The sequence below is a fragment of the Harpegnathos saltator genome, unplaced genomic scaffold (genome assembly GCF_003227715.2).
Source record: "Harpegnathos saltator strain DR-91 unplaced genomic scaffold, Hsal_v8.6 scaffold456, whole genome shotgun sequence".
NCBI classification, from domain to species: domain Eukaryota; kingdom Metazoa; phylum Arthropoda; class Insecta; order Hymenoptera; family Formicidae; genus Harpegnathos; species Harpegnathos saltator.
The window spans coordinates 245,836-317,924 of record NW_020230268.1 but is presented as its reverse complement, the minus strand read 5'-3'; the positions used below and the strand labels follow the sequence as shown (position 1 = coordinate 317,924).

Genomic DNA, 72,089 nt, shown 5'->3' with positions numbered 1-72,089 from the left:
TAACCAACATTGTTTTAAATATGGTCAAATAAAATATATGTTTATATCTAACAATTATTTCAATGTTTTCAGTCATGTAATAATAATTTCTCTGTTGGATTTATCTTTTTGGCCAAATTTTCAAGTACCATAAGTTGTTTTTGCAGAATGATATTTCGTTCTTTTTGCAATTCGTTAAATTTTTGAAGCTCTGTCAGAAATTTTGTGCGTATTTCTTGTTTATCATTACTTTCTTTTTGTAATACGGCACAAATGGATTCTTTGACTGATTGCAAAGTAAGCGCCAATTTGCCATCTCGTACTTTTACTCTTGTATTTGTTAAAGAGGAGCAGCTGCTACCCGTCATTGATGATCTGCTGCTATTAGTCGATAATGTCAGAACTGAAACATTGCTCCTTGTTGGTGACGAATTGTTTCTCGATGACAAGAGATTTAAATTGGTACCTACAGTTACGGGATTCGGTGAATGTAGTACAGAAGAAATCTGCTCTTGTTGCTCTTCATTCTCATTTCTATAATAGAAAACACTTTTAATTACTTATCTAAATGAAGACAAGAATTTAAAAATGTATTTTAGAGAGATCATTACTCACTCACAAATTTTGACAGACGTTTTGCAAAATTTCTTTTTGAGAAATAATTCCATTACGGCTAGCTACAATAAGTGGCACTCCATTATGACTTTTTCCAAATATTTTTATCATTTCTCTATAAGGAAAAGTATACAATCCATTAGTGATTAAATATATATACTTTAAATATTTCGAAAATAACAAAAAGAAAGCAAAAATATCAAAAAAGAAAACTGATTAAACTGCCCAAATAGACATAAAGATATCTTTTAGACTTCTAAAAGATATTTTGCTATGTCTCCAGATGTCTTGTATTTCTGAAAAAGATATTTTTTAGAGATTTAAAAGATACCTTATGCAACAAGTTAAGATATCTTTTACATATTTCGATGAAATGTAAAAAAACATCTTACACTTTAAGACGTGATATTTTAAACCGTTTACAAATTTTATTTTAGATATCAAAAAATATACTTAAGTTATTTGAAAGATATTTAAGGACATATTAAGATCTAGAAAACATCGAGATCTTAAAGATATGTAAAAGATATCTCATTATAGATATCTTCAAGATATTTCTAAAAGATATCTTTTAGATATTTTTTAAAAATATCTTTTCTTAGAAAATATTTAAAACATATCTTTTAGATATCTTCAAAACTTTCATGTTTTCTGAGTATCAATTGAAAGTATTCCATTTAAAATTATGACACATACAAGAAACAGAATGAACATAAAACTTACTCTTCATATGGAAGAGGTTTTGTGCCTTTTCCAGAGCTATTTTTTCCAGTGGTCCGTTTAATATGTATATCCCATTTCTTCTTCAATAATTTAAATTTATTTTTCATATGATTTTTGGTAGCATTTATATAACCTTTCTTTTGGAACGACTCTGCTAACGCTTGAAACATAGCCTCCTTATTTTGATATTTCCGTTTTTGAAACTTTTTCTCATGTTCTTCATATTCTGAGAAAAATAACATTATACTTTTGACTCCAAATAAAATGGCTATCACTGTTGAAAACACTGTTGAAAACAGAATCATTCTCTTTTTCATTATCTGTCATAAGTTCCTTTTCCATAACTGTGGAAGAATCTGAGTTTACAATCGAAAAATCCAATGAACTCATAATTGTATCTGTATGCTGCGTAGAGCTTGTTGCTGTAATGGAAGGACTTTCATGCAACTGAATACTGGAAGGACTCATCTTATTCATTAAAAGCACTGTGGTTAAGTATTGTGTTAAGTCCGTTGTGTGAGTTACGGCAGAAGTATTTGGTGTTTGAGGCTTAACTAATTTAAATGACAATATTTTTGGCATGACTTTTATAGCTGAGTTCTTTGGAATCATAGATCCTGTTATTAAAGAATTAGCATTCGGGTGTGCTATCATAATTTTCTGATTAGATTCAGCCATTATGGATTGTTTGTCTTGCTGAAGACACTATAACAAAAAAATCATTAATATTAAATACAATAGTTGTGTAAGTGAACACTTCTTAACTGGTTAAAATAACTTTAAAACAAATAATGTTGGAATATATTAATCACAAATTACTGAATAATATGTCGTATGTAAAATATTACATTTTTGCTCACGTATTAATTCAAATAAAATATAAACATAAGTCACACAAATTGTCCTAAAATAAAATCACTTAACCTATTTTGAATTTACTATTAGTTAATTAATTATAAAAATGCATATTTCAGCAGTCAACTAAAATCTTATGCAAGATATTTTAAATACCTGAATATTTAATACACGTTTTCTTAATTTAGTCGTACTTTTTTGCATTCTTCTTCGCAAAAGTAAACTAATGATTGCGCATGCGCTCATGACAAAACTGTTTCTGCCCAAACTGCACCACCTCCGAAGCTGGGGTAAATGGATCACACTCCTACTTGCTCCTTGAGGAATGCTCCAATGCGACGCGAACGCTTGGTCGCCATATAGTTTCCGGTGATGCAAACGGATTGGAACACATTGGGGCAAATAGGAGCATGTTGGAGTGTGCGACGCGAACAAACCTCTACTGCGTCCATGGATTAAATTTCCAATGACAAATGCAGAAAGGATTACTGCACGAAATAAATTTGAACATGCTCCACAAAGCTATAGACTGTACGGTCGCGGACATAAAGGTTGTCACTTCTTTTTAAATGACTTTCGGGACGCATCCCAACTCGAGAAAGATGAGAGCTGTTGCTCCGCCTGCGGAGCACGCCTGCGCAGTAACTCACAACGAAAGGCAAGAAACGAAATATACGTGGTATGCCATAAGTATGTCAACAATCATTCGCGTTCAGCGGAGATTACCGCTCAGTGAGCGATTAGTGACTAAAAAAATACGATTTCACTTAAAATTCAATATTCATACCTATTCAATACCTTGCAAAAGATGCATTCCCATTTGAGTGACTTGCACTATGTATCTATCCCTCCGCTGCTGATTTTTCAAAATGTAAGAATTGGGTGCGTTCAAGACACTTAACAGTTGAGCAACCGTTGAATAATTCGTTAACGTTATTGATCTGAATGTAAGGATCTAACAGTAAGGACTAATAGTCACTAATCGTTCACTGAGCGGTTTTCTCCACTGAACGCAATGGTTGCGTTCAGAAAACAAAGCGCTCACTGAGTGCTTAATAACTATTGGTCCTTACTATTAGATCCTTACATTCAGACCAATAACGTTGACGAATTATTCAACAGTTGCTCAACCATTGAGTCAACCGTCGTGAACGCATCCAATTCTTACATTTTGAAAAATCAGCAACGAAGGGATAGATACATAGTACAAGTCACTCAAATGGGAATGCGTTTTTTGCAAGGTATTGAACAGGTATGTATATTAAATTTTAAGTGAAATCGTATTTTTTTAGTCACTAATCGCTCACTGAGCGGTTTTCTCCGCTGAACGCGAATGATTGTTGACATACTTATGGCATACCACGTATATTTCGTTTCTTGCCTTTCGTTGTGAGTTACTGCGCAGGCGTGCTCCGCAGGCAGAGCAGCAGCTCTCATCTTTGGATCCATTCCGTTTCACGCATCGAGCGCATTAACTGCATCCAGAACCGTTCCGTTTCAGCTAATGCGTGCATTAGTGACGTATAGAATTCCCTATAATCCCCCCACCTCTATCGCATTAAGCACGCATCAGCTACTACAGCTCGGACTAAAAGCAGTTGATGCGGGCATGCGCAGATTAGTATTTATAATCTTTTATATAACCCTATTTAAATACTGACAACGTGACGTGACGACTGATATATTTAACGTACTGATATTTTTTTATTTTAAACATACAGATAATCACAGATACGTACAATGGACAATCGACAAAGTTGAATTCCCCGTATTAGGCCAGTTCCACAATTTGCTTTAAACTCCGTTTAAAGCAAGTTGTGGAACTGGGCCTTAGTGGATAACGAAATGATCATTATGTTTCTCGAAAAAGAGATCGCGTTAAGAGCATCGAAGGTAAAATTGAAATTTTTAAGTTTTAGAAACAATTCAATTGTATTTTTAAATTAATGCATGTGTGTGAATATTTTTCTACAGATCTAGAAGAAATCTATCAAGAATTCTTGATAAAATATAGACTCACTACTACTACTGCTACTACTGCTGCTAATTCTGTTGTCATCATTCACTAATGAAAATAAGGCTATTGTTGTCAATGTTTCGATATCCATTGTGACCGTAGTAGCATCCAGTTTTCCTTTCACATCAAACGCATCAAAAGTTGTTCCGTTTCCAAAAGCGCATAGACGCATTAACGAAAACGGAACGATATCAATGCGCGCAACGCATTGGTTGCGATCGATGCGCTCGATGCGTGAAACGGAACGCAGCCTTGCTCGAGTTGGGATGCGTCCTGGAAGTCATTTAAAAAGAAGTGACAACCTTTATGACCGCGACCGTACTAGTTACATCTAAGGTCGGAAATACAGTAGTAAGGCCCCTTGCACATTGCCAGGCAACAAGCAATAAGAATAAAAATAGACCAATCACAATCGACTATTACAAGAATAATCTATTGTGATGGGTTACTTTTATTCTTATTGCCTGTTGCCTGGCATTGTGCAAGAGGCTTAAGTGTCACGTCCTGGACAAGCATAGAACATGCAATGTCTAGATTCGTTTGGTTTACTTCGGATCAGCGCTATTCTTGTCCAAATCTTTATTATTTTAATCTGTTATCTTTGGAGGTGGGTTATTATTAGGTTTAAAAATAATAATATTCCCGCTAGTGTTGAATTTAACTTCAAATATATTTCCCTTTATTTCAGATTTTATTCTCGGGACCGAAGATTTTGATGGATCTGTTTTGAAAACAGCCAGGTAGAGCGTGTCTGGGTTATAATAACTTTTTAACAGACGTCTAAATTGAATCCGCCGTCCGGCTCTTCTTGTTCCAAGAACAATAATCTTTAATACCGACCTTTCTGATTCCAAGCTCAAGACCTTTTGGCAATCGGCTAACAAGAGGCTCAGCGAAAGGCTGTCTGATGGCTGATCAGAGGCTAACAAGAGACTGATTGCGCGCGAAGGGCCGAGCCCTTTTTATACCCAAGCCCGACACTATGGGTGTCAATTGAGCGTCTTTTCCTAACTCACTATTCATTATTTATTTGCTAAAAAATATAAAGATGTTATTATCTAATAATTAAAATTATACTTAATCATATGTAGCGTTTGGTAATTCAGTTGCCCCGTTATTGGCTCATTTGTTAATAAAATTATGTTTTATTAAGAAATGGAAATGTTATTAATTTCCTTTGGTATTAGATGTACAACTTTGCTTTCGCCATTTTTTTCCGAAATTCGAGGCTTTGTTGTAAAAAACTGGTTATGCATTTATGATTCAAAGTATTGTCCATCGCTGGCCACTACTTTCTCCCATCTTTCGGGCAGCGTACGAATCCCACGTTGAAAAAACTGGTCATCTTTTGAAGCGATCCACGAATCGATCCAATTTCTTACTTCTTCATAAGACCGGAAGTGCTAGTCAACCAGGCCGTGTGCCATTGATCGAAACAAGTGATAGTCAGCGGGAGCAACGTCTGGAGAATACGGCGGGTGGGGCAGGACTTCCCATTTCAACGTTTCCAAGTATGTCTTGACCACTTTCGCTACATGGGGTCGAGCATTGTCATGCTACAAAATCACTTTATCGTGTCTCTCGTTGTATTGCGGCCATTTGTCTTTCAATGCTCGGCTCAAACGCATTAATTGCGTTCGATAATTGCGATCGCCTGTGATTGTTTCAGTCGGTTTTAACAGCTCATAATACACTACGCCGAGTTGGTCCCACCAAATACAAAGCATGACCTTAGAGCCGTGAATATTCGGTTTGGCCGTCGACGTGGAAGCATGGCCGGGATATGCCCGTGGTTTTCTGCGCTTGGGGGTATAATGAACCCATTTTTCGTCTCCAGTCACAATGCGATGCAGAAATCCCTTCCGTCTTTGCCTTTTAAGCAACTGTTCACAAACAAACAAACGCCGTTCAACATCTCTCGGTTTCAACTCGTATGGCACCCAATTTCCTTGCTTCTGAATCATTTCCATGTCTTTGAGGCGTTTTAAAATTGCTTGTTGAGTCACTCCCAATGATCGTGCCAATTCTTCTTGACTTCGACACGAGTCTTCATTAAGTAATGCCTCCAATTCTGCGTCTTCGAAAACCTTCTCTCTTCCATCGCTATGCCGGTCTTCGACGTGAAAATCACCGTTCTTGAAGCGTTGAAACCACTCATGACACGTTCTTTCACTAATAGTGCCCTCACCATAAGTATTTGAGAGCATTCGATGAACCTCAGCCGCAGATTTCTTCATATTGAAGCAGAAAATTAAAATCTCTCGCAAATGACAAGAATTTGGCTCGTAAACTGACATTTTCAATCGAGAATAACTTTATAATGCAGACATAAATCGACTAATGTTTCTATTGGGTTATGTTGACAGATGCCCAAGTTTATTGCATGACGTCTATGATCTATTTATTTCGACCACTACTTACCGCTAAAGCCATTTATAAGAAAACGACGGAAGTGTGGTGTCAGAAGTGGGATAAGTGTGTATGAAAATGACACGACTGTAAATGGTAGAGTAATATATTTGTCAAGTTTACATCCGCTCTCTTCTACGACTAGAACGAGAATCTCTCTGCTCGGACAAACTCATGCGCTTATATAGTGCGCTGTGCGCCGAAAGTCGGTATTGAGCAAAAGGAAAACAGAGGAAAAAGATGCGAGCTTTCGGTCTCGCTACAAACGCTGCTTCGCGTTTTGAAGCCGCTGCGCGACGCCGACTCGCGGCATCACAGACGCCGCCTTGCGCTCTGATGTCACCGCGCTACGCCGCTCTCGCTCGCGGTCTCTTTTATATTATATATTTTTTTTATTAATTCTACTACACTCGGCCGTCCTGACGTCACAGTTGCCCCCAACTGTGGATTCTACTCTGAATCATAATCAGAGTACTCTGTCCACGGTTTCATATGGTCCGCTGATATAGAAGTTTGCAAAGGGCCTTCATGCTCTCCAATTCGCCGTACTAAATATCGATCATTACGTAAACATCTAATAATACTATAGGGACCTGAATATTTCGGCGCTAATTTTAATCCAGGCCCTAGATGCGTGCGCTTGATCGCTACCACGTCGTCTTCGTCATATCGCTTCTTTTCGTCTTTTATTGTAATTCTGAGAATTTGCCTGTTGAACTCGCAATATATTTTGTTTCGCCAACAGTCGCATCTCGTCTCTCTCGTTTTGGAAAACCGCGGCTAGTTCCGAATCTATCAATTCTTTGATACGCGGATTGTCTTTAAGACGCATATGCGTTCCGAGTAACAGCTCGAATGGCGTAAACCCTGTGCTTCGACACGATATTGAACTTAAGTATTGTTGCGCGACGTCTAAATACTTGAACCATTCATCGGGTTTTGGTGCTGCCAGTTTAGATAGCAATGGTATGAGAGTTCTATTAACTCTTTTGACTTGCTCGTTCGAACGCGGAACACCCGTTGTAATGGACACGTGCTCGATGTTCTCTTGTGTGCAATATTCTTTGATTTCCTGCAATGTGAATGCAGATCCTCGGTCGGAAATGATTCGTCTCGGATTCCCGAAAATAGCGGCTTGTTTTTTAACACGTTGACTGCCAACTACTAGATGTGTTGTAGGTTGTTTACTTGCCCAGGATACCTAACTACGAGTTATCTCGTCCCTTCATTACTTGCCATATTTGTACAGCTACGAGGAAACTCGTAGCATAACAGTGTAAATATGAATAGATGGCCTCAGGAAAGAGAAGAAAAATTAAAAAAAAAAAACACTTTTTAAGCTTTTTGATTATTACTATGTATTATTATTAAAGTTTTTAATGATATAACATGATTAAATCAAATTGGCTCTTTAGACCGGAATTGTGAAAAATTCCGTGACAGTCAACGTGTTAAGACGTTCGACTAGTTCAGCTGTTCCCGTACTCTTTGTAGCATGAAACCACACAAATTTACTAAATACATCTATAACAACAAAAATATGGTGATAATTCTTCCATGTAGACGGAAGAGGACCCAAATGATCGACGTGATAGGTATCAAGCGGGACGCCTCCCTTATCTATCGCATGCAACCAACCTTCCTGCCTGCCTTGCTTCCTCTCGGCTAAAATACAGGTGACACAATTACGTATTACCTTTTCAATTTTCGCATGCATATCGGCAAATCAGTAATCTCGCTTTATTAGAAGTTCAGTTTTATTTACTGCGAAATGTCCCTGCTCATGAGCGCGTCTTATCAGATACGACTGCATAGATTTAGGGGCGACCAAGCGCATCGTTATCGAACATTTTGAATAAAAGTCCGTCGCGCATTGTATAACCGCTAACCGAATTATGCCCTGTTAAATCAATCATTTTTTTGTCTCCTTATCCTCGCGTTGCGCCATTCTTAACTTAACAAGTAATCCTTCATCGCTCCCATGTACCGCTAAAACGTATGGTAACGGGTTGCGACTCAGAGCGTCTACATGGCACATACTCTTTCCTAGGCGGTGTTCAATCGTATACGTAAACTCTTCTAACTGTAACGCCCACCTTGCTACACGCACGCATAAGCTTTTCTTGCTCATCGTCAGCGTGAATGCACGGCAGTTCGTCACGATCTTAAAAGATATGCCTAACAAGTATACTCGGAATTTTACTAATGCCTTGACAATCGCGAGCACTTCCAGCTCGTAACTATGGTATTTTTCTTCAGCTTCCGGGGTTTTCCCGCTCGCATAATACACAGGATGAAAGCACTGATCGTTACTGTTACGTTGTAACAGGATGGCACCGTACCCATACATTGACGCATCCGTATGCAATTCTGTCTCACGATCGAATCTATAAAGTTGTAACACCGGCTTCTCGCTTAAGGATGACTTGAGTCTACGAAAGGCGAATCTTTCCTCTTCGCCAAAATGAAACGACACATTCGCCTTTAATAGATTCGTCAGTGGACGTGCGATTAAAGAATACCCCGCTATAAACTTTCGAAAATAGCTAAGACCTATAAAACTTTGCACCTGTTTTATATCGTTCGGCTCCGAAAAACGCAACACGGCTGCTGTCTTACGCTCAGAGGGACGGATAGAACCATTCTCGATAATGTGTCCCAAATATTCTATATAACTCTGCAAAAAGCATTTACCCCAATTAACATGCAAACCATAACGAGATGCCATTTCCAGTACAACCTTCAATCGTTTTACCCCTTCTTCGCAATCCATTGACGGTATCCATTAACTTATATGGATGAGATCATCCATATAAGTTAAGACAATTTTCTTTTGAACCAGAGGCTTAAATATCGCGTTGATAAATTTTTGGAAGATCGCGGGAGAATTGCACAGACCAAAAGGAACCTTCAAAAATTCATATTGGCCATCTGGCACGATAAACGAAGTATATTTATAACTGTCTTCGTCTAACGGTACGTGGAAAAATCCGTTCTTGAGATCAAGCGTGGTAATTATCTTAGCATCCTGCAATAAGTCCAATTGATCTTCTATGAGAGGCAAAGGATATCGATCCTTCATGATCTTTTTATTAATTAGCCGGTAATCTATGCATAATCGTGTCGTTCTCTCCTTTATCTTAACTAACACTACTGGACTTCCGTACTCCGATAATAAAGGTTGTACGATACCGTTTTGCAACCATTCCTCTATATGCGCGTTTACTTCGTTTCTTTCCGATGGAAATAATCGTCTAGCGCGTTGGTATACCGGTTCATCGTCTTTAACTATAATTGACATTTTTACGCCCGCTTCATGAGTTTTAACGGGTTTGTATTCTTCAACTATTCTCTCAACCTCACGCTTATACTCCGTATTTGCTACATGCGCCACGTCAACTTTATTTACCTCGTAATCAACTTCGACACTCAGAGCTTCAAAAGCATCATCTAATTCCCGTGTTTCTTTTTGCACTTTTGTTATCAATATCTTACCTTCCTTAATCGTTAGATCTACATTGTTCAGAAAATCCGTTCCGATCAGAAGCTCATGGTGCATCAGATTGTCCGAAACCACGTTAATAATTATTGGGAAAGTGTTGCCATCTATTTCGATCATAGTATGAAATTTTCCTAACGTCACGTTATTAGCGCTATCGATAGACCCTATCCCGCGGAATCGTAGCTCATTATGTTGTAGCTGCGGCGCACTTAACTTAATATATTTGTCCGCGCGTATCAGCGTCATATCGCTGCCCGTGTCTACCAATGCGGTAGTCTCAAATCCGTTTATAACGACATTCTTACAATACTTGCCGCGTGTGTACTTCGTTACGCTGCACGTGTTCTTTGGCTTTTGCTTTCTCGGACATTGCGCAGCCATATGTCCATAATCACGGCAATTGAAACACTTCATCCCTCGCCCCTTCGTAGGACAGTCCACCGCTAAATGGGTAGCCTCACCACAGGAATAACATCTGCTCCGACCGTTCTTGCGCGCCACTGTCAGGCTTCTTTCTTCGCTGGACTTCGCATACCGTTTTTGGTCGTAATCTTTTAGCGTGGTTACGACACCGTCTGCTTTTCCCCTTAACATCACCTTGTCGAAAGCCCTTCGAAGAGAGACCGTTGAGTCAAATCCCTGAATACGTGCCTGATCGCGAAGCGTCATATCCGTCGATTCCATCGATTAAATAGTCCACCATGTCGTCGAAGTCAATGGGTACACGGTTTGCCAAGATCATTTTATCGTGGAAATATTCGCCAAATGGTTCACCCCTTTTCCACGTGCGTTCCTCGAATTTCCGTCGTAGGGCCAGCCTGCTTGGTCGATGGAGAAACATCGTTCTCATCTGTCGTAAGAGGTCTTCGAAATTCATTTGCAGAAATTCTGGTCTCGAGTAAAACCATTCACTTGCTTTCCCTTTCAACTTCGTACCCACCAAGATCTTCGCTACATTCTCGTCTAGCTCATACGTCGTTTTCAACAAACGCACTTGCTTTTCCCATTCTTTGAAAGAATCGATGCTTCCATGGAAATCATTCAGTAATCCTGCGATGGCCATTATATCCATCTTCATCCGACTTGACTCGGTAATCGCCGACAACCTTGATGAACGACCGTCTGCACGCTGGTCTCGCCGTCGTACTTCGCGCAACAACTCAATCTCTCGTCGTGCCAACGCAAGTTCTCGTTCAGCTAATTCAGTTTGCTTCCGCAAATGCTCTATTTCGCGCTAGTCATACTGCACCGACGTCGCGTCGGGAACGATGTTAGATGCCTCGTTGGGCACATCGTCTTCGCGCTCTTCACCATCCTGCATCCATTCACCGGTAGGATTCTTCTCCATGAGTCTGTTAAATAACTCAGTCTTCGTTCCAGTAGACGATATTCCGAGAACCTTGCATTTCTCTTTCAACTTCACCATCGTGTAGTCGCCGGCCTTCTTCATTGTTCAACACTTATCGTTCGTCACATAATCTCACAACACACGATTCCACTTCAATTAATTTCCAACAACGTCGCGACTTTTCAATCCCGGCTGAGCCCCCACAGTTGTGGTGTCAGAAGTAGGATAAATGTGTATGAAAATGACACGACTGTAAATGGTAGAGTAATATATTTGTCAAGTTTACATCCGCTCTCTTCTACAGCTAGGACGAGAATCTCTCTGCTCGGACAAACTCATGCGCTTATATAGTGCGCTGCGCGCCGAAAGTCGGTATCGAACAAAAGGAAAACAGAGGAAAAAGATGCGAACTTTCGGTCTCGCTACAAATGCTGCTTCGCGTTTTGACGTCACCGCGCTACGCCGCTCTCGCTCGCGGTCTCTTTTATATTATATATATTTTTTTTATTAATTCTACTACAGAAGCAAAGTTGTACACCTAATATATTCCAGACAGAACAGAAAATCATGACAACATCAAAGTGACGTCAAAATGATGAGGAAAACTCTTTTTCTCATCATGATTCGGTCATTTTCTTGTCATCATGATTTTTTATTCTATTTGGGTATGCATGTATATCCACTGCAGAATAAACAAACACATTACAAAAAACAAAACGTATCCACATAGAAAATAATGTAAAAAAATATATAACGATGTTTCTTATAATCTATCTCATACATACAATTATTTTTATTTTAACGGAATTCAATTATTTTGATATTATAGGTTAATTCGGGGATAGGATTTCATTATCTATGAGACATGATTCTCTATTATCATTAATAGATACAAACAATGTGCTTACCTTTTTCTTTTGTGCAGCAACAAACACTGTGGATCGCTGTTCAGAATCACTATTCTTTCCTTTCTTCTTCGAAATAACTGGAAGTACGCATACGCTAATCACAACGGAATCGCTGTACTCGCAATAGCTCGAAATAGGGATCCTCTAATACTTAAGGCCGGGAACACAATAGGTGTAGTAAACTTTGAGCCTTGAGAATTTGCCTAACCTCATCCGATTATTCTTGTAAAAGTCGACTAGGATTGGATAATTCCTTAAGGCTTAAAACTTACTACACTATTGTGTTCCCGGGCTAATATGAATTTATGTTAAGTGTTGTGATTAACACATTGGGCCGCGTTCGTAAACTCCACCCGGATGAGAGTATTTTATTATTAAAATATATTGTTGTACTAGGTGCGCAACTAAGTTTCCGGGTTTCACACATGGATGGCACTAACGACACATGTAGTCGACATACATGTCTGAAGTTGTGTTTTTTTATAACTTGGACATCTGTTAACAATAACCAGTCGTAATGCCAACACATGTCGCAACGCAAAAATATTTTTTCTAATAATGAAGATGTCGAGTTTTGTGTCAAATAAACAGCATTTGCGGGAAGCTTTGCTTTTCTGCTTTAACTTGAAAAAAAGTGCGGCTGAAGCACGTTGTTTGCTTCAGGAGGCCTACAGCGAACATGCATCATCGAAAACTACCTGTGAAGATTGGTTTAAACGCTTCAGAAGTGGCGATTTCGACACAGAGGACAAGGAGCGCTCCGGAAGACCAAAAACAATTGAGGACGCCGATTTGCAAGCGTTATTGGATGAAGATGATACGCAAACACAAGATCAACTTACGGAGGCATTAAACATGACTCGCCAAGGTATTTCCAAACGTTTACATGCCATGGGAAAAATTCAAGAGGAAGGAAAATGGGTGCTGCATGAGTTGACTGAGAGACAGATGGAAAATCGAAGAGCTACTTCCGAAATTTTGCTTTTGCGGCATGAAAGAAAAAGTTTCCTGCATCGAATTGTTACTGGCGATGAGAAGTGGATATACTTCGAGAATCCTAAACGCAAAAAATCGTGCCTTTCACCTGGCAAAGCATCAACATCGATGGCACGGCCAAATCGCTTCGGAAAGAAGACAATGCTCTGCGTTTGATGAGACCAGAAAGGAATCGTGTACTATGAGCTGCTGGAACCAAGCGAAACTGTCAATGGGCATCGCTACCGATAACAACTGATCAATTTGAACGATGCATTGCTCGAAAAACGGCTAGAATGGGACACGAGACATGAACGAGTGATATTGCAATGCGACAACGCTCCGTGCCATTGCACTTCCATCGTCCAAGACACCATCAAAACGCTGAAATGGGATCTGCTACCGTACCCGCCGTATTCGCCAGACCTGGCCCCTTCCGATTATCATTTGTTCCGGTCGATGACGCATGGCTTGGCTGGGCAACATTTGGCCAATTTTGAAGAAGTGCAAAATTGGTTGGATGAATGGTTTCGGTCCAAAGACGCGTCGTTTTATCGTCGCGGTATTCATGTATTGCCAGAGAGATGGCAAAAATGTATAGCTAGCGAGGGACGATACTTTGAATAAACAATTTTTTGTATTTCTCTTGAAATTTTCCATTTTTCATTGATCAAAAAAACCCGGAAACTTAGTTGCGCACCTAGTATATTCAATTTCCCTCTTGCAATGTTTCTTTAATATTACTGTAATGTTGCTACAAATATGCTGGTATTTTTCAAATCTATGTCTCTGCAATCTCTTTGCAATATTGTATTGCAATGTGCAATGTTGCAACGTTTTGGCAATGTAATTACAATGATCTGTGCTGTATGGATAATATTTATGTCGTTTAATATTGAAATATATATATACAGGGTATTTGATAGCTGATCATGCAGACGAAAATTGGAGATAGATTGGGTGTAGCCGAGAAGAAAAGTCATGTACCATAATGTCAAATTGGCAATAGTTATCGAGTTATTAATTAAAACATGTGAGCCAACGAGCGCGTAGAGAGCGGAGGGCAGCCGCAGTAAGCACGTAGACATTTGATACAGGCGATACAGGAATCAATGAGTGGCGGTAGGCAAGCACGCGCGGCGAGGGGCAACGTAAGCGACAAGAGGCGATCGCGCGCGACGAGGAGCGAGCGAGCTTTTTCTTGATAGGTTTTTCCTTATAGCTCGCTCGCTTCTCGTCGTTCGCGCTCGCTCGCTCTTCGTCGCGCTCGCTCGCCTCTTGTTGCTTGTGCTCGCTCGCTCCTCGTCGTTCGCGCTCGCTCGCTCCTCGTCGCGTGCGTTCACCTCTTGTTGTTTACGTTGCCCCTCGCCGCACGCGCTCGGCTACCGTTACTCGCTGACTCCGCCTGTATCAAATGTCTATGTGCTTACTGCGGTCGCCCTCCGCTCTCTACGCGCTCGTTGGCTCACATGTTTTAATTAATAACTCGATAACTATTGCCAATTTGACATTATGGTATATGACTTTTCTTCTCGGTTACACCCAATCTATCTCCAACTTTCATCTGCATGATCAGCTATCAAATACCCTGTATATATGTTTTGTACAATAACTATGTACTATGTTTGATACAATAATATGTACTATGTTTGATACAATAATAAACCCAGACAGCACACGGATGTCCATTGGACGTCCGTTATATGTCCATTTTTTTACAAAAGACGTCCATAGGGCGTACGTTTATCACAACTTCAGATATAGGACGTTCGATGGACGTACATCGGACGTCCTACAGGTCCGATGTCCAATAAGGACGTCCTTGTTACGTCCAATTTATGTCCACGGACGTAAATCGGACATACGGACATAAATTGGACATGAAACGTACATCCATTGGATGTCCGGTGCTGTCTGGGAAGTTACAAAGTTAATTATAGACACTACAATTTAACAGCTTAAGTCTTAAGTTTATGGCTTAAGGCTTAAAGCTTAAATCTTACGCCTTAAATTTTCATTGTAGACGCCGCTTTATGAAGAAAAACCCTCAATTTTGGTTAACACTCAAAAAACGCTTAAACACTTTGGGTTAAACATCGATAAAAATACTCAATTTTGAGTGTTATACACCGAATAAACGCTCAATTTTGGATGTTATACACCGAAAAAACATTCAAATTGGGTGTGAATTTGGTGTGATCGTCAATTGAAGGTTACACCCAAATAAGGGTTAACGATCAACGAAAACCCTCTAAATAACACCCAAGGAAACTCTCAAAATAACACTCAAATATTCACATTTACATTTTTTATCCTATGTTTCTTATCCATACATACACAAATACATGTATAAATACATACACAAATATATATACATGTCCAAAAAACATTTTAGAAATATATCTCTAAAATGTTTTTCGGACATTGTATATGTATGGATATAAGCTATATTATCATTTAAACAAAAAATCACAATGACTTTAAAATAAGTAATAAAAGACTATAAAAACTTACTTTGTAATCACGATTAGATCATTTTCTTATCATTTTGACGTCACTTTGATGTCATTGTGACTTTTTATTTTAATATACAGTTCTAAAAGTCACCATAACATCATTTCAGTATAAAAAAAACATCACCAAACCATCACGTAAACTATATCGAATGACATCATCTTGATTTATCTTAAAATGACTTGTTTTTGATATCATAATTATATTATTATGATTTTTTGTTCTATCTGGGAGAGATGTTACCTGAGATCTTCGCCATTAGATTCGGGTCTGCACCTTCATCAGAGGAGTCCATCCTGAGATTTGCGTTACTCAAGTTAGAATCGGCTTGAGAGGACGAATTGTCATTCATCGTGCAAACGGATCCAGGAGAAAGCGGGAAAGCCTTTTTTCAGATAGCGTGAGAATGCCAAATAGAATAGAAAGATAATTGGTTACCAAAAAGCAGTCTTGTTCCAAAAACGAAGTCCAGGAGAAAGCCAAAGTCAAATATATCAAGAGCACACACAGAACTGAAGATATAACGTAATAAAGACAAATAAAGCTGAGGCGCAAGAAAACTCGATGTTGCAGCAGTGGCGTCTCAATGGCGCGGAAGGTTTATTGCAGTTTACAGTACACTGAAAGTTGTTCCAAAATACGACGTCACAATTTTACTGGCAGTACTAAATCAATTTCGGAACGACTCTGGCAGTGTACTGTTATGACGTCATTTCGACAGCACTGCCAGTAAAAAAGGAACACGGTCTGTGTCGTTTGCCGGAAAGCACCCAATGATTGGTTGGATCTAGTAATTAATACTACTACTAGTACTACGTAATTTTATAGACATAGAAAAGCGTAAGCAAGGAAAAGAAAATAGATAAGACAGGAAAGTTAGTGCTTATAATAATTCATACTACCTAATAGCTTTTCTATGACAGATCGGGAATCTTCGGTTATAGAGATACCAGAGAGTGGCGTTGGAGCGGCAACCCACACGCCCAGAGCCATCTATTGAATTGAATTGAATTCGGTTATAGAGGATTTTACTATCTTTAATGTTTTAGCTAAAAACGTTCGGCAACGGATAAAATAGTATAGTGATTTTTATGAAATTACTAAATATTATTTGGCTGTTTTGATATTTTTTCCATTATAGATTAAATGAATGTGTACTGACAGCTAATATAACCTCATTTAATAATATACATAAGATTTTTTGTCATCTTTATCCTGTAAGTATACATTTTGTTTGCGATCCGACCAAGTCGTCGCTCGTTGTTTTGACGGAATCGAGGATTCTCGATGTCACGAGATATCCTGCGAGATTCGCGCATGAGCACGCCGTGCGTGTTTTGCTACCGGACACCGCGTCGTTATTGTCACGGTTTGTCAGCGTGCGACTGCCAAATCTGGCAACGTTTTAGACAATAGCGGTTAACGTCTCATCTCCGAGCGACATAAAAACTAAAAATAAATGTAAGATCGAAGTGACGAACGTTTTCGGTTCCTCGCTTCGATCAGATCTTCTCTTCGCACGACACCGCTCGCAAGTAATATTTCAGTTTGTTCCGCTTCGTTTTTCGTTTTCTTCAAATCAGCTGCTCGACCGTTCCGGTCGAACTTCATCGTACGAAATACGATTGCGGCCTCAACGCATTGCGCTTCGAACGGACGTGCTACGTACGATCATATTCATCGCACATTGTTAAAGTTTATTTTGTATTTTTTTTATAATAAAATTGGGATCGCGTGTTCGAGTGGTGCTCGCGCTCCAACTTGCGTGGAGTATCGGCCTCCCAGCACCTCGACGAACATCGAAGCAGAAAAGAAAGGAAAAGGAGAAACGATCCCACGAAACAAAAGAAATCAGTGTCTTCCATTCAATTTGAACCCCGCGCTCATTGCTGAGCGGTCCCGGTCTCTTGTTCGCTTAGCCAAAGGGCGAACATATTTTATTTATATATCTTATTATTAATAAGAATATTAATAATTATAATAAACTAATTTATTATTTTATTTCTAATAACCTCTCTCTCTCAGTTAGTGAATATTAAACAATCTTCAACTAAAAAGGATTTATTAGAAAAGAAATTAATATTTGTAAAAAGAGAGAGACAAAGAGATAGACCAATGGATGCAATAATGAGAATTTTAATGGAAGAAGAAATAGAAGAAGAAAAAAAAGAAAATTTACGATTAGAACTATTTTACGATTAGAAATATTTTTAAGAGATTGAAGCAATCCATTTGATTAGCATAAATCTCCTGGGGACGTCCAGAGACATCCCAGGGCCGTCCTAAGGATATAGGACGTCTCCAGGACATCTTTTGGATGTTTTCTGAATATATTTACCATATACGTATAATAAATAGACCGCGCGTTCAGCGGAGAGGGCGTTCTATATTCGAAAGAGACAACACCCATACAGCACAGAAGCTGCAGCAACATTGTTGTAACATTGCAAAATTGCATATTGCAGTGCAATATTACAGCAAAATTGCAAAAACAATATTGTGCAATATTATTTCTGCAATATTGCAGCTATATTGCAAAGATATTAATTTGCAGTAACAATTGAATATCCGTGAACGAATGTCCTATGCGACGTTAAACGCTTTAACCTCCATTTTTTACCTCCTCTTTTAACCTCTATTCGTTGATAGATGTTACAAAAAAACTTGACTGCGATTGTTCAATTTTTAAAACTTACGGCTTAAATCATCAAATGTTAGACTAGTTAGGGTTAAAATCGGTTTTAACTCTATGACTCATTGTAAAACCAGCTTGTCGTCATGCTATATCAATATTCTAATTGGTGAAGACCTTGTGCCTCCATCGAATCAGCAAAGACCTGGTCACGTGATCAGTTTGCCACTCTCTCCCTTTGAGGCTCTCTAGCTGGAAGTTGGAATCTCCTTACAGTGTCTGTTACGTAGGTGGAGAAAAGAGGTATGTAAATACATTTGGTTATTGTAACAAAGACGTTATTGTAACATCTTTCGATCAAACTGATCTAGATCGCAGTCATATTTTCACCTCAAACGAGAAAGAACTATTATCGACATATAATGGCAATATAAATATTGTTTTGCAACGCAATTCACTCCGTAAAATATTACAATTCGTCCCTTTATATTTTATTTAGTCAAGTTGCAGATGACACAAATGTGTGTTGAGAAACTGACGAAGCCTTATAACCTTTCTGAAAGGCCTCATTGGAACCACCGTACTCAGAAATTGTATTTTTTCGACCTATATAAGTATATACGTAGACTACACCCTGCAACAGGTGTTGTAAGCAATGCATACATATAAGACTATATATCTCTTGGGTATTTATTTGGTTTCCCGGATTTTATTTTGAAAATTGATTAGACTATAAGCTATTTCGATTCGCTTTTACACAAAATGAATGAATTTTAAAGAAAAATGTGTTATTCTACTCCGTAAAGCAATATGATTTTGATCAATATTGCAAATAACGGTATTATTTAGATTCAAGTTGCTATTTAATTCTTATTTAAAATTTTATAAAAATAATAATAATATGGTAATGATATATATTTCAGAAGCTGTTCGTATATTCCACAGCGCAATGACAGACAACGACTATGCGGAATGTATCGAAATGGCTTGCACAAGCGACTGTACGGATTCAAGGCAAACAATTGGAGAAACGGTGGCTCATGATTAACAATAATATTATCATTTAATATAGTATTTTTATTAATAGTTTTATTAATAGTTTTATTAATAGTATTAATATAATATTTTTCATTTATGTGTTCCTTTTACATATATGTGTTCATAATTTTTGATAGTTCTTTGATGTTTCTCGTTTATTTTTTACTACACACAACTACAAAGTAGATAAAACACTTTATTTATGTTTTATATACATATGTTTATATTTTGTTACGAACACCATTATGTACGTGCACCATTTAATATATTAACCAAAGAAGCAAATTTTTATTTAATATTAATTGTTGTAACATACTTTTATAAATAAATATATATATATGTGTTATAATTTTGACTTATTAATAGTTACAATATTACTGCGATTGCTGTTTAACATAATATCTATACTATAGTATGTGAGTCTAACTAATAACTTGCAATTATGATATCCTACGTAATACAGCTGTTTGCTAATTTCTACAGATATCTTGTGGATATCAAATGACAAAAATACTTTAGTATATTATGACAATATTCAAATATCCGCTTTTTATTACATTTTTATAACAAAATATACGAGGGCAGTTTGATAAGTCAGTGACTTTTTCAATTTTCCGCGCAGTAACTTTAAATGCAGCACTGCTCCCGTCAACTGCCATCTATTAATAGACTACTGTACAAGTTTGGGCAAGCTGCGCCATTTAGTTAGTGTTTGACAGCCATTGAAAGCAGATAACCTCGTGAATTTTAACGAAAATGGAAAAAAGTGAATTTCGTGTGCTGATTAAGCATTATTTTTTGCGTAAAAAAACCATCACCGAAACCAAGGCAAAGCTTGATAAATACTATGGGGACTCTGCACCATCAATTTCAATGGTTAAGAAGTGGTTTACTGAGTTCCGTTGTGGTCGTACCAGCACAAGTGACGCCGAATATTCAGGTCGCCCAAAAGAGGTCGTCACGCCAGAAATCGTCGATAAAATCCATGGAATGATATTGGACGATCGGAGAATGAAAGTGCGTGAAGTGGCTGAGGCTGTAGGCATCTCAACTGAGCGGGTACATCACATTTTACATGAATACTACATGGGCTGAAAAGTCTTTGGCTTAAGAATGAAAAAACGATTTTTTTAATGAAAAAAGTGTTTTATTCCTCGACATAATCTCCATTTAGAGTAATGCACTTAGTGTAACGGTCCGCTAACATTTCGATGCCGGTCTTATAGTGCTCGGTGTCAAGTCCCTCAAAATAGGCATTTGTTTCCAACTTGACCTCCTCATTCGAGTAAAATCTTTTACCAGCGAGCCACTGCTTCAGTCGGGGAAAAAGGAAATAGTCGCTGGGGGCCAGGTCTGGAGAATACGGGGGATGCGGGACCAATTCATAGCGCAATTTCTTTAATTTATCGGTCGTGCCGAGTGAGCTGGAGCATTGTCTTGGTGAAACAAAATTTTTTTCTTTGCCAAATGTGGCCATTTGACCTTGACCTCGTCGTCCAATCGATCCAGTAATGTACAGTAATATTCTTTATTGATAGTTTTACCATGTTCAAGATAATCAATGAATATTATGTTATGCGCATCCCAAAAAATACTGGCCAAAACCTTGCCGGCTGATTGTTGTGTCTTCGGGCGCTTCGGACGGCTTTCACCAGGCATAAACACTCCGCTGACTGCCGATTGGACTCCGGTGTGTAGTGATGGATCCATGTTTCATCCATTGTGACAAATCGACGCAAAAACTCCTTCTTATTGCGGTTAAACAGGGCCAAATTTTGCTTTGAAAGTCGAACACGTTCCGCTTTTTGCTCAATTGTCAAAAAACGCGGCATCCAACGCGCGCAAAGCTTTTTCATGTGTAAATATTCATGAATGATATGACCAACGCGTTCCTTTGAGATGCCTATGATGTTAGCTAGCTCACTCAATTTCATTTTGCGGTCATTCAACACGATTTCACTGATTTTCTGGATGTTTTCTGGAGTAACTGCCTCATTTGGCCTTCCTGAACGTGGTGCATCATTTGTGCTCGTACGGTTACGACGAAACTCAGCAAACTAATATTTGATGGTTGAATTCGGTGGGGCAGATGTGCCGTAACATTTATCAAGCCATGCTTTTGCTTCAACAGTGTTTTTTCCCATCAGGAAGCAATGTTTAATCAAAACACGAAATTCACTTTTTTCCATAGTAAAGATAAATTCAGAGGTAACGTCACTTCGAAAGCTATAACTTGTACACGAGTCAACGAAATATCATGAAATTTTTACAGCATCTAAGTTAAGGTTGGTACTCTATAGGAAATATAAGGATTCTTAGTTTGTGGCGCCATCTATATGTCAGGCCAAAGACTTTCCAGCCCATGTAGTATTTGGACATGAAAAAGCTATCCGCGCGATGGGTGCCGCGATTGCTCACACTAGACCATAAGCGCAACCGTGTGACCATTTCAAAGGAGTGTTTGGCGATGTTCAGCCGCAATCCGAACGAGTTTTTGCGCCGTTTCGTTACCGTAGACGAAACATGGATCCATCACACCACACCAGAGACCAAGGAACAATCAAGACAGTGGGTTTCTTCGGATGAACGTGCACCAAAGAAGGCCAAGGTGGGTCTGTCGGCCAACAAGGTCATGGCCACAGTTTTTTGGGATGCACGCGGTATTATTCACATCGATTACCTTGAAAAGGGTAAAACGATCACCGGCGAATATTATTCAGAGCTTTTGGACAGATTCGATATTGATTTGAAGCAAAAACGACCGCATTTGGCGAAGAAAAAAGTGCTGTTCCATCAGGGCAATGCACGGGTGCACACGTGTGTAGTCACCATGGCAAAAATCCATAAATTGGGCTACGAACTGCTACCCCATGCAGCATATTCACCAGATTTAGCCCCCTGCGACTATTTCCTGTTTCCAAACCTGAAGAAATGGCTGGGCGGTAAGAGATTTGGGTCGAATGAAGAGGTCATCACTGAAACAAACGCCTATTTTGAGGGCCTTGAGAAAACCTATTATTTGGAAGGAATAAAAAAATTGGAAAAACGGTGGACTAAATGTATCGAGCTAAAAGGAGACTACGTTGAGAAATAAAACGCTTATTTGACGAAAAAAATATCTTTTATTAAAAAAGTCACTGACTTATCAAACTACTTTCGTAACATTGACGTAATTGTTATATTTCGTTTTAGATGTAATAAAAAGCGGATTTTTAATATCGCAATAATGTTATACTGACAATTTTGCCATCTGCTGGTATCTGTGGAAAAAAGATTAACACATAATTATATTATATGGAATTGTATTAGGAGTACAAATAAGTTTCCGCCGTTTGACAAAAGATGGCCCCACCAGAAGATTATGTTGAAATTGTCAGATGTAAAACATAATATCGTAAGTTTGGACATCTGGTAACAACATAACCTTGAAGTATTAGTGATCAGCATCACATAATTTTTTTCGTGCGAAAATGTCAAGTTTTGTGCCGAATAAGCGTCATTTGCTGGAACTTTTGATTTACTTCTTTAATTTGAAGAAATCTGCAGCTGAGGCGCATCGATTGCTTTAGAAGCATATGGTGAGACTGCTTTAAGTGAGAGAAATTGTTGTGAGTGGTTTCAAAAATTAAAAAACGGTGAGTTTGACGTGGAAGACAAAGAACGTAGTGGAAGGCCGAAAGTGTACGAAGACACGGAATTGGAAGCATTATTGGAGGAAGATTCGTGCCAAACGCAAGAAGAACTTGCACTTACATTAGAAGTGACTCAACAAGCAATTTCACATCGTTTAAAATCTTTGGGAATGATTAAAAAACAAGGAAATTGGGTTCCATATGAACTGAAGTCGAGAGACGTTGAACGCCGATTTTGCACGTGTGAAATGCTGCTTGCCAGGCATAAAAGAAAGAGTTTCTTGCATCGTATAGTCACTGGTGATGAAAAATGGATCCACTACGATAACCTAAAGAAGAGAAAATCATGGGGACCACTTGGCCATGCTTCAACATCGACAGCCAAACCGAATATTCATAGAAAAAACTCATGCTGTATATTTGGTGGTATCAGCTTGGTGTCGTGTATTATGAGTTGCTCAAACCGAGCGAAACCATTACTGGAGCTCTCTACCGAACACAATTAATGAGATTGAGCCGAGCACTCAAGGAAAAACGCGCCCATTACTACTCCAGACACGACAAAATTATTCTCCTACATGACAACGCTCGGCCACATGTTGCAAAACCGGTCAAAATCTATTTGGAAACACTTAATTAGGAAGTCCTACCCCACCCGCCGTATTCACCAGACATTGCCCCTTCCGATTATCACTTGTTCCGGTCGATGGCACATGGCCTGTCTAAGCAGCGCTTTACATCATATGAAGATACTAAAAATTGGGTCGATTCGTGGATAACCTCAAAAGATGAAGAGTTCTTCCGACGTGGTATCCGAATGCTGCCAGAAAGATGGGAAAAAGTAGTGGCTAGTGATGGACAATACTTTGAATAAAACGTAATGTACCATTCTTTCACAATAAATTCCTAATTTTTAATAGAAAACGGCGGAAACTTATTTGTACTCCTAATATAATTACAAAATGTTGAATACATGTTTTAGAATGGTTTAGTTGCATATATTAGAGCTATAGTTAGAGCTATATAATATTATATTGTTTAATTTTATATATTATACAGCTATTACGCCACTCTATACACACATACACACACACACACATATGTATATATATATAGGCATAATAGCTGTAACTTTAATGCATATATACTATATAACATTGTTATTGCAATATTACAACAGAATGTTGCTGTATTATTGCAGTATAATATTGCTACAGTATTGCAGTACAATATTGCTGTGCTATTATAATGCAATATTGCTGCATTATTGCAATGCAATATTACTGCAAGCGGACATTTTAACGTTGCTGCAATATTGCTGCATCATTGCAGCAACATTTTGCAATGATGTTGAAATGATACAATCTTGCAAAACAAGATTGCTGCAATGTTGCTGCAATCTTTCTGTGCTGTATGGGCATGCTTTCGTTGAGCAATCTATCGCTTTCTAACGATGCGTGGTGGGGGTAAAGCAGTGACAGAGGAAACAGAAGTAGGAGAATATAGAGAAAGGGGAATTATAAAAGGCAAAAAGAAGAAAATACGTCTGATATAAATACACGCATATGGAAAAATGGCGATTTTGTATGGAAAAATGATGAATATAGACATATGACGATGGGTATAATTATACACCAGTGGAAAATAATCTGTTTGTCACTTTTATATGCATTACTGTAGCATACACAACAATATAGACTCATTGTGTTACGATTATACTTTTTGTGTTATGATTATACTATTATGAGTAAATACGTTTTATAATTTTTAATGTCAATCGTCTTGTTTACATACGCTTTGTTTCACGAAAAGAAAGAGAACCGGAGACATAACATTCCACTCTAAACAGGCGGAAGGGCCAAATACCTCACCACGCATCATTAGAAAGAGACAGACTGTTCTACGAAAGCATGCTACCTCTTTCTAATATTGAACATATGCAAACAAAGGAAACGTTGCGAATGCGCGGTCTATATATTATATGTCTATGACAGAGCTCAGCAAAATGTGCACGCGACGGCCGATTTTCGACTATCTCCACCCACCGCTATTCCCTTTACCTCGCCGCTCCGCGCGCTGCCTACAAGCCGCTCGAGCCTCAGGAGCATGTTTCCAATAGTTTTCACGTCACCCATGAGGTACTATTGTTGACGCGTTTTTTTTTAAGTGGTATCTCCAGAGGCCTCTACATTTTTCAAAAATAAAGTTTATAAAAAATGAGAAGTGTTCTTCTTTAAGCGACGATTCCTTACCACGTCTTATGCAGCTCACTACATGCAATATCCAAATTGACGTTTCCACTCTTACTAATAAAAGACGCCGAAAATCGAATTGAATATTCTTCATTTAACATATTTTATTTCGCTTCTGTTCAATTAGTTACGGGTTGTTACAGTCATCAGTGGATTAGGCTTACTGGGGATACCACTTAAAAAAAAAACGCGTCAACAATAGTACTTAATGGGTGACATGGAAAACTATCGGAAACACGCTCCTGAGACTCGAGCGGCTTGTGGGCAGCGCGCGGAGCGGCGAGGTAAAGGGAATAGCGGTGGGCGGAGATAGTCGAAAATCGGCCGTCGCGTGCACATTTTGCCGAGCTCTGGTCTATGATATTTGCTATCAGGGATGTACGGTGCAGTTAGGGTAAAATATTAAATAAAACCTTTATTTTCATAAATAAATAATGATACTTATAAATAATAACATATACTAATAAGATTTTAATATAATTTTCATATTTTATTTCATTATTGATTAAAATATAAGAAATGGAACAAATACAAGGTGGTCCAAATATGAATTTAATTTAATTAAGTAATTTTGTGTGTGTGTGATAAGATATATACAGGGTGTTATAAAAGTCCCGGAAGAGCAGAATAACTCGAAAAATATGAGTTCTAGAAAAAATGCGAAGTACTGGGTTTTTATGATTTTTTTCTGGCTATATGATGGTGTCCTTGGATTTGACCTTGACAATGACCTTGAAGGTCATTTCAAGGTCAGGTTAATTTTTTAAATGGGACCCCATACTTTTGACTCCAGAAATGAAAAGAGCGGAAAATTTTATGTTCGGATATGACCTTGAACACTGCCAAATTTGACCTCTGAAGGTCACATAAAGGTCTAAGCTTGTTTTAGGCTGAAAACGCGAATATCTTAAAAAATGCACCTGCTAGGGAGCAATATTACGCATAAGAATAAGAATGTAGAGGTCAACGAGGGACATTCAGCCGTAACCTTGCCCTTATTCTCAAGGTCATGAGTTAAAATTATTATTAAGGTCAAACCGGACCTTTTTAGGACTGAAAATTCATACTTTTGACCTAAAAGTGTCGAGATTGAAAAATTTTATGTTCGGATATGATGTTTTCAACCTTGACCTTGTTCTCAAAATTATGCGTTTTACGTTACTTCACTGATCGTGAAGTCTACTGAAAGTAAAGCGTCTCGGAACCCGACTACTGAAGGCAAGGTGCCTCAAACCCGACCACTGAAGGCAAGGTGTCTCAAACCTCAATATATATGAGGTGTCCCATTTTAAAGGACCTACTCAAATATCTCAAAAACACTGCGTTAAATCGAAAAATGTTTCAGACAAAAGTCGTTTGGCTTGAAGAGGGACATAAGACAGCGACATTTTGTTTATAGATGACGTCACTTTTGAGATATTCACTGATCATCAATTTTCTTAAATAGAAATCCCAATCTCTTATTATATCATCTTTTTCTACCAACTAATTTGAATAACATTTTGTCTGAAACATTTTTTTATTTGCTTAATATTTTTTGAGATATTTAAGGGAAACTTGGTAACTTTTTCAACATTTAACTTACGATATCTCGCTAACTATTCGTCGAAAGAGAAAATAGTATTAGACTTTTTTACTTTATTTACTATCAAGAATATATTACTATAATAGTACGCTAACTTTTGTTAATTTAATAATCTTGAAATTTCCAAAGGTCGATAAGTTAACAAAAGTTAGGGCACTATTATAGTAATACGTTCTTGATAGTAAATAAAATAAAAAAGTGATACTATTTTCTCTTTCGATGAATAGTTAGCGAGATATCGTAAGTTAAATGGTGAAAAAATTACCAAGTTTTTCTTAAATATCTCAAAAAATATTAAGCAAATAGAAAAATATTTCAGACAAAAATTGTTCAAATTAGTTGGTCGAAAAAGGTGATATAATAAAAGATTGGGATTTCTATTTAAGAAAATTGATGATTAGTGAATATCTCAAAAGTAGCGCTATCTATAAACAAAATGCTATCGCTGCCTTATGTCTCCCTTCAAACCAAATAACTTTTGTCTGAAACATTTTTCGATTTAACGCAGTGTTTTTGAGATATTTGAGTAGGTCTATTAAAATAGGACACTCTGTATATATATCTGTATATACATTTTGGCGTTCCGCCAAAATAACAGCGTTATAGATTAATAATTTTTTGAAAATGTCGAGTTTTGTGCCTGAAAACGTGCATTTGCGGCACGCATTACTTTTCTTGTTTAATCAAAAGAAAAAAGCCGCTGAAAGTCATCGTTTGCCGGTACAGACTTACGGTGAGCATGCTCCAACCATAAGGACATGTGAAACATGTGGTTTCGACAATTCAAATGTGGTGATTTCAACGTTCAAGACAAAAAACGTCCTGGTAGGCCGAAAACGTTTGAAGATGCGGAATTGCAGGAGTTATTGGATGAAGACCCAACACAAACTCAAAAACAATTGGCAGAAAAGTTGAATGTGAGCCGAGTAGCAATTTGTGAACGATTACAAGCGATGGGAAAGATCCAAAAGATGGGAAGATGGGTGCCACATGAATTGAATGACAGGCAATTGGAAAATCGAAAAATCGTCAGTGAAATGCTGCTTCAAAGGTATGAAAGGAAGTCATTTCTGCATCGAATAGTAACTGGTGATGAAAAATGGATTTATTTCGAAAATCCCAAGCGAAAAAAATCATGGTTATCACCTGGCGAAGGCGGCCTATCGACTGCAAGGCTAAATCGCTTTGGTCGCAAGACCATGCTCTGTGTCTGGTGGGACCAGGTTGGTGTCGTATATTATAAACTGTTGAAACCTGGAGAAACAGTTAATACTGATCGCTACCAACAACAAATGATCAATTTGAACTGTGCATTGATCGAAAAATGTCCACAATACGCTCAAAGACATGATAAGGTGATTTTGCAGCATGACAACGCGCCGTCTCATACAGCAAAACCAGTCAAAGAAGTGTTGAAATCACTTGGATGGGAAGTTTTATCGCACCCGTCGTACTCTTCAGACCTGGCTCCATCCGACTACCACCTTTTCGCTCGATGGGGCACGCGCTTGCAGAGCAGTACTTCGCCGATTTCGAAGAAGTTAAAAAATGGCTCGATGAATGGTTTAGCTCAAAGGAGAAACAGTTCTTTTGGAATGGCATCCATAAATTGCCTGAGAAATGGGCAAAATGTATAGAATCAAATGGCCAATACTTTGAATAAATATATTTTAACTATTCATTGTAAATAACGTGTTTTCTTTAGCGAAAAAACCGGAAAGGAATTACCGACACACCTGGTATACAGGGTGTCCGGAATGTGATAATTAATATTTTGTGTACTGGTAGATTGAGTGCAGCCGAGAAGAAAAATCATGTACCATAATGTCAAATTAGCAATAGTTATCGAGTTATTAATTGAAACATGTGAGCCAATGAGCGCGTAGAGAGCGTTGGGCGGCTGCCTCTTGTCGCTTGCGCTCGCTCATTCGTCGTTTGCGCTCGTTCACTCCTCGTCATGCGCGCACGCCTCTTGTCGCTTACGGTTGCCTCTCGCTGCGCGAGGTAAGCCATCTTCTTATATACAGAGCCCGTTCTGTCGCTTTCTCGTGCGCTCATTCGTTTACACATTTTAATTAATTGTGGAATAAATGTTGAAAAAATTGTAAAATGGCACAGGACTTTTTTAATTGTTTTAACGAGTTCTACCAGTACACAAAATATTAATGATCACATTCCGGACACCCTGTATATATATATATATATATATAGGGTGCATGATTTATCTGAAGACATTGAAATATCTCGAGAACTATGCATTGGATAAATAAAAGTGGTTAATGAAAGTTGTTAGCCTCGAAGGGGGACATCCAATGATACCAAACTCGACCTCCCACCCCACTCCCTGGGGGTGGGGGTTGGGGGCAACTTTGAAATCTTAAATGGAAACCCCCATTTTTCATTGCAGATACGGATTCTACGCCACAAAATACGTAAATTTTGTCCGAAACTTTTTTTTGATTCGTGATAGATGGCGCTGTAATCGCAAAAAATTATATTTTCCGCGATTCTCCAGAAATGATCATTGGATTGAGAAATAAAAAATACCTGTTCAATATATTTAAATCAACAAGTGCCAACAACTCGTGAAAACAGGGTAGAACGCATAAGAAACGCTTGCGCTGAAACTCCCGCAGATATGCTTCTATCCTGTGTACAGTCATTTGAAAAAAGGATCAATAAGTGTATTGAAGTTGAAGGTAAAAATTTCGAACACTTACTTTATAATTAATTGAACAGTGAGAGGCAAGGGGACTCACATTAAAAAAGCACCCCGATCTGTGAGAGGCAAGGGGACTCACATTAAAAAAGCACCCGAAGGGAACATAAAACTACTACGTCCTCGTCGTTGTTCCTGTGTAACGCTAAAAGTAGTTTCTCGGAAAAATTCAACGCTATCTATCACGAATGAAAAAAATTGTTTTAATAAAAATTTCACGTACAATCTAATTCTGCAATGAAAAATGTGGGTTCCCATTTGAGATTTGAACGTTATCACCCACCTTACCCCGAGAGGATGGGAGGGGAATAACTTTTATTATGTTCTTTAAAAATATTGAACAGATTTTTTTACTTCTCAATCCAATGATCATTTCTGGAGAATTGCGGAAAATATAATTTTTTGCGATTACAGCGCCATCTATCACGAATCAAAAAAAAAGTTTCGGACAAAATTTACGTATTTTGTGGCGTAGAATCCGTATCTGCAATGAAAAATGGGGGTTTCCATTTAAGATTTCAAAGTTGCCCCCAACCCCCACCCCCAAGGAGTGGGGTGGGAGGTCGAGTTTGGTATCATTGGATGTCCCCCTTCGAGACTAACAACTTTCATTAACCACTTTTTTTTATCTAATGCATAGTTCTCGAGATATTTCAATGTCTTCAGATAAATCGTGCACCCTGTATATAAAGCATTATTGCATACAAATTATATTACAAATGTTGCTGCAATGTTACACTGCAATGTTACTGCAATATTTCATTGCAATATTGCTGCAAGCGGACATTTTACCTTTGCTGCAAGATTGCAGCAACATTTCGCATCGTTTCTGCAATGTTGCAATCTTGCAAAACAACGTTGCTGCAATGTTGCTACAACGGTGCTGTGCTGTATGGGTACACTCTTATTCTTATGCGTAACATTGCTCCCTAGCAGGTGCATTTTCGAAGATATTCGCGTTTTCAGCCTAAACCAAGCTTAGACTTTTATGTGACCTTCAGAAGTCAAATTTGGCAGTGTTTAAGGTCATATCCGAACGTAAAATTTTCCGCTCTTTTCATTTCTGGGGTCAAAAGTATGGGGTCCCATTTAAAAAAATTGATCTGACCTTGAAATGACCTTCAAGGTCATTGTCAAGGTCAAATCCAAGGTCACCGTCAGATAGCTAGGAAAAAATCATAAAAACTCAGTACTTCGCATTTTTTCTAGGACTCATATTTTTCGAGTTATTCTGCTCTTCCGGGACTTTTATAACATCCTGTATATTCAATATAATTTAAAATAATATTTACTCATAATTTCTTTTAAATTCATATGAATTTTCACTCACTTTACCACTCATTAATAACATTAGCAAGAACATAGGCTACGTTTAGAAAACACAACGGTTACACAACGGTTGAGTAATTCGTCAACGTTATTAGTCTGAATAGGCTTGTTCGTTTTGTCTGCACTGCTGAATTGGTGCAACAAGTTGAAGTGAGGAAACCTACGTTTGTCTTACTTTTACTTAATGCACCAATTCAGCAGTGCAGACAAAATGAACAGGCCTAATGTAAGGATCTAAAGCCAGCGGCACACGGTGCTTGTTTTCTTGCTGGATTGCTTGCTGGATGAAAATACTGCGTTCTGATTGGTATATTTCCATCCATCTTCGGAAATGTACCAATCAGAACGCAGTATTTTCATCCAGCAAGTAATCCAGCACGAAAACAAGCACCGTGTGCCGCTGGCTTAACAGTAAGGACCAATAGTTAAGCCAGCGGCACATGGTGCTTGTTTTCGTGCTGGATTGCTTGCTGGATGAAAATACTGCGTTCTGATTGGTGCATTTCCATCCATCTTCGGAAATGTACCAATCACAACGCAATATTTTCATCCAGCAAGCAATCCAGCACGAAAACAAGCACCGTGTGCCGCTGGCTTAAGCGCTCAGTGAGTGTTTTGTTTTCTGAACGCAACCATAACACCCTAAAACTAGAGAACGTACACGTCATTATATAAACTGCCTCGTAAAGGTAGGAAATAGATATAAAAAGAGCTATGAAGGTCTTTCTATTTCCAGCACTACGGATGACAACCGAAACAGCCCGATGATGCACGATTCTACTTACATAGTTACTTTCTTTATGTAGACAGGAAATTTCTTTCTATTTCTTCGTCTATCATTTTACGTAGTTCCATGGCAGATAATACTTTACACCGGTTGGTTATGTCCATAGACATAATAAGAATAGACTGCGTGTGAGGGCCAAAACTTGAAGATCAAGTAGAAAGAGACGGACAATAGGTGCCGAGTATCTTTCTCTCTCACACAAGGAAAGGAGTGGGGAAAGAGTGGGGAGCGAAAAAGAGTAATGAAACAGCTGTATGCGGTTAAAAAGAGGTGCGTGATCGGTTCCCAGTTTATTTGCTGCACGATTCAGGAGATGTTCTGCTTTATTTATTTAAAGTTAGTATCAACGTATTGTTACGCGCTTAATTTCCCTGCGATCACACGCGCATGTCGGTCATAGCAGGATTAAGGGTAGCGTGAAGGTTAGAATCACATTGGAAGATCTTCTCTAACTGCTCTGTCCGCGTTTCTCTGCAGCTTTATTTCTCTACTTTCCTTCTAATGCCTCGGACATTCGTTTCGCATTTTCATTTAAGAAAAACTGATTATTCTGTCAGTGTTGTGTCAGTGCTGGTGTGTTGCTAAAAGTTTTTGTTGACTACAGTTAATCGAATCCGTCGACGCACCATAGCATATACATATTCACGGAGAAAACAAGGAATAAAATAATTTAAAAAATAGTTACTACGTGCTGTATTTGTGGTGTGGAAGAAAACCCTCTTTATCCACGATCATTTCATAAGTAATTTAAAAAATATATTTGTATTCAATATGAATGTAAACATATCGTAATTAATAATATATATACACATATATATAAGTGAAAATATATATGTAAAAAATTTACAGAATCCCAAAAAATGAAGAAATGCGAAAAAAATGGTTTCACGTTATTGGCCGTGATGTATCTTACAAAGGAGTAAAAATATGTGACCACTTTACAAAAAATGACTATCATGAAATGAATGAATATAAACAAAATAAAATATTGAGAAAGACTGCAGTTCCATTAATTTTCGTGGAAGAAAATTGGTGAGAATGTTAAATTATAAATAAGAACATACATGTAATAATCTTACAGGAAGATGCAATAAATCCATTACATTGAAATATTTTGTTTTGTAGTAAACATGTGGAGAAGGATACAGATACCAATTTAAGCACAGATATAAATACAAATACAGCAGAAAATAATGACATAGACAATGAAAGAAATAGGTAAGAAACACTAAAGATACACTAAGATATACACCAAAAGGGAAAATAAAGTTATCGTAATATATAAGATAAAACATTAATGTATGTGAATATTTTTTGTTTTATAGTGAAAATACGAGTAAGAATTCCATTACGGACACAGATGCAGATATACATACACATGTAGCAGAAGATGTAATAACATAAACATCCATAGCAACCATAGTAATAATCACAGTAGAAAAAGGTGAGATATCTAAAGATTAAAATAATTTTTCCTATCGAGTATTATTCCAACAAATTATAAATTATCAAAATTTTATTTTCAGGAAATTGTCGCAAGAGAATTTTAGAAACTCAAAAATTAAAAAAATATTTGTAAACACTTCTAAACATGCTACAAAATGCTTCCGTAAAACAGATTTTGTGTCTGATGCAAAATGGGAGCAGTTTGTAAGATATGTGTCATATATTCGAAATGAAACAAAAAATATGTGGCAAAAGAAAAACCTATGCAGAAGAAAGTTTTAACTTATAAAGATTTGCTTCAGGACCTGAAAAGTAAAAACTTTATAACAAATAATGGTATAGATGCAATCAAAGTAAGTTGAGTTTAGCTATTTTCCATTCGCAGAAAGATTTGAAATTCACATTGTGCACAATGTTTATTCTTTTATAAGAAAGTTCATGATAACTCTCCAATCACAATGTAACTTTATCATAATATTGACTCTTATAGAAAGGTCCATGATAATGAAGCAAATGATAGAACAATACTTGGTTTCTACATCATGTTAAAAATATGATATAACAAATGTTGTGCGTATACATATACCCTCTCAATCTACAAATCTACAAATGCACTAATGATGTTATATCTTCGTTCTAAATAAGTTATTATGTATATGTCTATGCGTACAACCATTTGTCTCCTTGATTTCTTCTGTTTTTATATCTATATTTTGTACTTCCTTTTTCTTTATTTAGGATATTTTGTCACCTGTTATGCAACAGTTGCTACTTACAATGTTAAATAAGAAGCGAAAAAAGTCGTTCCCCGAAAGTTTAAAAAGTTTTGCATGCACGTTACATTTTCATTCGCCTGCAGCATATTTGTATGTAAGAAAAATGTTTTTAAAAAGTTTACCTCATCCCAGTACACTGCGCATGTGGACGCAGACAATTCGTAGCAATTTCGGTATATCTGAACAATCGTTTAAAACTAAACTCGATAAGGTGCAAAATGCTAGAGAGAAAGGAAAGAACTTAATTTTCAATATAACTTTTGATGAAATGAATATTAAGAAAAAAGTTGATTGGGACGGCAAAGAATTACACGATTTTATTGAAACGGGTATTAAAGATAGTAAGTCTGACAGTCTGCCACTTGCTACCCATATCCTTCTTTTTATGTTAGTGTGCATAAATGATCATTTTAAAATCCCAATTGCATTTTATGTTATCGAGGCATTAAATGGTAAGGAAAAAGCAAATTTGTTAAATAACATTTTAAGTATTCTCCATGAAAAAGCAATTTACGTTGTTAGTATTACATTTGATGGAGCAACTTCTAATATTGCAATGTGCGAGATACTAGGCGCACAGTTAAAACATGTCAATTTTGAACATATTGTTCCATATTTTAAGCATCCTATTAACAAATCTAAAAATATTTATATTTTTTATGATGCATGTCACATGTTAAAGCTTGTGAGGAATGCAATTAGTAAAGGGATTATTAAAGATAAAGACAAAAATGTAATAAGTTGGAACTTTCTGAAAGAATTAGTAAATGTGCAAACTGTGGAAAAATTACATGTTGCCAATAAAATGCGAAAAAGACATATACAGTTTTTTAATGAAAAGATGAAAGTTAATCTAGCAGCACAAACATTAAGTAATTCTGTGGCTGATGCATTGACGTTTTTAGAATATGAATTAAAAGAACCAAGATTTATAGGAGCTTCAACTACTGCAACATTTTGTAAAACTTTCAATGACATATTTGATATCTTAAATTCACGTAACATATACAATAAAACTGAAAATAAACATGCAATAACAAGAAATACATTATGTACTATTAAAGATAAAGCTAAAACTTTTATGCATTACATTGCTTCCTTAACAATAAATGATGTTCCCGTATTACAAAGCATCCTCAAAACAGGTTTCATTGGATTTATAATTAATTTGCAGAACATTATTTTATTAGCAGAAGAATTATTTAATGTAAATGCAATAAACTTTCTTCTTACTTATAAATTATCACAGGACCATATCGAAACTTTTTTTTCATTGATTAGAAGAATGCATGGTTGGAATAATAATCTTAGCGTAAAGCAATTTAAGGTGTCATATAGAAAGATATTGCATTTAGCGAATGTGTCAGTCTCATTGAATGCTAATTGCATTCCACAAGATGATACTGTATTGCTAACACTTTCACATGAATCTACGAATGATATACAGACAATTAACGAACATGTAGAACAAAATAAAGATACTATTTTAGAAGAAAGATCTTTAGAAGATGAACCTTCAGATCTTATCTTTATTGAGCATAATTATGTATTACATGATAAAAAAGTTAATGAATATGCTGCAGAAACCATTGCTTACATATCAGGATATGTTGCTAAAACTATTATGAAAAGAATTAATTGTTCAGAATGCAAGCAATTACTTTCAAATAATACATATAAACAGTTGAATATAGAGCGTACCAGTAAACTTATACAGATAAAGGATCGAGGCAACTTATGTGAAGCATCAAATGATGTGATTACGATATGTAAGATAGCATATAAAATAGTACGATGTAATCAACACAGACTATTTACAAATAAAAATATTCTTGCACATCTCATATGTGAGGCTGTACGCTCCATTCCTGTGCATATATTTGACTATAATAATCATATATTCGATCAAAGTCCACTTTTTGATCACCGAAACCAAATAATTAAATTAATTTTGAAAACATTTTTTAATTTAATTTTAAAACATGAAAGTACATCATTCGCAGATTCGATACAACGAGTTCGGATGAAAAATAATAAAATAACCTTGTTCAAAAATCAATAAATAAACAACAACTTATATAAAAATATATATATATTTTTTTAATAAAGATTATATTACTTTGTAATATTGATATTTTTATTACAACTTTTCCACACATATTCATGTATAAAATATTTAATCGTTTCAATATAAATGTTTACACGTACTTTTTAATAGTTGAAACACATTTATCTCTAAATTTTAAACGGTTTTATTTAACATTACACAACTTTTTTTAACCTAACATCATGTATATAGCACGTTATATATTACTGCGCATCACTGCGCATGCGTGAGCAGAGAAAGAAAGATACTCGGCACTTGCTTTCTGTCTCTTTCTACCTGATCTTCAGTCTTCACAAGAGTACACGCGCAGTCTATTCTTACTATGTCTATGGTTATGTCCAATCGTGCTATGTCGAATTGGGTGTCTCCCATGTTGGTGCACGTGAAAGCATAACTGAAGTGCTTAACCTGATTTGAGTTTGTTTATCTCGCCAAGTTCTGAATTAGTGGTGTGATAAATATACACTGAATGGATTCACTGTTATTATTGTATATACATTACAAGATGTTACGTTTATCGTTGTTTTTATCATAATTGCAAAACATGCAACAAATTTAAATTTACATGTGTACTTCTATGATTTATCTCATAAAAAATGATCGCGAATGTGTTTAGTGTAATTTTATCAGCCTGTAGTTTTTTATATACTTGTTATATTTTGTGCTGTTTGACATATTTCCTGTCAAGTCACGATGTACACATTCATTCAGGTATTCAATTTATTCAATTTATTTATATTATTTTTTGTTAAAAATCCTAACTTATCTTATAGTTCATAACTAATATTTTCTACAAACCTTTCATTATTAATATTCGTTATAAAATTACAGACGATTACAATTATTGAAGATAATTTCTATATATTTCAGATGATAGTACAGAACAAGATGCTCTCTGGAATCTCTTCTTGGATAAGTTGTTACTTATTATTTTTATCCTTCAACATACTCTCATGGCCAGTAATCAATTCAAAGAAATATGCTGCAAGTTACATATAGAACATCTTAGTAGAAGCATTTATAATGCTTGCAATTCAGCTGTAATTCATTTCCTTATCAACAATTGGAAGCAAGTTCCATTTCTTTATTGTTGGCATTTTAACACCTCTAGCAATGCTATTTGGATGCTTTTTAATGGCCTTCATGTATTTGCCTGGAGCTTTATTTACAGTGGCTGCATCATGATGGATATTGCTGAATTACATGGACTAAAACAAGTCTTCTACAGGTAATAATAGGCATTTTGATTATAAACCTTAAATTTTTTTATATTTATTCAGGTAAAAAAATGAACATGATAGAACTTGGATATAAAGATAAACCTTACGACAATAACTATGTTGCTAATGGCAATAAGAATTTTGTTGTATTGTATCGTTAGTTTATTACTTTTGATTTACAGAGTATCTGGGAGAAATAGTCCTTTAGATAATAAATCTAAAGGGTTGAAGCGATATATGAAACATATGAGACATCCTAGCTTCACTGGTTTCCTTATTGTTCTATGGCTATATCCTTTTATGAGGTAAAATATTTTCTCTGCATTTTAGCTATATATCATTTTAAATATATATACATACTTATTATGCACTATATAATCTGCATCTTGATTTGGTACATATAACTAAACTTATACTTATATCATTGACCAAAGGTCAAGAGTTCTTTTTGGTGAGAAACATTTTCTTCCTAAGTTTCTTTATCATCAAAAATAAATTGTCTAAGAGTTTAAAATGAAATACTTCATATATTTATAAAGAATATAAGATACATTTTTTGAACATATATATTAACTCTGTTTAAAACTCTCTTTGGAGTTAATCTTTATAATAATCATCTTTACAAATTAATCTTTATATCAATTTTTATATTGTTCTTCACAAACACAATTTTGTATAATTCATTTATTAGATGGTCTAATAGGCATAATGAAAGATATAAAAAAAATTAATAAAAAGCAAGATAGTGAAAGCAACTAAAGATTAATAATATTAATGTGATAAATATCACATTAATATTGTTAATCTTTAATTAATTACTGTCATTACCTATGCACTATTTTTATATTCTTTCTGTCCTTCCTATCAAATAGTAATTAGTAGTTACTGTTATTTGCTACAACTGTCAAAAATTGCAAATTTGACAGTTAAATTAAGTTCAGATTTTTTTACGACGATATTTAAACAAAATCTGTTTTCCTTACAGTATAGATCGAATGTTATTGGCCACTGTGTTGACAGGATATATGATGGTAAGATGGACTACAGATTCCGAGGATTATAGCTATCACGTCCGACATTTCCAACAAAAACAAAAAGAATTATCGTAATCTTCGATTTTGTTTGCTATTAATAAAAGATATATTTTATCAATATATGTCATATACGCACAATTGACAAAAATTACATTAATTATGATGTAATCAAAAGAAATTTTCAACCGTACATTTTGTTAACCGTACATTTTCAACCGTACATTTTGGTAACCGTACATTTTGTTATTTAATCATTAAAACATTAGTTTATGTAGTTAATTTATTTTAAAATGTTAACATGTTCTAAAATATAACTAAGAAAAGATAGGAATTTAGTCCTTTTTCTTCCAAAGAAACTTATAATATTTATCATAAACAATAAAATTAAAAAGAAACGAATGAAAATGAGAATAAGTAAGAGAGATTGATTTAAATAAGCGGAAAATTAAAGAAGGAAAATAAGAGAGATTGCGTAACAAATCTAGAAAAGCACGCGCACTTATTTTAATACAACAAATTCCAATGCATTGGGATCTCTTTGTTGAGGGAAGACTTTCGAGCTTATCTCGTAGTCTATTTTTAGAGACTGCGCACATGGAGAGATTTAGCGCCCTTTTATAAGCTTTCTCGGGGAAATTCAAGTGACTAAATCGAACCGTGAAGGTTCCATAAGTTGTATTGGTTTCGTTACATTGCGTCTTGTTTCGTAAGTCCAATTGATATCGAGTTCTCTTCTTTATTTATCGTTGTCTTCGGAATCCTGACGACATCTTTACCTGACAGTATTAGAAGATTCGAGCGCAATCTAATGCTGCCCGGTAAGATGTGAACAGATACTCCATCCAAACGCATGTGTTCATCTTGAAGAACACGTGCTTGGAAAGTTCTTGAGATATGCTTGAGAAGGACCTCCACGTCTATTATCTTCTTGCGGAGTTCCTTTCAGCTATAATTGAAAATTTAATTTGTATTAAAATCAAAAGATCACAAATTAATAATTGGGGTTTCTTAAAGCTAAACTAAACTTTCTAAGAGCTTAATTCAAATTTAGTCCTCATTGGAGATTGACAACTTAGTAACCATAAATAATATTATTTCAATGTAGATGGTTAATGACTGCGATAGAAGTCGAGAATATCTAGAAGGATATTCTCCGACGATTCAACCGACTGCTGGAGAATGCGCAGGGGAAATCGAAAAGAGAATAAAATACAAAGCGAGGTGCTTCTTTGGTAGGTGGGAGAGAAGAGGAGAGGGAAGGCACAAGCGGGGACAGGGAAGAGGCGTTTATTTATTGCAGGTATTAATATCGGACCCTGCTCGATGGTTACATAAAACTGGCTTCTGATCCTCCTGTCCCAAGAGGATCACACGAAGACAACTGGAGGAAACTAGTTAGAATCTCTTACTCTCTTTACACACGCTCTCTCTCTCTCTCTCTCTCTCTCTCTCTCTCTCTCTCTCTCTCTCTCTCTCTCTCTCTCTCAAATTTTCTCTTGGAAATTAACAGAAACAATGAAATCAGCACTCGATATTATTGAAGTTATGGAAAAAAAATCTTAATAAGTTCCAAAATAATTTTTGTGCGTTACAACTACAGAGAAATGCAGGAAAACTATATGAGGATGAATGAGGATTATTTTGCAAACTTCTGATGCGCAATAATTTTTCCCTTGCATTTCGCTTCATGTACATCGTGTATATCGAGAAATGGCTCGTTACCGCAGCCGCTGCATGCCTCTTCTTTCTCTCACTTTCTCGATACTTCTCATCCGCCTACCTGTATACTCTTCTGCCGCCATGTTTAAAATATTAAAACGAAGGTTCCTGCATTTATATGCAGGTGTCGTCATGGCGATACTCGTGAAAGCCGACTGGTCCCAAACTGGTCGTCGCACTAGCTTCTTCGAAATCTATAGAGTGGCGAGAAACTAATAATTCGTGTAACAACGCAAGGAGATTCCGCTAAATCGGTTTTTCGTCAAGAGTGCAACATTATGACGAAAACGTGTTTACATAAAAATATATTAACGAAACAGAATTAATCGTATTTTTAGGCCCATTTTATGTAATATTAAATCAAACTGGTATTGAATCAACTTTTTTGTAACAAATTACGTGCTGGTGTTTTTTGAGACTATTTACGCGAAGAAACGTTTGCCGAAAATTTTTATCGTAGGCTCAAAGATAATTGTGGGAAGCGTCGATTTGTAAAACAGCGAAGTCAACGTTTCAATGAATATTAGCCCACTTCGGAATTTTTTCCCGTCCAATGAGCTGTCAGCAAACACTTGTTCAAGCCGAGATCAATCTGTATCAATAACAAATATCAAGCCCGATAATCTCGGGATTGACGTCGACCGATCGATTTCGTGCCGTTTACTAAATAGAATTTTTCTTTAAAACTGCTATCTGATTTGAACGGAATGGATTAGTTCGTGATTCCTCTGGGCGTAATTACAACGTTACATGCGTGAAAATGACCAACAACCTCGTGTAGTTTTCAACTCTGACAAAAGTGTTATATAAACTTCGTACGAGTTAAAGCTAGAATATTATTTTATTATTTGAAATTAATTATTTTACACAAAACGAACAAGTTTTGCTCGCGCGCTTTTTAGTTTTTCTGAATTCTACTAAACATGAGAATACACACGCTCGCGTGCGCGTATAATCTATACGCGTATCTTTGTATCGTATTTTCGATTAATTAATACGAATTAATAATAGATAATATAGATATTACAGCTGTAACGTAAGAGCGATAAAGTTGCGTAAGATAACAACTGCTAATATAGTGCTTTCAGTCTGGCTAAGGTGACATCTTGTACACTGTGATATTATGACATTCAATACGAGTGTTCTATATGTACGCATTATACAGGCTTTGATAAGAAAATGTGAGTTCGATAGCAGTCTGCGCGAAATCGACCGTGTATTTACAGTCTCATCGATTCTATTTTTTCGATTCTTGTCGATTATTAGCTAGATTAACAAATTATAGCTAGATTAAAAATAGATTAGCAAATTAACATTAAATTCGAAAGAGAAAGAACAAAACCCGATTACATCGTAACGCCGATTTTATTGTACTATGAAATCGGCTATATTTGACTACATAATAGTTGTTTTGTTCATGTATCTTCAAGTGTTTTCAATCCTCAAGATTCTCAAGTACGTAGAGTATTGACGAGAAGTGCATCGGCATTGAAGTGCTCGAGGAATAACGAGGAAAGCATTCACACGTTTATATGCAATTTGAGAAACAGTTGATAAATTTATATAAAATATCTCTTCTGCACGTGCATGCGCGCGCGAGAGAGCTCGGAACGTATCGAGTGAAGTTGTCGGGACACTCTATATATATATATATATATATTGCGACTCGATCGAGTTCGCGGGAAGACCTTCGATTCCTTGCAGAAATGTGAGAGAAACAAAATGGATGCTGCTGAACCGTGTTGGTCAGCGACTCATTATGAAACGCGACATCGCGTCGCGAATGCAAATCGATCGCGAACGATCGTCCGATCAACAACACGCACCGCACAAGTGTTGTGCATTAAAATCCACGAATAAATCCCCGGTGCTCGCAACCACTGGTCAAAATGAAAGAGTTTATTTCCAAACGGCATTTGGACTTACATTTAAAAAGATGTTTTTCGCCATATATTGCAAGTATATTGCAACTCGATGTGTGTGTGTGTGTTTCGATTCGATTAAAGTTAATAGTAGGAGAGAGTCAGTGTTTTCATGAAAATACTTCTCATTTAGTACTCGTTGACCGCGTCGTGATAGACTCGAATATCGTTCTTTATTATCGGACTGCAAAAACTCTTTTTATATAGTGTATACGTATATTAACCGTATTTACGCATTTCTCGCGACGAACAGAACAGGAATGAAAGAGAGAGAGAGAGAAAAAAGAGCGAGCGAGAGAGAGAGAGAGAGAGAGAGAGAGAGAGAATGAGCGGGAGAAACAGTGACAGAAAAACACAGAAGGGCGGAGGGAACGAACGGAGGATACCGTTGCATAAGCTATATTTAACCGCACCTGCTGGCGCCAGACTACTCGCTTGCGCATGCGCGCATCGCTATACGTGGCGGCGACGCGACACGTTCGACGCGTCGCTCGTTCGGTTGGACTCAAGTTAGAGATGGTTCCTCCGTTTTGTCTGTCTATTCAGCCGGCCGGCCGGTCGGCGAAACAGGTTAACATTACCCAAACATTTCTATCGCGAGGGAATCATCCGGGATTTTTCCGGCGTTACATAGCGAATATAGCACTAGAATTCATTCTTACTGATGATATTCCGCTCACATTTGGCGATGAAAGCAACCCGAAGCACATTGAAAAAATTGTGCACCCTCGGAGAGATTTGAATATCTTTTTTCTTTCTCAATACGTCTCAAGACGCATTGCCGATATCCATTTGGAGCATTCGCCTCTGAGTAATTCTTAGAACATAAATTTTCTTATTGAATATCGAATGCGTTTCAAGATGCGTCGGAAGTATTAGAAACTCTCTGCTTCTGCATGTGTTTCCATTTATGCGTTCTTGGATTATAAATATTTTTCGGACACGCCAGCAGCACTCATGCAACATATTACAAATACAAGTTGAGATCAGGACACGGGAAATATTTTGCCCGGGGGCGCCAATGGGACTCATTACGACTCTGATATCTAGTACATGTAAAACAAGAGTGCTAAAACAAAGACTGTTTAATAATTCAGTTCATTCACAGGGGAGAATGATCTCGAAGTGGAAATATCAGGGTCTCTGCAATGATGTACTAATGTCGCATTCTAAAGAGCAGAATCACGTTAACAGAGAGCCACTCTTCGGCGATGAATCACTCTTAAATTTTAGCGAAATAGAGATCAATTTTAGGATTGTCTTCCGCTTCTTCTTAAATAACATGCCAAAGTGAAGAAATTAATGCGACATATATATATATATATAGAAAATTTCTACGTCCGAAGTAAAATGTGTCCGTAAAATTCCGATGAATATTTAACACGACGAAATACACACGATAAAACACGGAAATAATTTCGTAGAACCGCTAGAGAATAGTACATTTAATTTAATTAACCACTGTGCCATCGTTACTGGGTATGTTGTTTGCAAAATGTACTAAATATAAGGGAAATAAAAAATATTTAAGCTTGACTTGTTAATGAATCAATATTAATAAATACATTGATGAAAAAAACAGAAATATAAAAATTATGTTGCTAACTTGTTTCAACTCTCTATATCATTGAAACGAATAAAAAAAAATTAAACAATTAATCCTAACATAAGTAATTCAGTCTGTTCTTTAAGTAGTATTAATTTTTTTGCTGTTTGCTTATATAAGTAAAAAGATCCTCTACTTTTTTCCCTATCATGGGATATAATTACATTTTATTTCATTATTATTACTGCCAATAACAATGTTTTATTATTTGTATCATGTTCAACTGTCTTGTAATTTATATGCTATTGTATCAACGATTAATTTCTATTAAAAAATATGCAAACAGATAAATATATAAAATAGTAAATTATAATAATCAAGAAACGAATATATAACAAAACTTGAACTTTTTGAATAAAATAAAGATTAATAGATGGAAAAAGAACGTAAGGAGACACGTTTGTGAAATTCAATCCCCGCAATCGCAATATACGAAGTAAAACTTCGAAGTAAAACTCCCAAAAGGATCATTCCGAGAAGCTTGGCCGTTAAGAGAAAAGAAATCATTGGAATTCAGAAGGAAAGAAAAAAATATCATTCGATCCTACATGTAAAATTCAAGGAAGATGGAAGAAATTTTCATGCCAAGCGAGTTGACGGAAGATTAATCGTGCAAGTTCCTGCGGCGAGACGTCCGAGAAAAAACTTTCGGATTACGATCTTCGTTTACCTGATCCCTGATCCAATGCCGACGATGAAGAGCCGTTGAACAGCTGCGCGCACATTCCGCTCTCGGAGGATCGATCGCTCGTTTGCTCGCTCGCTCGCTCGCTCGTTTGAGGAGGAACGACGACATGGCCGACGTCCATCCGTCCGTCCGTGAATCCGGCACACCCGGATACGCACGTCTCGTCGTTGCCGTCGCAGCCGCCGTCGCCGCTGCCGTCGTCGTCGTCGTCGTCGTATCGTAAACGCCTCGCGATCTCGTATGAAACGTCCACGACGGACTCCACCCTCCTTACGACGGGAAAATTCGCGCTTCACGAAGAATCGCGTCGCGTCACGAGGAGGAGGAGATGAAGGTGGAAGAGTAGGGGAGACTGCGACGTCCATCGCGCGAGGCGCAGGCCCAAAAAGCGCACTGTCAGCCGGAAGCGTGGCGCACGATTCAAGGAGGTGGAAAGATGGCGAGGAGGAGAAAAGGGGAGAAAGGGGAGAGAGAGGAGAGAAAGAGAGAAGAGAGAAAGAGAAAGAAAGAGAGAGAAAGAGAGAGAGAGAGAGAGAGAAACGATATAGGAAGGGGAGAAAAAAGAGAGAGAGAGGACAGAAGAGAAGCAGCGAGAGACGACCAAGAGAGGAGAGCAGGCAGAGAAGAGAGAGAGGCCTTGGCACCGGACCACCAGTTTAAATCCGAAGGAACGTCGGAAGAGAAAATAGAAAGGTCACGTCTCCTCGTGCAGCAAGGGAACGAGAGTATTCTCCTCTTTCTCCTTCTTCTCTTCCTCTTTCACCATTCTTCTCTTCGAGCGAAATGTACTGCGTGAGTAATCTTTTTCCCTCCGTCTCTTCTCTTTTCTCTCTCTCTCTTTCTCTCTCTCTCTCTCTCTCTCTCTCTCTCTCTCTCTCTCTCTTTTTCTTTCGCTCTCGCTTCTCTTTCTATCCGTTTCTATTTCCTTTCTGATCCGATGCTACGCGACGAACGCAAAAGTGCTTATGAGAAGAAATGAAACACGGCGAAGGAAGAAACAAGCCGCGAAGCAGCGAGCACGCTCCCGCAACGTCCACGTGCTTCAACTGATCGAATCGAACTAAAGCCGGCCGCTGCGTATAGCGCGTTACACCACTACCAACTTATATCGCACTGTCCCCTGCCACTACTAGTACTATACTCTTCTTTTCCACCGCATCACATTGCTGCGTCGTTATCGTCGTCGCCGTCATCGTCTTCGCCTCGTCGTTTTCTCTGTCATTGTTGTCGTTATCGTTATCGTCGTCGTCGTCGACGTCGTCACTGTCGTCGTCGTCGACGTCGCCCTCATCATCATCATTATCATCATCTCATCATCATCATCATCATGATCATTATCGTCGTTGTCATCATAATCATCATCGTCGTCATCGCCATCATCATCATCGTCATCGCCGTTATCATCATCATCATAATTGTCGACATGCTCTCATCGTCGTGGTTGCAGTCGTGAATTTCCCCCATTGGCACGCATCGCGTTTTTTCCCCCACCAGATGGCTGGCGCGCCATCTGATGGGGGAAGCGGACGCACAAGATACATATGGGACTCGGGCAAAAATTGTGATGAGCCGCACGACGGCGCGTCGGCAAGTTCGAGGGGGGTGGTGACGGGGGCGAGGGAGAAAAGTGGTCTGTTCTTTTTAGCTGCACTATTGAACTGATGCAATAAGTTAAAGTGAGAAAAAATATAGTTGTCTCATTCTAACTTATTGCACTAGTTCCGCAGTGCAGCTGAAAAAAACAGACCAAAGGTACAGTCTGTAAAATAAGAGCGTGTACGAGTTAATGTGTAGAAAAATTTATTTTTAATGATTTTTAAGTACATGGATTTGTTGTACTCCATGAGAAGAAAAATGCTATACCATTAATAATGAGTCCAGTCACCACCGGCATTGATAATTGCCTGACATCTCCGAGGCATACTTTCCACTAAGTTGACTGCATATTCGTTCGGTAAAGACCTCCAAATGAGACGAATTTGTCGTGTCAGCTGCTTCAAAGTGCACACTCTTTTTCCTCGAAGCTTGAGGATATGCCCACACATTTTCAATGGGATTTGCATCTGGTGACTGCGATGGTCAATCAAGTGTGACGATGCCAGACTGCTCTTTCCACTCGGTGCAAAGCTTGCTCCGGTGTTTTGGGTCGTTGTCTTCCTGTAAGATCCAGTCTTCGTTTTTTTTTTATGAAGCATCGTTCAACAGTCAGCAACAAACACTTCTCATAAATTTTAAGCATTAAGGTCGGGTTCCGCTTAAACAAATTCACAATTTTTTTTTCCATATTCGGCGTCACCTTGCCTATCGAGCCACGTTCTGGCAAGTCATCGACATTTTTGATCTTCTTATATTGCTGAACCCACTTAGCGACGAACGATTTTGACTTTCCCATGTATTTAGCAGCCACCGCATATGACATTTTTGGTCCTTTGAGGTGGGAACAAAGGAACACAGCCTCGTAGCGCGATGCGTATGCGGTACTCATGGCGGTTAACGTGTTTCTCAGGTTAGAGTTCGACGCCAACTGAATCTTTTGTAACAAAACATTTACGACAAAGATTTCATCTATCGGCTCACAAAAAAACTAGGATGATATTTGAAGCCAACTGCCATTTATGCCGTACACGCTCTTACTTTACAGACTGTAATACGTGTTTCGCGGTTTCGGCGATGCGAATGCAAGCACGCAGGGGATTGGGCAAAGCTGGCTATGGCTCGTGAATGGCGCAGGTGGCGGCTCTCTGAGTTGGGGCAATGACTGCATTTACATGCCATCGAGCGCGTGTTAGAAGAATCGCATCTTTGTAATGACCTTTGCAGTATAAGTCGCGAAATATTTCGCGCAATTGCGAGCGCCGCTCTCCCTTGACAATTTTATCGCGGCTCGCGAAGTTCGCGAATTCGCCCTTGACGATATTTTGCATCGCGATTTCGAAGTTCTTCGATGAACCTCGAATATCCGAAATATTTAAGAGTTACAAGTGTCTACGATCGGTTATTTCACGGCCCAACCTTACATATTTAAGGTCGTCTTGCGAGTTTATCTTGAGATGACCTGTGTGGCTAAATACGGCCAACGGCTTTTACAACGTCTTCGTTTGATCTTTATGTAATCTTGACCACGAGTATACTTTGTTTTAGATTTCGACTTTATAATATTTTCATGGAAAAATAATATAATATGAAGAAAATATATTAAAAATTGAAACTAGTCGCTGAAAGTAGGTAGTTTTCTTCAAAAGGAGAGCTAGCTTCGTTCCGGTTCGATATAGTCACTCGATACACGTAATATACACAGCCGGCTGGCGTCTCGACGCCACCACGCCCCTTGATCAGCAGGTTAAATGCACTCCTCTCCTGCAGGATCACCGTGCGTGCGTGCGTGCGTGCGTGCGTGCGTGCGTGCGTTCCGATAATTAAACGTATATGCACACGCAGGATCGACGGAGGGAAACCGCAGAACTCTCGTTGGGAGATTTCAATCATGAAAGTTCGAGTTCACGTCGAATTACATATTGAAACTCAAAATCCTCAAAATTTTCTTCGTGATCTGTTAATACAAGTAAGGTAACATGAATTTACGATCATCGCGCGCGCGCGTTTACGCAATCTTGTTGTCGCGATCTTTAATGGAACCGATTGCTGTCATATTCACAAGGTATCGTCTCGAGAAAGAGAGAGCACATCTCGTCTCGTGTGGTATCACTTTACGTAACCAATGCACTTATAACCGACGTCAGAGTAATCTTATCGCCGGCCACGACCCGGTCGGTTCGACCCCGTAATTTTGTCGTGGACTGAATTAAAAAAATTTTATCGCTACTTGCGTTTGTGTGCCGTTGTTCCCTCTTACGAAATAGGGCCATAGGCCCGATAACTCCGACGACGATGGCAAAATAAATTCCTAGCGCGCAACATGATGGCAGAGTGAAACACAGTGTGCAAGCACAGTGTTACGTGTTACATGTTTTATTTCATTCCTGAATTCGAAAATTATCCGTTCGATTAGCATCAGGCGCATACAATTGGCCCGATGAACGAACGAAACATTTCTAAATCTTTTACTATTACCCAGGCAGAACAAAGAAATCACAACGACGTCAAAATGATGAGAAAAACCCATCTTTTTCCTCATGATTCGGTCATTTTCTTGTCACTTTGATGTCATCATGATTTTTTGTCCTACTTGGGTATTGTTGTGATAAGAAAAATTGAATACGAGTCTCCTATGTGACAAAGCATAGCAGGATTATGCATGCCTTATGTTTCTGAAAAAAGAACTAATCTTGAAGGCCGAGTAAGGCCGTTTTCAAATTTAAACTCGAGTAAGCTTCAATTGCACGAGCGATACAATATTACCAAATTCATTCCGAAAGCGATTATCAAAGCACAATTAAAAAGTATGCTTCATTCCTAACAGAAATTTATTACCAGTTGTGATAAATTAACCAGTAGTAATAAGTAATAAAATTACTTATTATTATTGGCCAATTTATTACAGCTAGTAATAAATTTTTCTGAGGGATTTATGAAGAAAATGAGAACGCTGTTGATCTTAGTTCGGGACATTACATTAAGAACGCACTTTATGGTGGCTAAGTTCAAAATTAATTATTATACGGTTGGCAAAGCGGTCGGATATACCGGCCGACCCCGAAGACCCGTACTTCGTTCACATGCAAATACATTTTTCCTATGCGCATCCGTGAGGCATTTATACCTTCATGAATATATAGAAGCGTGCGCGTGTGCGATTTCTAAATACTTCGTCCATCGTCACGCTTGATGTCTATGTAAAAAATAATTCAAAAGTACAGGCTACCAAGCCTAACATCGCCAAAACGTGGCGAAAAATGAGAAATCTTTTATGATAAGCTTGATACTTAAAGTAGACAGCTATCATTGCAATGTAGAGGATAGAAAAAAAATGTGGAAAGTAAAGAGAACGACTAAGTGAGTGTTTTAAATCAAGCGATAGATCGATGAAATGTAAAGGACGAAACGAACAATCAAATAGTATAGCCAATGGAGAAAATATTACAACGTCCTTTTTATCTTGATTGATTTTGGCATATATTCAGCATTTAATAATAAAAGAATCTATCTTTTCTGAGAGTTATTAAAAAATTCTCCTATTGGATCCACGAATGTGTCGTAGAGCTCATTGAGAAAATATATCTTCATTGAAGAAATATTACGATCTTCATTGAGAAAATATTACGATCCCATAATTGATTCGACGGCACAAGCAAATAGACATTTTAATATTCAAAAATATACATTTTTCATAATAATTAATTAATATATCACCATTAATAGTTCCTTTTATCCCATAATATATCCCATAATATATCCCATAATATATCCTATAATATATCCCATTAATAGTTCCTCGTATGTTTTAAGCAGGATTGGGAAAGTTACTTTATAAAAGTATCTAATTACAGTTTTTTTCATTGAAAAACTAACTAGTTACAGTTACAAGTTACTGACCTTCAAAAATAACATGTTACAGTTATAATTATTTAGAAAGTAATGAGTCGTTACTTCTCAGTTATTCTTTTACAATAATTGTGCTATTATTTTAAATTTCGTAATTGTGTAAATTCCTTAAATTTGATATGAAAGTAGTTTGTTGATTATTATATTCCTCATATTGCCTTATTATTATATCCTCATATTTTAGTAAGATTAAATTTAAATAAGCAATTTATATTTATTCTGTAAGACTGTTAATAACAATTATAAGAAAATGAATGAATTTGATGGATAATAAATACTAATAATTTGGAGGATAATAAATACTAAAAATACTAAAAGCAATCTTAATATAAAAAATTAGATTTTTTCATTAAAAAATATATTGATATCTTATAAATAAAGATTTATACTCATATGTTTTCTTAAATTTGCAATTGAAGTTCTACTTGCATGAATAATTTTTTTTGCCAGCGCATATTTTGCAAAGAAATGTCCAGTTGTTCTCATTTCCAAATTTGTGCTGTAACTCGAATATTTCTGCATATATTGGCCATGGCATTTTACAATTCTTCTTCGAAGATTATCCATTGCTTGAATTTTTTATATAACTGCGCAAACACGCAGCGCACTTCACGCTGAACGCAGTTTATGTTAATAAATAAGAACTGGCGACGCGCGATGGAAATGTTCAATAGGCATACAATTTTTTTGAAAGAAATACAGATTGCGTTCGAAGAGGAGACTATCAGCGTTATTACGTCATTTATCCTTGTTTTATATCTAATGGACGATAAAGATAGAAGACGTTGCAGCGTGTTTTCCAAATGCAGCCAGAATAACTGTATACTTATTGGATATCAAGCATCCTACGTCGCGTTATCGTACTGGTCTACCAGAAACGGTAAATTTGAAATAAAATGCTATTAAATTATTTACTATATAAGTACTATTAAATTATTTACTATATAAGTAACTATTAAATTAGTTACTAGTTATCAAACAAATGTAATTAAGTTAAGTTACAGTCACAGACGGAAAAAACGAAACGAAGATATAGTTACAAAAAAAAATAACTGTAACTATAACTTCGTTACAAATAACGAGTTACTTGACCAACCCTGGCTTTAAGTATGGTATTAGAGGTATAATATAGGGACATACGAACTCTCTTCGTGAAATGTATTAGTGGGTCACACGACAGAAATATATCGGGCGTACGGGAGTGTAGTCCGGAAGATGGCATTGACCGTCGTTCTGATCTTCTCTGTTAGTCATCTTCTTTCTTTCGAATTTTCCTTTATTTCCGTCTAATCTTCGATTAAAGTGCGATAATTTAATGAAAAAGAAATTTTTCAAAAATTATACTCCAACTACAAGGCGAGGATATATGTAGCGAATAATACGAGTACTCACACGTATCTCGTCTCATTTGAATAACAATCGACCGAATTCATCGTAGAATTTCGGTATATTGCGAAATGAAGATGGTATGCATTCGTCAATAGCAGATAAATAGCGGATTATCTCGTTTATTCGCGTTATCTATCATATGAGCAAAGTTTCGCCTGTGTTTCTTGGCTGAAATTAAAACGCCGATGTTTCGAGAGACGGTCAATTCGATGCCACTATCGCCTCGCGGACAGAGAAGGAGATAGAAAGAAAGAAGAAGAGAGATAGTATCGTCGTCTCGCATTTATCTCATCTCGCGATGACCCGTAATGGTCCAGCGGACTGATTTCCGAGGCTCGTTAACGTAACACTTTCCACGCTATCGCTGTCGCGAATGCCGAAAAAAAGAGGCAGATAACCCGAGATACACGCTGTGGTACACGCGTTCTTGCCCTCTCTGCTCCTCTCCTCGTGTTATCACTCCCGTGACTTCGGCACTTCGACGAACTGTGTTGCTAGGCGAGCATCGGCGGGACGCGTAAGAGCTCGCGCTTGAGGAAAGCCACTGTACATTCCTCTCGTCGGAACGTCATCGTTTCGGAAAATAGACGAAAATTAACCAGTCATATATATTCGCATCGATACGAAAAGGAGGGCATGAAATGATGACTATGTGCGAGCATACCAGTCGATCGTGACATTCTTTTCCAATGAATTTTCCAACGTGTCCGTGTTCGATAGGAGAACTTGCTTCCTTTTTCACGAACAAATTTTCAGAGGATCAATTACGCCTATTACGCTGAATGCGTCCCGAAGTTAAAAGTTAAAAACGTCGTGACTTTTCTGTCATGTCTTGTATTTTTGAAAACGACATGCAACAAAACTTGAATTGTTCAATTAAAATTGCGATATGATTCCGTATGATTTTCATCAACTTTTCTCTAATAAAGAATCATTTTAGAGATGTTCGGATTGTCTACTATTGAGATATAATGTGGTAGAGAGGGTGGTACTTTTTATTATATTCATACGACATATGAACTGTGTCACTTTTATATCGCGTGAATGGATATGAGAAGAAAGACTTAAAGCTCTCGACGACTCCGGATGAGACGTGATATTCGAAAAGACTAGACTTCTTCCTCTTGTCTCTCCGTCGACTTTTCATTTTGTTATCGTGCTCTTTCTTTGATTCTCCACAGCATAGGCTGCACGACTATAATTAGCTCCCCTTTTTTATTACGCTTTATAAGCGCGCTTGCTCGAAATTAACACGACTAGTGGCGACACTACGGATTTTCGGACCCTAAGCAAAACAAGGAGAAGTCCTTACTTCTTCATTTCGTCTTTATTCGTAAAAAACTAGTTACAAAATTTGAAAAAAAAATACAACTTGAAAAAATGTAAAAATAATGAAGAGGAAATTTAAAGTTAAATCTGCAACGATATAGCGGCAAAGCTGAAAAATTAAAATTAATTAATGTTGCACTGCATATATCAGCTGTATGTAAAAATTATTACAAATTGTTTCTTCCGAAACTATTACTAATTAACTAATAATAATTTACTATAAAATCAATTAGGAATAAAGATATTGTATTGTATTTGATGTATATCAAGATCTATAGGCCGATATACAGAATATACTGACCATTCTATGATTATAATTTTTTTTCTTTTTATGCGTTGCGGGATCCTAAACATTCTTGAAGATTACATCAAGAAAATTGATGTAATCTTCAAGATGGCGAAAATTGATAGGTGAAACGACAATCGTGTACATATACAGAGTTTACAAAAAGTCTAGAAATCTTCAGAAACTATTATTAATTAACTACTATTATTAATTATCTACTAATAATTAATTATAAAATCAATTAAGAATAAAGATATTATATTGTACTTAATGTATATTAAGATCTATGGACCGGGATATACGGAATATACCGACCACTCTATAACTATAACAATTTATCTCCTTTTCATGAGTCACGGGATCGTAAAACTCTTGAAGATTATGTAGTGTTTACAAAAAATTTGGAAACCCCTAAAAATTTCGAAAAATATGTATTTCTGGAAAAAATATTTCAGACAAAAGTTGTATGGTTTCAAGGAGGACATAAAACAGCTATATTAGTTTTTTTTACAGATGGCGTCACCTTCGAGATATTCACTGATCATTACTTTTCTCAAATGGAAATCCCAATTTTTTATTATATCATTTTTTTTTCACCAACTAATTTTAACAATTTTTGTCTGAAATTTTCTTTTATTTGTCTAATATTTTTTTAGGTATTCACTGATTATTACTTTCCTTAAACGGAAACTCCAATTTTTTATCATATCATCCTTTTCTATCAATTAATTTTAACAACTTTTGTCTGAAACATTGTTTTTATTTGCCTAATGTTTCTTGAGATATTGAAGAAAAACTTGGTAACTTTTTCAATATTTAACTTACGATATTTCTCTAACTGTTTGTCGGAAGAAAAAGTAGTACGAAACTTTTTTATTCTACTTGGCCTCAAGAATATATGGTTATAATAGCTCCCTGACTTTTGTTAATTTGATGGTTTTGAAATCTCCAAAGATCGAGTAAGTTGACAAAAGTTAGCACTATTGTAACAATATATTTTTAAGATCAAATAATGTAAAAAGGTCTAGTACTACTTTTTCTTCTGACAAATAGTTAACGATTATCGTAAGTTAAATATTGAAAAAGTTATTAAGTTTTCCTTAAATACCTAAAAAAATATTAGACACATAAAAGAATGTTTCAGACAAAAGTTGTTAAAATTAATTGGTGAGAAGAAATGATATAATAAAAAATTAGGATTTCCATTTGAGAAAAGTAATGATCAGTGAATATCTCGAAAATGGCATCATCTGTAAACACAATGATATAGTTGTTTTATGTCCCATTTGAAACTATATAACTTTTGTCTGAAACATTTTCCTCTAAAATGTCACTTTTTCAAAAAGTTGGGTAGTCTGGGACACCCTGTATATACGGGTGTTTCAGATCACCCGGATCACACGATTTTTTCGTTAACGCGACATTTTAGAGAAAAATATTTCAGACAAAAGTTGCAGGACTTCAAAGGATCTATTTACTGACGCTATGAATTTGACTTTGAGATAACCTTGAAAAGTCAAGATCAACATAAAAATTTTAAATTGATACTCCAATTTTTTATTACATAATCTTTTTCTAGCAATTAATTTGAACAACTTTTGTCTGAAACATTTTTTCATTTACCTAATATTTTTTGACATATTTAAGGAAAACTTGATAACATTTTCAATATTTACTCACGATATCTCGCTAACTATTTATCAGAAGTAAAAGTGGTACTAGACTTTTTGCTCTATTTAGTCTCAAGAATATATTGTTCCAATAGTGCTCTGAATTTGGTTAATTTGATGATTTTGAAATTTCCAAAAATTAGCAAGTTAACAAAAATCAGGGTGCTATTATAAAAATATATTCTTGAGACTAAATAGAGCAAAAAAGTCTAGTACCACTTTTTCTTTCGATAACTAATTAGCGAGATATCGTAAGTTAAATATTGAAAAAGTTATCAAGTTTTCTTTCAATATCTAGAAAAATATTAGGCAAATGAAAAAATATTTTAGATAAAAGTTATTCAAATTAATTGATGGAAAAAGACGGTATAATAAAAAATCGTGATTTCCATTTCAGATTTTTATGTTGATCTTGACTGGACTTTTCAAGGTTATCCCAAGATTAAATTCATAGCATCAGTAAATAGATCCTTTGAAGCCCTACAACTTTTGTCTGAAATATTTTTCTCTAAAATGTCGCGTTAACGAAAAAATCGGGTGACTCGGGTGGTCTGAAACACCCGGTATATTTTTTTCTTCTGTACGTCTTACCGATAGAAATAAGTCAGAAAAACGTTGAGCTCACTTTTTAAAGACGGACGCATTATTTTTTCTTCGCTCGTTTAATTTTAACTCACACAATTAGTTTTAGACCAGGTATAATTTTATAAAAATATACTAGCTCTTTGCGTCTAATATACATTCAGCATCTATGGTAATGGCCAGCGCTTAGGTTTTAGAATGAGATGAGTCGAATCAGTCAGAATCAGATGAGTCGAAATTGATTTCCTTTGCTATAAGAAAAAGAAGAAAAAAGAAAAAAATTAGGAGAAATGGAAGAAATAAAAAAATATATTTTTTTTAAGTAGAAACACACACAAGCTAGTACGAGCTGATTAGTATTTGTGCAAGTAATTTTGGCTGACTAGAAGCACAAAAATTGTTTTTTATGGGAGTTACACTGGTTTCGAGTGGGTTTGATAGGTAGGGTCAATTATAGCGTTTCGAGATCGTACTGACCCTGAGGGGTGCGAGTGGTTAACAAACATGGGTGCGCCGTAGACAGGGTCGATGGTAAAAAGGGAGAGGAAGATGGCCGAGAGGAGTGGACCTTTCCACCTCGTCTGGCCGTTCCCCTTCGCAAACGGGTGTGGTTCTTTCACCACTGGATTATTATCGCGTACTTCATGTACCTCCGCTTGGAAATTACGTTCGACAGTAGGAATTTTTAATTCGCGAAATCCGCGGGACTACGCAAACTGGAATAACAGCTATTTTTAAGGGCGGATTAAAGGTTATCTTGCAAGTACGAATGTAGTTGTAAACTTACTTGGATTTAGAAATATATCTGAATCTATTACTGGACAAATTTAGATTTTAAGTGAGGAGCGAATTTTTAAATAACGAATGCTATCAATCAGGCGGCAGCAAATTTGTCTCGGCAGTTTTGTCAGTGAAAAAACGCATCGCAACGAGTTGCAACGAACAGAAACCGAAGGAGAAATCATGCGTACATTATAGATATACAGCGGTGCAATTGTAAATCGCGCAATGTTAATATCGCGCTACCGGGGTTCGCCGGGGTCGCTAGGTCGTTGTGACGTCAGCGGATACAGCGACCCGGTGAGTGTATATGCATGCGCATACGTGCTTGAAAAGTCATGCGGCCAGTGTTTTTTCGAGCCGTTTAGTAGACATGTAACAACAAATAATTTTCACTCTGTTTCCATTTACATATTTATCTTTCTCGATCACTGTCATACATTAACTTAGTGATATATATTGTAATCAAATTAATTTATCATTCATTTTATCTTAATCATCATATTCATCCAATGTTTGTTATTATAATAATCTAATAATCGGATTAAATTTACTAATATCTAACTGTCTATTAGGCGATAATTCGTCGATTTAATTACACATTATTATCATACTGATGTGATAATCACTTTTATACTATCATCGTCATACTAATTTAATTATTTTTAACATATTATTTTTAACATAATCTAACAAATGACTAATATCTAAATATTCGTCAATTTGACACTGATTTTAATGCAATATGAGATACTGATTCGATCATCATCATCGTCATCATCATCATCATCATCATCATCATCATCATCATCATTATTAACATTCTATTAATTTAATTAGACTTTACACCCTAATTATCATTAATATATTGTTTTAAATATTCAAATGCGATTTAAATGCGCAAATGTACGAATTTACCTCTACTGTATTGTCCGGGTTTTAAATTTGATGGATGGGAAAAGCCATTATCTTTTTTCTCGCTTTCATTTACCAGATTTCGCGATTTGCCTTCATTACTACACTTTTGATTTTCTTTATCGCTCAACTCAGGCGATTCATCTCTCAGCACGGATTCCTTTGTCGGGTCTGGCTTCCTCTGCGATGGCGAGTATTTCTTCTTTTCTCCGTTCACCGTCTCATTATTATCTGTGTCTCGTTGGTTTGTACTATAAAAAAGCCTCCGGGGTTCCAGACGAAGCCGCATTTTAAAAATGTGAGTCCGCGTTTTGTAGGGAGCGTTCGGAAGAATGACTAAACTCTCCGAAGGAGGGGTAAACAGCGGAACATGGTGCCAAATATTGTTCTAGAAGATTCGAGAAATTGTATATTTTTTCACACGAAACTTATGTACCTTCAGATATCACTTGTATATTCATTTTCAACAAATATCTTCAAATGGATCATAATCGCACTTGAACGATTACTTACATTAGCATCCGGAAGTAGATAATCAAGTTCACGATTTCGTAACACTAAATTCTGTAACGGCTGCAACAGTCTTACGGGTGTTACATTACGATTTGGCGATGACATTTTTGGCGAATATACTGTTATCTTGAAATGAAATCGAGAACTCTTTCAAACTTTTCACAGAGACTGATAAAACGACTTCCAGTAGTCGTGCAAAGACGTCGTTGGGGACGAAACTCTCAATAACGACGAAATGAATACGAAAGAACAGCTTCGTGCCAATGCGCAGAATGCACGTGCGTTGTGAAGTTAGTTACAGTCATAGACTTTTGTAGATTGTGACAGGAAACAAACTGAAATCCGATATCCGGTGCATTTGACATTGACATGTGATATGCATGCAAAATTCACCAAAAAGAAATTCTCTACTATTTTATAGAAAATCACAATAATTATTAATTAAATTAAATTTATATTAATTAGAAAAAATTGACGAATTAGTGCACGTAATAGAGCGGTAGAAACTCTATGGAGTGATCTAAAGACACGTTTGGTTAGTATATTGACTAGTATATTGATTAGCAACAATAAGTATTGGCTAGTAGCGACATTGTGAAATTATAAGAAACAAGTTCAAGACATATTGGGTGAATGTAAAAGTTTTGATGAATTTCATAAAAAAGCCGTAAGACAAATTTTAATATATTATACATCTACATATTTGTAACTTACTATACTACTATTACTATAACTATTACTATAATATATACTAATAATATATACTATTACTATAATAAATTACTATAAACCTTTGTTACCCACGACATCTTTGAGAAAGTTATCGCAATTTTTGCACTCAATATCTTTTAACTTTCTTACAAAATGCTTACCATTTTCTTCTCGGTTTGTTGTGTTCTATGACCGAATGTACATTTAGGACCATATTTTGAATTCTCTTTAATCATTAAAAGTGACTCTAAAAGTAGTTTACGGCCAATAAGAAGAGGAGCTTATAAACCACTTTTATAGTCATTTTTAATAATGAAAGAGAGTTTAGAATGAGCCTTAGTTTCGATATGATTTTAATATTTTTTTCTGCATAGAGTTTGGTATGCAGTAGATGAAATTCGAATTCGAATGAATTTGTTTTTGAATAACTTCCAGGAGTTGAAAAATTTTAAGTCGTAATCACATTAGTAATTGCCGATTGGATTACGATTGCGATTGGCGATTAAAATAGAGCATTGTCTAAACTGCAATCACCAATCTCAATCGGTGCCTGTTTTGCCCTGATTGGTTGAAAAGTAATCGCCAATCGTCAATTGCAATTGCAATCCAATCGGCAATCGCTAGTATGATTACTGCTTTACATATACTGCAAGCATTATCACTTCTAAGTGCGCCATAGTAAAAAACTTAATAATTAGGTCTATTTCTTATAGTTTGGTAGTTTTTCTAATATTTTGCAAATATGTTTGAATATAAAATATTTTTGGAAATATTTTTTTTCCTACTTTCTTCTCTTCTTCATTAACTATAATATATCTTCATTTCAAATATAAACATATATCTTCATTTCAAATATAAACATATTTAAATATAAGTGCAATTTATTGCAGTAAGAATAAACTTGTTACATATAATATCGTGCATATATTTTAATATATTTATTGTTTATTATTTTAAGAACATTATAAATTATAAGATCTTTACATAGTACATTTGGCTCAATATTAATGTATTTGCTATGACATAATTTATTAATAAATTCTACGAAAGTATGTTTTATAAATATTGCTAACATTTAATATTGTTTTATTATCGTGAATTATCGATATATTTATTGATATATATGTACAATACCTGCAAAGAATCTACTTTAAAAAAACAATGAACATATCATAGTCACAGTTGAAAGTTTTGTCTTTCTTTAAATACTTAATAACATTCTTCAAGCACAAAATGCATGATTCAATTTAGCATAGTATGACGATCATAAATATTTCGCCTCTGCTCACGGACTTGTCGTTTCCATTTATCTTGCTGATGTCCAACACGATTCAAGACATTGCCTCTTTCTCCCATTGGGTGAGATGTCCCAGGTGCAATGGACGAGTCATCCTTTACAATTTAGAGAGAAAATTGTGATTCATGTTTTGTTACTTGCTTATTTTGGTAAATAAAAGATATTAAAAAATTATGTAATAAGTTCTGATATAAAATTATATTTATGATATTAATAGGAACATTTAAATAACTGTGATAAAAGTAATAATTGATTTTTTTAATCTTTTGCACTCAGATGTCCCTTTTGAGAGGACATTGAAAGTACGGGCTTCAAGGGCAGAGGGTTAAATATCATATTTTTTAATATTCACATATTCTCAAGAAAAATCTATCCTATACAAATATTACTTATATCATATCTTTTCTCTTTTTCAAACATAACCTTAAACATATATAAGTATCAAAAAAGTTCTATGAATAAATTTAATATCTTTACCTCTTCATTATTATGTTCATGATAACCAATATTTGCTGAAGCTTTATGTATCCGTTTGTTGAGTAATGGATCCAAACAAATTAAAAACAACATGTAAATTACTAATAACGATATAACCCATATAACTATTATTACCACAATCTGCAATAATATATGTTGTTTTATTTCATTATTATCTTATTGTAAAGATATAAGATTCGCAAATAATGAGATAACCTTGATAATAGTTGTATTTCTGTTTTCATATTTACAGTCACACCGTGGACAAAATATTTCTTCCTTGCCCTTTATTTGGTCTCCAAGCTTTGGCAAAACAACACTTTCGCACTTGCTAAAAATTATATCTACATTTCGGTAATTAGTTTAAAGTGCTTAACAATATAAAATAAATTGTTAATTACCATTGTAATGGTGGAACATTGATTATATATGTCAAACGTTCCATAGAGGTTTGAGTTGTATTGATGACGGATGAGAGACTTGGGCAAATACATTTGCATCTTTTATCATCATATTGCGCCTAAAATAATTTTTAGTTATTAAGAATATGTGATCTAATAAGTAATTAAGTAATGTTAATAAGGAAAACATTCTAACATTTGATTGTGACAAGCGGGTTGTCAAGATGATTATCACAACGAGGAAAATATATTTCAACATAATGTCTAGAACTTTTTTTTAAAGAGATGCACCTCTTGTATATATTTCTCTATGCAACTGTGTATAATTACACATGAAAATGTTAACTACAATTGCAAAATATTCTCATTCTCAACCATGATAAACTGTCAATTCAATGTGATAAAGTAAAAACATCAAATTTGCTCTCTTTAACTTACTAGCAGAGAGAAACCTAAGAGCAGCCACTGGGCCGATTACGCTAGGACGCTTTTTTCGCCGAAATCCATTGCGCCCCCTGAGAAAATGTGAGCACACTACATCCGTCCTGACGGTAACGGCAAAGCGTGCACGGTTCTTATTCACTCCAGTTCCTTAAGGAAGATAGTAAAGCTAAGACTCCATGCATGCGGTGAGCTCCGGCAAACGGCTGCGGTGACCAATCAGGAGACAGACGCATGCCGGAGCTTGCCGCAACCGGACTTGCGCCTCTCTCCTGATTGGTCACCGCAGCATTTGACGCAGCTCACCGCATGCATGGAGTCTTAGCTTAAGGTCAGAGAGGAACCTGAGAGCGGCTAACACGGCGTTTTCGGCGACACCGATTTTTCGCACTGGGAATGGGCGCTATCTGCATCCATTTTGAGAGGAGAACTACGATGCTGCATCCACTTTTAGGTCTCGACGGTAAAACCTGCATCTGGTGGCTGCCCGTGCTACATCCACTTTCAGGCGGTTTATGTCCGTGCTACAACCACAATAGCGTACTTGACAAGCACAGTCTCGCGCATTGTTATGCATTTGTAACATGAATTAACATGTTAACATGCGCAAAAAAAATAAGAATTGAGATTGTATATGATTAATATCATGAAGATTATATACAATTTATATCGATATATACATATATGATAATAAGATAATATTTTATGTGTACCCAAAATTATTATTCCAAAATATTTCAGCGTTACGTTAGTATTTATTTATACTCCGGCAGGCGTTTTTAAGCGCAGTTGTGTCCGTGTGCATGTGTTGCATTGAAAGTGTGCGCGACGTACGTGTGCATATACGCACTCACGCACACACACACACACACGTGTCATACGCAACAGATAGAATCTCAGGGTATATGCTTAAACATTTTCAATTGCCGTACGTTTCTGTGTAAAAATGTAGTCGGCACACACACTCAGAGAAACTGCTCCCGTCTATCCGTCTGAGGTCCCGCCCTCCGCTCGGCTTGTTTTGACGAGCCAAGCGAGAGAGAGAGAGAGAGAGAGAGAGAGAGAGAGAGAGAGAGGGAGAGGGAGAGGGAGAGGGAGAGGGAGAGGGAGAGGGAGAGGGAGAGGGAGAGGGAGAGGGAGAGGGAGAGGGAGAGGGAGAGGGAGAGGGAGAGGGAGAGGGAGAGGGACTGGGAGAGGGAGAGGGAGAGAGGGAGAGAGAGAGAGAGAGAGAGAGAGAGAGAGAGAGAGAGAGAGAGAGAGAGAGAGAGAGAGAGAGAGAGAGAGAGAGAGAGAAGGAATGTATCCGCTCCATCTCGCTTTGATTCGCAACGTTGCCGAGATTGTGCTTCCCGACACACGGCCGAGACTGACGTTTCCCTCTCGGCGTGAATCCAACGAGATGATCAATAGCAATCGATTTCGACCAAACTTGTTGTGTCGATAGATTTGCATGACAAATTAACATTGCACTTAAAAATACGGCGTAGCATCGAAGCGTTTGCAAGAAAGTCGCGATTGAAAATCGCGACTGCTTCATGAACCAAATGAAGGAGCAGGTTTCTCAATGAGTATGTGGCTTGGTGGAAGTGCGCTAGGCTCACGGAGTTTGAGGTCGATGGTTTGCGCCCGCTTGGCGGTCGGCGTTGTTTTTTTTCGCCAACACTTTTTTTCATTTTTTAGGAAAATGCACGTGTTGCATACAACATACGTGTATCACAATAAATTTTTGCTCATTTTTTAAGGAAATGCACGTATAGAACATACGGGCATCGCAAGCATTGCACGTTTCGTCGATGACACTTCGTCTGAGACCCCGCCCTCCGCTCGACTTGTTTCGACGAGCCAAGCAAAAGAGAGACAGAGAATGTGTTCGCTCCATCTCGCTCTGTCTCGACACGCAGCCGAGGCTGATGTTTGTCTTTCGGCGTGGATTCGACGAGGGGACGACTAATAGCAATCGATTTTGACTCGCTGCGTCGATAGACTTGCATGAATTAACATTGCATGTAGATCGGCGTTACCTTTCTTTCCATTTATTTTTATTTTTTTTTACGTGGGGAAATCCTCATGGACACCCCGGCTCCTTGCCGGGGTAGTGCCGGACTCTTACCGGCTAAAACCCCACACGGTGACTTACCTCTGGCGCGATGTTTGGGAGGCCCTCCCGCGCCTGTCCGGGATATATAATTTTTCTTTTCGTAGGTCATATTAAATTTTTTCTGTAACTGTTATACATACAACACAGTTATAAATTGAAAATATATTTACATATATTCCTGAAAACCAGGTATTATTTACATCAATAATAATCAGCAATCTTTTGCAACCTATAGTTTACATATTATATACCTATAGTATCATATCATAAAAAAATGTTTGTAAGTGCAATATGCACCCATTTGTATGTTCTTGTATGAATATTCTCTATATTTCTATGAGAAGAGTGTTTTTCTGTGAAAAGAGCCTATCAAATTCATCAAGTTGTGATGTATAACATAGGATGCAGAATCGTTACACATACAAAATTTTGAACTCGAAATAAAATATTCCATTTGTTGGCATAAATAAACATGACTTAAAGATCGCAATCACAGTTGAAACAATTGCATAAATCTTAGTCTAGCAGGACCCATTACTGCAGGACGCATTTCCTGCAACATAAATATAATAAAAGCCATTGGTGTATATGTGTGCTTGAATGCATACGTTACATGCTGTTTCATATCACTATTTTTGCAAAAATGTCTTAGAAACGTATATAACGTAAGCATGTAAATATTACAAGAATCACACACATAAATATTAACGCGCGCGTTGTGTTTGTGTGTTTGTGTGTGTGTGTGTGTGAGCGACAGATTTTCTGTCAATATGTTCTATCAAAATCAATCGATTTTATAACATTTATTTTGCGATTATATAATACTTATTTCGGCAAAAGAGAACCGTGCAGAGCATTTTACAAATGTATAGAGCAGATTTCAAGTGTCATTCTAATGATATATTTCTTTCTTTAACCGTAAATGACAGGAACTTTTGACATGCATTTCCACGTTTCCATCGTCACAATCCAATATACCGGGTATTCCAGACCACCCGGTTCACCCGATTTTTCGTTAACACGACATTTTAGAGAAAAATATTTCAAATTAAAGTTGTAAGGCTTCAAAGGATCTATTTACTGACGCTATGAATGTGATATTGAGATAACCTTGAAAAGTCCAGTCAAGATCAACATAAAAATCTTAAATGGATACCCCAATTTTTTATTACATCGTCTTGTCTAGCAATTGATTTGAACAACTTTTGTCTGAAATATTTTTTTATTCACTTAATATTTTTTGAGATATTTAAGGAAAACTTGATAACTTTTTCAATATTTAACTCACGATATTTCGCTAATTATTTGTCAGAAGAAAAAATGGTACTAGATCTTTTTGCCCTATTTAGTCTCAAGAATTATATTAATATAAGAATTATATTAATATAAGAATATATTATTCCAATGGCGCCCTGAATTTGGTTAATTTAATGATTTTGAAATTTCAAAATATCACCAAATTAACAAAAGCAAGCACTATTGTAAAAATATATTCTTGAGACTAAATAGAGCACAAAAGTCTCGTACCACTTTTTGTTCTGACAAATAGTTAGCGAGATATTGTGAGTTAAATATTGAAAAAGTTATTCAGTTTTCCTTAAATATCTCAAAAAATATTAGTTAAATAAAATACGAAATATATTTCCTTCATCATATTTCCTTCTTCTTCGCTTGTACCTTAATATTGCATCAATAATGTGTTGTACAGTTTATAACATATTAAAAAATGATGTTTCTTTCTAGTACATATTATTTTTTCACAATACAAAAAAAAGTATATAACTTTCAATTTCGTAGAAGATCGCAATTACAGTTGAAACAATTGCATAAATCATTAGGCTATAGGTCCCATTACGGATAAACAATAGGCTTTCATGTGATCATGCTACAAATTGCAAAGTTGTACCTTCTGTTATTAGCAATGATGCGATAAAAGATATAAGTAAAGCATTAAGATTTGAAGGAAATATAATCATTTGATTGACATTACTCGTTGGCTCACGGTATTCTGGAAAAACAGGGTAAGGAATGAGTAAAGGATACCGTGAAACATGCAACAGAAGTAATTCTAATGAGAATTACGTACATCAAATAATAAATAAAAATGTCCTTCAATATATACAGGGTGTCCAATTTTAATCCGGCCGGCTGAATAAAATTCGAGGATGATATTTTCCAGAAAAAAATGTCAGACAAATGTTGCTCAGTTCTAAGGGGGATCGATTCCACCTTCGATGCCACCAACAATTTTGACCTCGGGTGAAGGGTTCAAGGTCATTCAAGGTCAACTTTTTTTTCTTAAATGGGAACCCCTATTTTTCACATTAGCAATCGATTCTATGTAAAAAAAAATGAAACTTTTGTCTGAAGCATTTTTTTATAACGCAAACTAATTTCACTTATTCAGCCTCCAAAATTGAAATTTTCAAATTTTCTGAATTTTTTACTCGAGAATAGTAGGGTTTGGGGGGAAATTGCAAAAGACAAAAAGTTCTTGGAATGCTGCAAGGAATTCACTCGAATTTTCGCATAGTTGATCGTGCACTTTTTTCCGCCAATGTTCTACCTGTCACGAGGTATCTCGAAAAAAGTACACGATCAACTATGCGAAAATTCGAGTGAATTCCTTGCAGCATTCTAAGAACTTTTTGTCTTCTGCAATTTCCCCCCAAACCCCACCATTCTCGAGTAAAAAATTCAAAAAGTTTGAAAATTTCAATTTTGGAGGCTGAATAAGTGAAATTAGTTTGCGTTATAAAAAAAGTGCTTCAGACAAAAGTTTCATTTTTTTTTTACGTAGAATCGATTGCCGACGTGAAAAATAGGGGTTCCCATTTAAGAAAAAAAAGTTGACCTTGAATGACCTTGCACCCTTCACCCGAGGTCAAAATTGTTGGTGGCATCGAAGGTGGAATCGATCCTCCTTAGAACTGAGCAACATTTGTCTGACATTTTTTCTGGAAAATATCATCCTCGAATTTTATTCAGCCGGCCGGATTAAAATGGGACACCCTGTATGATGGGAAAAAATGCATTAAAAGCACATAACTGATTTTATATATGTGCAAAAAATGTGGAATATATATAAATATACATGTGTATATATATATATATATATATATATATATACATATATACGAGGGTGGTCCGATAAGTACTTAGCCTACAAAAGAAAAACGAAAATTTTAGAAAAGTGGCGATTTATTTCTCAACATAGTCTCCTTTTAGCTCGATACACTTGACCCAGCGATGCTCCAACTTCTTTAACTCGTCTGAAAAATACGTTTTCTCGAGGTCTGCAAAGTAGGTCTCCGTGGCGGCGATGACCTCATTCGACTCAAATTTCTGCCCGGCGAGTGACTTTTTCAAGTTTGGAAACAAAAAGAAGTCGCACGGGGCCAAATCTGGAGAATACGGTGGATGGGGCAGCAGTTCGTAGCCCAATTCGACCAATTTGACCGTGGCGAGGGCGGAGGTGTGAGCCGGTGCGTTGTCATGGTGGAAGAGCACTTTTTTCTTCGCCAAATGGGGCCATTTTTTCTTCAATTCGGCATCGAATCGGCCCAATAATTCGGCACAGTACAGCCCTGTGACCGTTTTGCCCTTCTCCAGGTAGTCGATGTAGATCACACCTTGTGAATCCCAGAAAACGGTGGCCATCACCTTTCCGGCCGATAAGACAGTCTTCGCCTTCTTCGGAGCACGTTCGCCGGGTGAAGTCCACTGTTTCGACTGTTCCTTGGTCTCTGGTGTGTACCAGTGGATCCATGTTTCGTCGACGGTCACGAAACGACGCAGAAACTCCTTCGGATTGCGCTTAAACAGCGTCAAACACTGCTCTGAAGTGGTCTCACGGTTGCGCTTGTTGTCCGGAGTGAGCAAACGCGGCACCCATCGCGCCGACAGCTTTCTCATGCCCAAAATTTCATGCAGGATATGACCCACGCGGTCTTTTGAGATGCCTACTGTCTCAGCTATCTCGCGCACCTTCAATCGGCGGTCTGCCAATACGAGATCGTGGATTTTTGTCATGTTATCCTCCGTGGTAGCCGTTTTCGGGGCACCTAGGCGTGGTTCATCAAAAACCGACGTGCGACCACGTTGAAACTCGTTAAACCAATTTTTGACGGTCGCCATCGAAGGAGAAGAGTCACCGTACACAGCATCCAAGCGCTCTTTGATTTCGCTGCGCGATTTCCCTTCCAAAAACAAGAATCGAATCACCAACCGATATTGCTCTTTTTCCATTTTTCTAAAATCCGCGGATACGCCCGCTTTCACACGCGGTCAAAACAAAACTACGAGTCCGATTCGGCTGAAATTTCGACAGTAGCCGTCTACGAGAATGTACTACACGATAGTAAATTTCTCTTGCGATAGTGGCGCCATCGGGCGGTGAAGCTAAGTACTTATCGGACCACCCTCGTATATATATATATACGGTTCACCGTAATGAGTCCTGCTAGACTAAGATTTATGCAATTGTTTCAACTGTGATTGCGATCTTTAAGTCATGTTTATTTATGCCAACATGGAATATTTTATTTCGAGTTCAAAATTTTGTATGTGTAACGATTCTGCATCTTATGTTATACATCACAACTTGATGAATTTGATAGGCTCTTTTCACAGAAAACTCTTTTTCTGCGAAATGGAGCGAGATGGAGCGAACACATTCTCTGTCTCTCTTTTGCTTGGCTCGTCGAAACAAGTCGAGCGGAGGGCGGGGTCTCAGACGAAGTGTCATCGACGAAACGTGCAATGCTTGCGATGCCCGTATGTTCTATACGTGCATTTCCTTAAAAAATGAGCAAAAATTTATTGTGATACACGTATGTTGTATGCAACACGTGCATTTTCCTAAAAAATGAAAAAAAGTGTTGGCGAAAAAAAACAACGCCGACCGCCAAGCGGGCGCAAACCATCGACCTCAAACTCCGTGAGCCTAGCGCACTTCCACCAAGCCACATACTCATTGAGAAACCTGCTCCTTCATTTGGTTCATGAAGCAGTCGCGATTTTCAATCGCGACTTTCTTGCAAACGCTTCGATGCTACGCCGTATTTTTAAGTGCAATGTTAATTTGTCATGCAAATCTATCGACACAACAAGTTTGGTCGAAATCGATTGCTATTGATCATCTCGTTGGATTCACGCCGAGAGGGAAACGTCAGTCTCGGCCGTGTGTCGGGAAGCACAATCTCGGCAACGTTGCGAATCAAAGCGAGATGGAGCGGATACATTCCTTCTCTCTCTCTCTCTCTCTCTCTCTCTCTCTCTCTCTCTCTCTCTCTCTCTCTCTCTCTCTCTCTCTCTCCCTCTCTCCCTCTCCCTCTCCCAGTCCCTCTCCCTCTCCCTCTCCCTCTCCCTCTCCCTCTCCCTCTCCCTCTCCCTCTCCCTCTCCCTCTCTCTCTCTCTCTCTCTCTCTCTCTCTCTCTCTCTCTCTCGCTTGGCTCGTCAAAACAAGCCGAGCGGAGGGCGGGACCTCAGACGGATAGACGGGAGCAGTTTCTCTGAGTGTGTGTGCCGACTACATTTTTACACAGAAACGTACGGCAATTGAAAATGTTTAAGCATATACCCTGAGATTCTATCTGTTGCGTATGACACGTGTGTGTGTGTGTGTGTGCGTGAGTGCGTATATGCACACGTACGTCGCGCACACTTTCAATGCAACACATGCACACGGACACAACTGCGCTTAAAAACGCCTGCCGGAGTATAAATAAATACTAACGTAACGCTGAAATATTTTGGAATAATAATTTTGGGTACACATAAAATATTATCTTATTATCATATATGTATATATCGATATAAATTGTATATAATCTTCATGATATTAATCATATACAATCTCAATTCTTATTTTTTTTGCGCATGTTAACATGTTAATTCATGTTACAAATGCATAACAATGCGCGAGACTGTGCTTGTCAAGTACGCTATTGTGGTTGTAGCACGGACATAAACCGCCTGAAAGTGGATGTAGCACGGGCAGCCACCAGATGCAGGTTTTACCGTCGAGACCTAAAAGTGGATGCAGCATCGTAGTTCTCCTCTCAAAATGGATGCAGATAGCGCCCATTCCCAGTGCGAAAAATCGGTGTCGCCGAAAACGCCGTGTTAGCCGCTCTCAGGTTCCTCTCTGCTATCCGTGTTCTGGAAATCTTTGAACCAGGGTCCCCGTAGGATATGTAAAGAGTGTTTCTTATATCTGGTTCCTTTGTATAGGAATTCTTGTTCTAGTTCCTGAGTTGCGTCGTTGAGGTAATAATCGTGATGATTGAGAATGGCGTCTTTATGAAACCTGGAGCAATAATCGTTGGACGGCGGTTCCGTACTAATAGCTCCTAGTTTGGCAAGACTATTGGCAAGGGCATTACCGGGAATGCCTTTGTGACCCGGTATCCAGATGAGAATTATCAAAACCATTCGCTGTAGTAATGGAAATTTCCTTCTTGATATTAAAAATAAGGTTAGAGCAGATTCCTTCTGGGTCTTCTTTATTGAGTAGACTTAAAACATTGTAAGAGTCTGTGAAAATGCCCACTTTCTTCTTATTCCCATTCAAGGTTAGGTCTAGAGCACGTAGAATGGCCATCGCCTCAACAAGGAAAATTTTATGTGACTTGTGGTCAGGGATGGCCTCTCTGACTTCAGGATCAGGAGGAAAGACCCCGAACCCAGCGCTACCATCATTTAGGATCGAACCATCCGAGTAAAATTCCCCTTCAAGATTGAAGCTTTTAATAGCGGAGTTTGCTAACCGAAGAACGCCTTCTATAGACAGTTTTTTACGGCCTTTATACCAGAAGTTACCTTTTTTGATTTTAAAGTCTTTAATGTTGTCAAAAAGGTCAAGTACGACGTTAATTTTAGTAAAGCGTAGAAGTAATCAAACATAAAGGCTGGGAAGTTAGAAGGAGAACTCAGTGCTGGAAGAATGTCCCTATTTTTAATTATAAAAAAGTTGAGAGAACAGCCTTTATCTAGTTCGTTATTGACACGAGTAGATCTCTCCTCTATGATGCTTTTCAGTGGGTTGTTGCCGATCTTAAGACTGTTGATAAAGGTTTTTGATTCTAAAAATTTCCACCTGTATCCCAGAGGCCATTCCGCAACTTGGTCCAGAAGTACATTTGTGGGAGTAGAGGGCATAAGACCAAGAATAATCCTGGCACATTTATATTGTACGCGGTCTAGAGAAATGCGTTTGAGTTTGAAGGTGTCGGTGAGGACGATACCTCTCCAATCTAATAAGGATCTGACAAAGCTTTGTATACCATGGGAAGAATGGAAGGGTGGGCTCCCCATCCGATTCCAGCAAAAGATTTTAATAGATTAATCCTGATTTGGCAGGCTAATTTTAGCTTTTTGATGTGTAAACTCCAGTTAAGGTTAGTGTCAAAAGTATACCCCAAGAACACAGCGTGCGGGGAGAAAAGGATGACAGAGTTATCTAATTTGACATGAAGGTTAAACTTCTTAATTTTATTTTGTAAAGTGGAGAATCTATTTTTTGCATCAAATATGCACCACTTGGTTTTAGAAGGATAGATTTTGAGATCTAATTTATTCAAATTATCTTTAAGAGAATTCAAATCTGCATTAAGTGCTTGTGATAATTTAGATAGGTTTTTATCCCGAGTAAAAATGATTATGTCATCCGCGTAAGCTAAGCTGTGCGTGTTCTTGTTAAGATTAAGATGTATTTTAGAAATATAAATGTCAAATAACAAGGGGCTTAAAACAGAGCCTTGTGGGACGCCCTTCGAACCCTTCCTGGTGGCTCAAAGATCGGCTGTTGTGGTAGCCTGTAACTACTCTTTTTAGAAGGATAAAAGATATAAACTGAATGATTTTGTGAGGAATAGCTAAACCTATAATCATGCATATTAATTTAAAAGGGTTAACATTGTCAAAAGCGCCTTCAATGTCAATGAAGATAGCGCCCACCTTTAAACCTAATTTGAATGCGTCCTTAATAAAGTATTTAAGCTTTAAAACACTATTAGCGCAAGATCTCCCACGACGAAAACCATCCCAGATAGCCAAACCTGTGCGAGCAGATTTTGAGCAAAGCCTGCTGTCATAGTTTGATGGCAAATAGGCAACAAATTTAATGCAAAATTTGTTATATCAAATTATGCCACCAATCTGCGGTCAAATATGTGCCAGATCCTGCTGTCGGATATTTGACGGCAGATTTGTAGCAAAAACCGCGCAAGACTTGTAGTAATTTGACGGCAGATTGGCGGCATAAACCGAGCAAATTCTGCGCGCAGACTCTACGTGTAGTTTGGCAGCAGGACCTGTGCGGTTTCTGCCAACAATCTGCTGGCACGGCCTGCACGCAGGTCCTGTCGACAAAGCATGAGCCTAATGAGGACACAGATGGCTATGGTTTTGATGTGGGGATCTGAAAATTGGCGTCAATCTGTGTGCATTCTGCTAGCATTTTGCTTACTGGGATTTTGATATGTCGGTAAGGTATTCAGAGATTCAAGCCACCACTCAAGTTTGCCTTTAACCACTTGCGCTGGAAAGACGTGCCACGCACGTCGTAATGCTTTTGTCACAGAATCGCCAACGACGTGGTATGTACATCGTCATGCGATTGTCACAGAAACAAAAACGACGTGCGTGGCACGTCGGGTGGGATTGTTTGCCAGACACAAATGCCAAAAAGAATCCACAGCGAAGGTGTAGAGTGTGTACCAAATACAAAAAACGAAGTGAAACTATATGGGAATGTAAGAAATGCCTTGTACCATTACATGTTCCAGACTGTTTCGAGAGATACCACACTTTGCATGATTATTAATAAATAAATTAAATATTTATATTTGTATAATTTTATAATCAATCGATGCTCTATATTCCCTTCAAAAAGCTATTAAAAGTTTTAGGTCGAAAATAAATTAGTTTAGAAAATATAAATCTTTTTCCGATTTCTGTAAGGCATCGAATACTGTGTGACGCCTCTCAACGAGTTACACTGGACCGTTCTGGTACACGCGTCAGTGAATTTTTTGCCAGCGCAAGTGGTTAATGATTTTTTCTAACAATTTGAATAAGGTATTAGCCAGGGAAATTGGTCGGAGTTTATCCGAGTTTTGTTCGGGTATAAAGACCATAAAATACTTGTTCCAGGCATTCGGAAACTTCCCATGTCATAATAGCAAATTAAAAATGATTCTAATGATATGGAAGACATTAGGAGGGAGATGTGAAAGGATGTTATAGGTAATAAGATTCGGACCTGGGGCGGTTTTTTTCTTCAGTGAGTAATGTTTGATCAAATTTTTCAGGGGAGATATCTTCCTGAAAGAAGACCTTTATGTTTGACCTCGCTGAA

At 37.1% G+C, this 72,089-nt stretch overlaps 4 protein-coding genes across 5 annotated transcripts in view; 2 read left to right on the top strand and 2 right to left on the bottom strand.

Moving 5' to 3' along the window:
• Nucleotides 1-2,648, bottom strand: part of LOC112589285 (uncharacterized) — a 2,914-nt gene extending 266 nt beyond the window's left edge. Inside the window, exons 1-4 of the mRNA XM_025301903.1 lie at nt 2,367-2,648; nt 1,318-1,543; nt 599-709; nt 1-513 (exon numbers count right to left, since the gene is read on the bottom strand). The exon at nt 1-513 is cut by the window's left edge and continues 266 nt beyond it. Of these exons, the coding sequence (XP_025157688.1) occupies nt 69-513; nt 599-709; nt 1,318-1,543; nt 2,367-2,418 (834 nt within the window). The 5' untranslated portion in view covers nt 2,419-2,648 and the 3' untranslated portion in view covers nt 1-68. The remainder of the gene's footprint in view (nt 514-598; nt 710-1,317; nt 1,544-2,366) is intronic.
• A 29,271-nt stretch (nt 2,649-31,919) lies between these two features.
• On the top strand, nt 31,920-34,860 carry LOC105185877 (uncharacterized). Of its 2 annotated transcripts, none has more exons than XM_025301898.1 (5): nt 31,920-32,155; nt 32,669-32,851; nt 32,945-33,037; nt 33,145-33,263; nt 33,346-34,860. In XM_025301898.1, the coding sequence occupies exons 1-4, from the start codon at nt 32,061-32,063 to the stop codon at nt 33,221-33,223; spliced, it is 450 nt and encodes a 149-aa protein (XP_025157683.1). In that variant the 5' UTR covers nt 31,920-32,060; the 3' UTR covers nt 33,224-33,263; nt 33,346-34,860. The 2 variants fall into 2 exon arrangements, with proteins under 2 accessions (XP_025157683.1, XP_025157684.1); XM_025301899.1 differs by having other exon boundaries at nt 31,922-32,089.
• Nucleotides 34,861-36,243: 1,383 nt separating this feature from the next.
• LOC105185876 (nurim homolog) lies at nt 36,244-38,733 on the top strand. Its single transcript, XM_011145715.3, has 4 exons — nt 36,244-36,859; nt 37,019-37,376; nt 37,551-37,673; nt 38,354-38,733. The coding sequence occupies exons 1-4, from the start codon at nt 36,745-36,747 to the stop codon at nt 38,475-38,477; spliced, it is 720 nt and encodes a 239-aa protein (XP_011144017.1). The 5' UTR covers nt 36,244-36,744; the 3' UTR covers nt 38,478-38,733.
• Nucleotides 38,734-59,118: 20,385 nt separating this feature from the next.
• LOC105185875 (uncharacterized protein CG1161) lies at nt 59,119-60,616 on the bottom strand. Its single transcript, XM_011145714.3, has 5 exons — nt 60,386-60,616; nt 60,190-60,308; nt 60,005-60,119; nt 59,789-59,929; nt 59,119-59,406 (listed from the first exon to the last, which is right to left on the bottom strand). The coding sequence occupies exons 1-5, from the start codon at nt 60,446-60,448 to the stop codon at nt 59,257-59,259; spliced, it is 588 nt and encodes a 195-aa protein (XP_011144016.1). The 5' UTR covers nt 60,449-60,616; the 3' UTR covers nt 59,119-59,256.
• Nucleotides 60,617-72,089: the final 11,473 nt, after the last annotated feature.

Coding starts and splice junctions, on each gene's coding strand:
- LOC105185876 (XM_011145715.3), top strand. CDS start 36,745: ATGATCGCGAATGTGTTTAGTGTAATTTTATCAGCCTGTAGTTTTTTA. Junction 36,860..37,018: donor CGATGTACACATTCATTCAG/GTATTCAATTTA, acceptor TATATATTTCAG/ATGATAGTACAGAACAAGAT. Junction 37,377..37,550: donor CTAAAACAAGTCTTCTACAG/GTAATAATAGGC, acceptor TTTGATTTACAG/AGTATCTGGGAGAAATAGTC.
- LOC105185875 (XM_011145714.3), bottom strand. CDS start 60,448: ATGTTGAAATATATTTTCCTCGTTGTGATAATCATCTTGACAACCCGC. Junction 60,120..60,189: donor AATGTTCCACCATTACAATG/GTAATTAACAAT, acceptor TATAATTTTTAG/CAAGTGCGAAAGTGTTGTTT. Junction 59,407..59,788: donor ATGAACATAATAATGAAGAG/GTAAAGATATTA, acceptor TAAATTGTAAAG/GATGACTCGTCCATTGCACC.
- LOC105185877 (XM_025301898.1), top strand. CDS start 32,061: ATGAAACAGCTGTATGCGGTTAAAAAGAGGTGCGTGATCGGTTCCCAG. Junction 32,156..32,668: donor TTCTGCTTTATTTATTTAAA/GTTAGTATCAAC, acceptor AAAAATTTACAG/AATCCCAAAAAATGAAGAAA. Junction 33,038..33,144: donor ATAGACAATGAAAGAAATAG/GTAAGAAACACT, acceptor TTTGTTTTATAG/TGAAAATACGAGTAAGAATT.